Consider the following 72089-nt stretch of genomic DNA (forward strand, 5'->3'; position numbering starts at 1 on the left):
GGAACGGTTTCGGGGCTTCACCCCTCTTCAGCCAGGATAGCTTGATTCCAGTGGCATGGAGAGCAAGTGACCCACGTCTGGGCATACCCTTCCCACTCGGGGTGACAAATGCAAAAACAACAATTGATGGACAGAATGCAGAACAATGTCATACATTCACCCCAGTACAGATATCGGGCCTAAATCCATCGTTTTTTTGCTCACCATGCCGTTCCAGTTTGAACCCAGCCATATGCAAATCAGTCTTGACCCTGTGCCTCATGGGAACAGTCCAGCCCGAACTGCCAAGCCATGTCCTCTCTGGACTAGAATCAAGCATCCTGGGACCGGTTTCGGGGTTTCACCCCTCTTCAGCCAGGATAGCTTGATTCCAGTGGCATGGAGAGCAAGGGACCCACGTCTGGGCATACCCTTCCCACTCGGGGTGACAAATGCAAAAACAACAATTGATGGACAGAATGCAGAACAATGTCATATATTCACCCCAGTACAGAGATCTGGGCCTAAATCCATCGTTTTTTTGCTCACCATGCCGTTCCAGTTTGAACCCAGCCATATGCAAATCAGTCTTGACCCTGTGCCTCATGGGAACAGTCCATCCCGAACTGCCAAGCCATGTCCTCCCTGGACTGGAATCAAGCATCCTAGGACCGGTTTCGGGGTTTCACCCCTCTTCAGCCAGGATAGCTTGATTCCAGTGGCATGGAGAGCAAGGGACCCACGTCTGGGCATACCCTTCCCACTCGGGGTGACAAATGCAAAAACAACACTTGATGGACAGAATGCAGAACAATGTCATACATTCACCCCAGTACAGAGATCTGGGCCTAAATCCATCGTTTCTTTGCTCACCATGCCGTTCCAGTTTGAACCCAGCCATATGCAAATCAGTCTTGACCCTGTGCCTCATGGGAACAGTCCAGCCCGAACTGCCAAGCCATGTCCTCCCTGGACTGGAATCAAGCATCCTAGGACCGGTTTCGGGGTTTCACCCCTCTTCAGCCAGGATAGCTTGATTCCAGTGGCATGGAGAGCAAGGGACCCACGTCTGGGCATACCCTTCCCACTCGGGGTGACAAATGCAAAAACAACAATTGATGGACAGAATGCAGAACAATGTCATACATTCACCCCAGTACAGAGATCTGGGCCTAAATCCATCGTTTATTTGCTCACCATGCCGTTCCAGTTTGAACCCAGCCATATGCAAATCAGTCTTGACCCTGTGCCTCATGGGAACAGTCCAGCCCGAAATGCCAAGCCATGTCCTCCCTGGACTGGAATCAAGCATCCTAGGACCGGTTTCGGGGTTTCACCCCTCTTCAGCCAGGATAGCTTGATTCCAGTGGCATGGAGAGCAAGGGACCCACGTCTGGGCATACCCTTCCCACTCGGGGTGACAAATGCAAAAACAACAATTGATGGACAGAATGCAGAACAATGTCATACATTCACCCCAGTACAGAGATCTGGGCCTAAATCCATCGTTTTTTTGCTCACCATGCCGTCCCAGTTTGAACCCAGCCATATGCAAATCAGTCTTGACCCTGTGCCTCATGGGAACAGTCCAGCCCGAACTGCCAAGCCATGTCCTCCCTGGAATGGAATCAAGCATCCTAGGACCGGTTTCGGGGCTTCACCCCTCTTCAGCCAGGATAGCTTGATTCCAGTGGCATGGAGAGCAAGGGACCCACGTCTGGGCATACCCTTCCCACTCGGGGTGACAAATGCAAAAACAACAATTGATGGACAGAATGCAGAACAATGTCATACATTCACCCCAGTACAGAGATCTGGGCCTAAATCCATCGTTTTTTTGCTCACCATGCCGTTCCAGTTTGAACCCAGCCATATGCAAATCAGTCTTGACCCTGTGCCTCATGGGAACAGTCCAGCCCGAACTGCCAAGCCATGTCCTCCCTGGACTGGAATCAAGCATCCTAGGACCGGTTTCGGGGTTTCACCCCTCTTCAGCCAGGATAGCTTGATTCCAGTGGCATGGAGAGCAAGGGACCCACGTCTGGGCATACCCTTCCCACTCGGGGTGACAAATTCAAAAACAACAATTGATGGACAGAATGCAGAACAATGTCATACATTCACCCCAATACAGAGATCTGGGCCTAAATCCATCGTTTTTTTGCTCACCATGCCGTTCCAGTTTGAACCCAGCCATATGCAAATCAGTCATGACCCTGTGCCTCATGGGAACAGTCCAGCCCGAACTGCCAAGCCATGTCCTCCCTGGACTGGAATAAAGCATCCTAGGACCGGTTTCGGGGTTTCACCCCTCTTCAGCCAGGATAGCTTGATTCCAGTGGCATGGAGAGCAAGGGACCCACGTCTGGGCATACCCTTCCCACTCGGGGTGACAAATTCAAAAACAACAATTGATGGAAAGAATGCAGAACAATGTCATACATTCACCCCAATACAGAGATCTGGGCCTAAATCCATCGTTTTTTTGCTCACCATGCCGTTCCAGTTTGAACCCAGCCATATGCAAATCAGTCTTGACCCTGTGCCTCATGGGAACAGTCCAGCCCGAACTGCCAAGCCATGTCCTCCCTGGACTGGAATAAAGCATCCTAGGACCGGTTTCGGGGTTTCACCCCTCTTCAGCCAGGATAGCTTGATTCCAGTGGCATGGAGAGCAAGGGACCCACGTCTGGGCATACCCTTCCCACTCGGGGTGACAAATGCAAAAACAACAATTGATGGACAGAATGCAGAACAATGTCATACATTCACCCCAGTACAGAGATCTGGGCCTAAATCCATCGTTTATTTGCTCACCATGCCGTTCCAGTTTGAACCCAGCCATATGCAAATCAGTCTTGACCCTGTGCCTCATGGGAACAGTCCAGCCTGAACTGCCAAGCCATGTCCTCCCTGGACTGGAATCAAGCATCCTAGGACCGGTTTCGGGGCTTCACCCCTCTTCAGCCAGGATAGCTTGATTCCAGTGCCATGGAGAGCAAGGGACCCACGTCTGGGCATACCCTTCCCACTAGGGGTGACAAATGCAAAAACAACAATTGATGGACAGAATGCAGAACACTGTCATACATTCACCCCAGTACAGAGATCTGGGCCTAAATCCATCGTTTTTTTGCTCACCATGCCGTTCCAGTTTGAACCCAGCCATATGCAAATCAGTCTTGACCCTGTGCCTCATGGGAACAGTCCAGCCCGAACTGCCAAGCCATGTCCTCCCTGGACTGGAATCAAGCATCCTAGGACCGGTTTCGGGGTTTCACCCCTCTTCAGCCAGGATAGCTTGATTCCAGTGGCATGGAGAGCAAGGGACCCACGTCTGGGCATACCCTTCCCACTCGGGGTGACAAATGCAAAAACAACAATTGATGGACAGAATGCAGAACAATGTCATACATTCACCCCAGTACAGAGATCTGGGCCTAAATCCATTGTTTATTTGCTCACCATGCCGTTCCAGTTTGAACCCAGCCATATGCAAATCAGTCTTGACCCTGTGCCTCATGGGAACAGTCCAGCCCGAACTGCCAAGCCATGTCCTCCCTGGACTGGAATCAAGCATCCTAGGACCGGTTTCGGGGTTTCACCCCTCTTCAGCCAGGATAGCTTGATTCCAGTGGCATGGAGAGCAAGGGACCCACGTCTGGGCATACCCTTCCCACTCGGGGTGACAAATGCAAAAACAACAATTGATGGACAGAATGCAGAACCATGTCATACATTCACCCCAGTACAGATATCTGGGCCTAAATCCATCGTTTTTTTGCTCACCATGCCGTTCCAGTTTAAACCCAGCCATATGCAAATCAGTCTTGACCCTGTGCCTCATGGGAACAGTCCAGCCCGAACTGCCAAGCCATGTCCTCCCTAGAATGGAATCAAGCATCCTAGGACCGGTTTCGGGGTTTCACCCCTCTTCAGCCAGGATAGCTTGATTTCAGTGGCATGGAGAGCAAGGGACCCACGTCTGGGCATACCCTTCCCACTCGGGGTGACAAATGCAAAAACAATTGATGGACAGAATTGAGAACAATGTCATACATTCACCCCAGTACAGAGATCTGGGCCTAAATCCATCGTTTTTTTGCTCACCATGCCGTTCCAGTTTGAACCCAGCCATATGCAAATCAGTCTTGACCCTGTGCCTCATGGGAACAGTCCAGCCCGAATTGCCAAGCCATGTCCTCCCTGGACTGGAATCAAGCATCCTAGGACCGGTGTCGGGGTTTCACCCCTCTTCAGCCAGGATAGCTTGATTCCAGTGGCATGGAGAGCAAGGGACCCACGTCTGGGCATACCCTTCCAACTCGGGGTGACAAATGCAAAAACAATAATTGATGGACAGAATGCAGAACAATGTCATACATTCACCCCAGTACAGAGATCTGGGCCTAAATCCACCGTTTATTTGCTCACCATGCCGTTCCAGTTTGAACCCAGCCATATGCAAATCAGTCTTGACCCTGTGCCTCATGGGAACAGTCCAGCCCGAACTGCCAAGCCATGTCCTCCCTGGACTGTAATCAAGCATCCTAGGACCGGTTTCGGGGCTTCACCCCTCTTCAGCCAGGATAGCTTGATTCCAGTGCCATGGAGAGCAAGGGACCCACGTCTGGGCATACCCTTCCCACTCGGGGTGACAAATGCAAAAACAACAATTGATGGACAGAATGCAGAACAATGTCATACATTCACCCCAGTACAGAGATCCGGGCCTAAATCCATCGTTTTTTTGCTCACCATGCCGTTCCAGTTTGAACCCAGCCATATGCAAATCAGTCTTGACCCTGTGCCTCATGGGAACAGTCCAGCCCGAACTGCCAAGCCATGTCCTCCCTGGACTGGAATCAAGCATCCTAGGACCGGTTTCGGGGTTTCACCCCTCTTCAGACAGGATAGCTTGATTCCAGTGGCATGGAGAGCAAGGGACCCACATCTGGGCATACCCTTCCCACTCAGGGTGACAAATGCAAAAACAACAATTGATGGACAGAATGTAGAACAATGTCATACATTCACCCCAGTACAGAGATCTGGGCCTAAATCCATCATTTTTTTGCTCACCATGCCATTCCAGTTTGAACCCAGCCATATGCAAATCAGTCTTGACCCTGTGCCTCATGGGAACAGTCCAGCACGAACTGCCAAGCCATGTCCTCCCTGGACTGGAATTAAGCATCCTAGGACCGGTTTTGGGGTTTCACCCCTCTTCAGCCAGGATAGCTTGATTCCAGTGGCATGGAGAGCAAGGGACCCACGTCTGGGCATACCCTTCCCACTCGGGGTGACAAATGCAAAAACAATAATTGATGGACAGAATGCAGTACAATGTCATACATTCACCCCAGTACAGAGATCTGGGCCTAAATCCATCGTTTTTTTGCTCACCATGCCGTTCCAGTTTGAACCCAGCCATATGCAAATCAGTCTTGACCCTGTGCCTCATGGGAACAGTCCAGCCCGAACTGCCAAGCCATGTCCTCCCTGGACTGGAATCAAGCATCCTAGGACCGGTTTCGGGGTTTCACCCCTCTTCAGCCAGGATAGCTTGATTCCAGTGGCATGGAGAGCAAGGGACCCACGTCTGGGCATACCCTTCCCACTCGGGGTGACAAATGCAAAAACAACAATTGATGGACAGAATGCAGAACAATGTCATACATTGAAACCCAGTACAGAGATCTGGGCCTAAATCCATAGTTTTTTTGCTCACCATGCCGTTCCCGTTTGAACCCAGCCATATGCAAATCAGTCTTGACCCTGTGCCTCATGGGAACAGTCCAGCCCGAACTGCCAAGCCATGTCCTCCCTGGACTGGAATCAAGCATCCTCGGACCGGTTTCGGGGCTTCAACCCTCTTCAGCCAGGATAGCTTGATTCCAGTGGCATGGAGAGCAAGGGACCCACGTCTGGGCATACCCTTCCCACTCGGGGTGACAAATGCAAAAACAACAATTGATGGACAGAATGCAGAACAATGTCATACATTCACCCCAGTACAGATATCTGGGCCTAAATCCATCGTTTTTTTGCTCACCATGCCGTTCCAGTTTGAACCCAGCCATATGCAAATCAGTCTTGACCCTGTGCCTCATGGGAACAGTCCAGCCCGAACTGCCAAGCCATGTTCTCCTGGACTGGAATCAAGCATCCTAGGACCGGTTTCGGGGTTTCACCCCTCTTCAGCCAGGATAGCTTGATTCCAGTGGCATGAGGAGCAAGGGACCCATGTCTGGGCATACCCTTCCCACTCGGGGTGACAAATGCAAAAACAACAATTGATGGACAGAATGCAGAACAATGTCATACATTCACCCCAGTACAGAGATCTGGGCCTAAATCCATCGTTTTTTTGCTCACCATGCCGTTCCAGTTTGAACCCAGCCATATGCAAATCAGTCTTGACCCTGTGCCTCATGGGAACAGTCCAGCCCGAACTGCCAAGCCATGTCCTCCCTGGAATGGAATCAAGCATCCTAGGACTGGTTTCGGGCTTTCGCCCCTCTTCAGCCAGGATAGCTTGATTCCAGTGGCATGGAGAGCAAGGGACCCACGTCTGGGCATACCCTTCCCACTCGGGGTGACAAATGCAAAAACAACAATTGATGGACAGAATGCAGAACAATGTCACACATTCACCCCAGTACAGAGATCTGGGCCTAAATCCATCGTTTTTTTGCTCACCATGCCGTTCCAGTTTGAACCCAGCCATATGCAAATCAGTCTTGACCCTGTGCCTCATGGGAACAGTCCAGCTCGAACTGCCAAGCCATGTCCTCCTTGGACTGGAATCAAGCATCCTAGGACCGGTTTCGGGGTTTCACCCCTCTTCAGCCAGGATAGCTTGATTCCAGTGGCATGGAGAGCAAGGGACCCACGTCTGGGCATACCCTTCCCACTCGGGGTGACAAATGCAAAAACAACAATTGATGGACAGAATGCAGAACAATGTCGTACAATCACCCCAGTACAGAGATCTGGGCCTAAATCCATCGTTTTTTTGCTCACCATGCCGTTCCAGTTTGAACCCAGCCATATGCAAATCAGTCTTGACCCTGTGCCTCATGGGAACAGTCCAGCCCGAACTGCCAAGCCATGTCCTCCCTGGACTGGAATCAAGCATCCTAGGACCGGTTTCGGGGTTTCACCCCTCTTTAGACAGGATAGCTTGATTCCAGTGGCATGGAGAGCAAGGGACCCACATCTGGGCATACCCTTCCCACTCAGGGTGACAAATGCAAAAACAACAATTGATGGACAGAATGTAGAACAATGTCATACATTCACCCCAGTACAGAGATCTGGGCCTAAATCCATCATTTTTTTGCTCACCATGCGGTTCCAGTTTGAACCCAGCCATATGCAAATCAGTCTTGACCCTGTGCCTCATGGGAACAGTCCAGCACGAACTGCCAAGCCATGTCCTCCCTGGACTGGAATCAAGCATCCTAGGACCGGTTTTGGGGTTTCACCCCTCTTCAGCCAGGATAGCTTGATTCCACTGGCATGGAGAGCAAGGGACCCACGTCTGGGCATACCCTTCCCACTCGGGGTGACAAATGCAAAAACAATAATTGATGGACAGAATGCAGAACAATGTCATACATTCACCCCAGTACAGAGATCTGGGCCTAAATCCATCGTTTTTTTGCTCACCATGCCGTTCCAGTTTGAACCCAGCCATATGCAAATCAGTCTTGACCCTGTGCCTCATGGGAACAGTCCAGCCCGAACTGCCAAGCCATGTCCTCCCTGGACTGGAATCAAGCATCCTAGGACCGGTTTCGGGGTTTCACCCCTCTTCAGCCAGGATAGCTTGATTCCAGTGGCATGGAGCGCAAGGGACCCACGTCTGGGCATACCCTTCCCACTCGGGGTGACAAATACAAAAACAACAATTGATGGACAGAATGCAGAACAATGTCATACATTCACCCCAGTACAGAGATCTGGGCCTAAATCCATAGTTTTTTTGCTCACCATGCCGTTCCCGTTTGAACCCAGCCATATGCAAATCAGTCTTGACCCTGTGCCTCATGGGAACAGTCCAGCCCGAACTGCCAAGCCATGTCCTCCCTGGACTGGAATCAAGCATCCTCGGACCGGTTTCGGGGCTTCAACCCTCTTCAGCCAGGATAGCTTGATTCCAGTGGCATGGAGAGCAAGGGACCCACGTCTGGGCATACCCTTCCCACTCGGGGTGACAAATGCAAAAACAACAATTGATGGACAGAATGCAGAACAATGTCATACATTCACCCCAGTACAGATATCTGGGCCTAAATCCATCGTTTTTTTGCTCACCATGCCGTTCCAGTTTGAACCCAGCCATATGCAAATCAGTCTTGACCCTGTGCCTCATGGGAACAGTCCAGCCCGAACTGCCAAGCCATGTCCTCCTGGACTGGAATCAAGCATCCTAGGACCGGTTTCGGGGTTTCACCCCTCTTCAGCCAGGATAGCTTGATTCCAGTGGCATGAGGAGCAAGGGACCCACGTCTGGGCATACCCTTCCCACTCGGGGTGACAAATGCAAAAACAACAATTGATGGACAGAATGCAGAACAATGTCATACATTCACCCCAGTACAGAGATCTGGGCCTAAATCCATCGTTTTTTTGCTCACCATGCCGTTCCAGTTTGAACCCAGCCATATGCAAATCAGTCTTGACCCTGTGCCTCATGGGAACAGTCCAGCCCGAACTGCCAAGCCATGTCCTCCCTGGAATGGAATCAAGCATCCTAGGACTGGTTTCGGGCTTTCGCCCCTCTTCAGCCAGGATAGCTTGATTCCAGTGGCATGGAGAGCAAGGGACCCACGTCTGGGCATACCCTTCCCACTCGGGGTGACAAATGCAAAAACAACAATTGATGGACAGAATGCAGAACAATGTCATACATTCAGCCCAATACAGAGATCTGGGCCTAAATCCATCGATTTTTTGCTCACCTTGCCGTTCCAGTTTGAACCCAGCCATATGCAAATCAGTCTTGACCCTGTGCCTCATGGGAACAGTCCAGCCCGAACTGCCAAGCCATGTCCTCCCTGGACTGGAATCAAGCATCCTAGGACCGGTTTCGGGGTTTCACCCCTCTTCAGCCAGGATAGCTTGATTCCAGTGGCATGGAGAGCAAGGGACCCACGTCTGGGCATACCCTTCCCACTCGGGGTGACAAATGCAAAAACAACAATTGATGGACAGAATGCAGAACAATGTCACACATTCACCCCAGTACAGAGATCTGGGCCTAAATCCATCGTTTTTTTGCTCACCATGCCGTTCCCGTTTGAACCCAGCCATATGCAAATCAGTCTTGACCCTGTGCCTCATGGGAACAGTCCAGCCCGAACTGCCAAGCCATGTCCTCCCTGGACTGGAATCAAGCATCCTCGGACCGGTTTCGGGGCTTCAACCCTCTTCAGCCAGGATAGCTTGATTCCAGTGGCATGGAGAGCAAGGGACCCACGTCTGGGCATACCCTTCCCACTCGGGGTGACAAATGCAAAAATAACAATTGATGGACAGAATGCAGAACAATGTCATACATTCACCCCAGTACAGATATCTGGGCCTAAATCCATCGTTTTTTTGCTCACCATGCCGTTCCAGTTTGAACCCAGCCATATGCAAATCAGTCTTGACCCTGTGCCTCATGGGAACAGTCCAGCCCGAACTGCCAAGCCATGTTCTCCTGGACTGGAATCAAGCATCCTAGGACCGGTTTCGGGGTTTCACCCCTCTTCAGCCAGGATAGCTTGATTCCAGTGGCATGAGGAGCAAGGGACCCATGTCTGGGCATACCCTTCCCACTCGGGGTGACAAATGCAAAAACAACAATTGATGGACAGAATGCAGAACAATGTCATACATTCACCCCAGTACAGAGATCTGGGCCTAAATCCATCGTTTTTTTGCTCACCATGCCGTTCCAGTTTGAACCCAGCCATATGCAAATCAGTCTTGACCCTGTGCCTCATGGGAACAGTCCAGCCCGAACTGCCAAGCCATGTCCTCCCTGGAATGGAATCAAGCATCCTAGGACTGGTTTCGGGCTTTCGCCCCTCTTCAGCCAGGATAGCTTGATTCCAGTGGCATGGAGAGCAAGGGACCCACGTCTGGGCATACCCTTCCCACTCGGGGTGACAAATGCAAAAACAACAATTGATGGACAGAATGCAGAACAATGTCACACATTCACCCCAGTACAGAGATCTGGGCCTAAATCCATCGTTTTTTTGCTCACCATGCCGTTCCAGTTTGAACCCAGCCATATGCAAATCAGTCTTGACTCTGTGCCTCATGGGAACAGTCCAGCTCAAACTGCCAAGCCATGTCCTCCCTGGACTGGAATCAAGCATCCTAGGACCGGTTTCGGGGTTTCACCCCTCTTCAGCCAGGATAGCTTGATTCCAGTGGCATGGAGAGCAAGGGACCCACGTCTGGGCATACCCTTCCCACTCGGGGTGACAAATGCAAAAACAACAATTGATGGACAGAATGCAGAACAATGTCGTACAATCACCCCAGTACAGAGATCTGGGCCTAAATCCATCGTTTTTTTGCTCACCATGCCGTTCCAGTTTGAACCCAGCCATATGCAAATCAGTCTTGACCCTGTGCCTCATGGGAACAGTCCAGCCCGAACTGCCAAGCCATGTCCTCCCTGGACTGGAATCAAGCATCCTAGGACCGGTTTCGGGGTTTCACCCCTCTTCAGACAGGATAGCTTGATTCCAGTGGCATGGAGAGCAAGGGACCCACATCTGGGCATACCCTTCCCACTCAGGGTGACAAATGCAAAAACAACAATTGATGGACAGAATGTAGAACAATGTCATACATTCACCCCAGTACAGAGATCTGGGCCTAAATCCATCATTTTTTTGCTCACCATGCGGTTCCAGTTTGAACCCAGCCATATGCAAATCAGTCTTGACCCTGTGCCTCATGGGAACAGTCCAGCACGAACTGCCAAGCCATGTCCTCCCTGGACTGGAATCAAGCATCCTAGGACCGGTTTTGGGGTTTCACCCCTCTTCAGCCAGGATAGCTTGATTCCAGTGGCATGGAGAGCAAGGGACCCACGTCTGGGCATACCCTTCCCACTCGGGGTGACAAATGCAAAAACAATAATTGATGGACAGAATGCAGAACAATGTCATACATTCACCCCAGTACAGAGATCTGGGCCTAAATCCATCGTTTTTTTGCTCACCATGCCGTTCCAGTTTGAACCCAGCCATATGCAAATCAGTCTTGACCCTGTGCCTCATGGGAACAGTCCAGCCCGAACTGCCAAGCCATGTCCTCCCTGGACTGGAATCAAGCATCCTCGGACCGGTTTCGGGGCTTCAACCCTCTTCAGCCAGGATAGCTTGATTCCAGTGGCATGGAGAGCAAGGGACCCACGTCTGGGCATACCGTTCCCACTCGGGGTGACTAATGCAAAAACAACAATTGATGGACAGAATGCAGAACAATGTCATACATTCACCCCAGTACAGATATCTGGGCCTAAATCCATCGTTTTTTTGCTCACCATGCCGTTCCAGTTTGAACCCAGCCATATGCAAATCAGTCTTGACCCTGTGCCTCATGGGAACAGTCCAGCCCGAACTGCCAAGCCATGTCCTCCTGGACTGGAATCAAGCATCCTAGGACCGGTTTCGGGGTTTCACCCCTCTTCAGCCAGGATAGCTTGATTCCAGTGGCATGAGGAGCAAGGGACCCACGTCTGGGCATACCCTTCCCACTCGGGGTGACAAATGCAAAAACAACAATTGATGGACAGAATGCAGAACAATGTCATACATTCACCCCAGTACAGATATCTGGGCCTAAATCCATCGTTTTTTTGCTCACCATGCCGTTCCAGTTTGAACCCAGCCATATGCAAATGAGTCTTGACCCTGTGCCTCATGGGAACAGTCCAGCCCGAACTGCCAAGCCATGTCCTCCTGGACTGGAATCAAGCATCCTAGGACCGGTTTCGGGGTTTCACCCCTCTTCAGCCAGGATAGCTTGATTCCAGTGGCATGAGGAGCAAGGGACCCACGTCTGGGCATACCCTTGCCACTCGGGGTGACAAATGCAAAAACAACAATTGATGGACAGAATGCAGAACAATGTCATACATTCACCCCAGTACAGAGATCTGGGCCTAAATCCATCGTTTTTTTGCTCACCATGCCGTTCCAGTTTGAACCCAGCCATATGCAAATCAGTCTTGACCCTGTGCCTCATGGGAACAGTCCAGCCCGAACTGCCAAGCCATGTCCTCCCTGGAATGGAATCAAGCATCCTAGGACTGGTTTCGGGCTTTCGCCCCTCTTCAGCCAGGATAGCTTGATTCCAGTGGCATGGAGAGCAAGGGACCCACGTCTGGGCATACCCTTCCCACTCGGGGTGACAAATGCAAAAACAACAATTGATGGACAGAATGCAGAACAATGTCACACATTCACCCCAGTACAGAGATCTGGGCCTAAATCCATCGTTTTTTTGCTCACCATGCCGTTCCAGTTTGAACCCAGCCATATGCAAATCAGTCTTGACTCTGTGCCTCATGGGAACAGTCCAGCTCGAACTGCCAAGCCATGTCCTCCCTGGACTGGAATCAAGCATCCTAGGACCGGTTTCGGGGTTTCACCCCTCTTCAGCCAGGATAGCTTGATTCCAGTGGCATGGAGAGCAAGGGACCCACGTCTGGGCATACCCTTCCCACTCGGGGTGACAAATGCAAAAACAACAATTGATGGACAGAATGCAGAACAATGTCGTACAATCACCCCAGTACAGAGATCTGGGCCTAAATCCATCGTTTTTTTGCTCACCATGCCGTTCCAGTTTGAACCCAGCCATATGCAAATCAGTCTTGACCCTGTGCCTCATGGGAACAGTCCAGCCCGAACTGCCAAGCCATGTCCTCCCTGGACTGGAATCAAGCATCCTAGGACCGGTTTCGGGGTTTCACCCCTCTTCAGACAGGATAGCTTGATTCCAGTGGCATGGAGAGCAAGGGACCCACATCTGGGCATACCCTTCCCACTCAGGGTGACAAATGCAAAAACAACAATTGATGGACAGAATGTAGAACAATGTCATACATTCACCCCAGTACAGAGATCTGGGCCTAAATCCATCATTTTTTTGCTCACCATGCGGTTCCAGTTTGAACCCAGCCATATGCAAATCAGTCTTGACCCTGTGCCTCATGGGAACAGTCCAGCACGAACTGCCAAGCCATGTCCTCCCTGGACTGGAATCAAGCATCCTAGGACCGGTTTTGGGGTTTCACCCCTCTTCAGCCAGGATAGCTTGATTCCAGTGGCATGGAGAGCAAGGGACCCACGTCTGGGCATACCCTTCCCACTCGGGGTGACAAATGCAAAAACAATAATTGATGGACAGAATGCAGAACAATGTCATACATTCACCCCAGTACAGAGATCTGGGCCTAAATCCACCGTTTTTTTGCTCACCATGCCGTTCCAGTTTGAACCCAGCCATATGCAAATCAGTCTTGACCCTGTGCCTCATGGGAACAGTCCAGCCCGAACTGCCAAGCCATGTCCTCCCTGGACTGGAATCAAGCATCCTAGGACCGGTTTCGGGGTTTCACCCCTCTTCAGCCAGGATAGCTTGATTCCAGTGGCATGGAGAGGAAGGGACCCACGTCTGGGCATACCCTTCCCACTCGGGGTGACAAATGCAAAAACAACAATTGATGGACAGAATGCAGAACAATGTCATACATTCACCCCAGTACAGAGATCTGGGCCTAAATCCATAGTTTTTTTGCTCACCATGCCGTTCCCGTTTGAACCCAGCCATATGCAAATCAGTCTTGACCCTGTGCCTCATGGGAACAGTCCAGCCCGAACTGCCAAGCCATGTCCTCCCTGGACTGGAATCAAGCATCCTCGGACCGGTTTCGGGGCTTCAACCCTCTTCAGCCAGGATAGCTTGATTCCAGTGGCATGGAGAGCAAGGGACCCACGTCTGGGCATACCCTTCCCACTCGGGGTGACAAATGCAAAAACAACAATTGATGGACAGAATGCAGAACAATGTCATACATTCACCCCAGTACAGATATCTGGGCCTAAATCCATCGTTTTTTTGCTCACCATGCCGTTCCAGTTTGAACCCAGCCATATGCAAATCAGTCTTGACCCTGTGCCTCATGGGAACAGTCCAGCCCGAACTGCCAAGCCATGTCCTCCTGGACTGGAATCAAGCATCCTAGGACCGGTTTCGGGGTTTCACCCCTCTTCAGCCAGGATAGCTTGATTCCAGTGGCATGAGGAGCAAGGGACCCACGTCTGGGCATACCCTTCCCACTCGGGGTGACAAATGCAAAAACAACAATTGATGGACAGAATGCAGAACAATGTCATACATTCACCCCAGTACAGATATCTGGGCCTAAATCCATCGTTTTTTTGCTCACCATGCCGTTCCAGTTTGAACCCAGCCATATGCAAATCAGTCTTGACCCTGTGCCTCATGGGAACAGTCCAGCCCGAACTGCCAAGCCATGTCCTCCTGGACTGGAATCAAGCATCCTAGGACCGGTTTCGGGGTTTCACCCCTCTTCAGCCAGGATAGCTTGATTCCAGTGGCATGAGGAGCAAGGGACCCACGTCTGGGCATACCCTTCCCACTCGGGGTGACAAATGCAAAAACAACAATTGATGGACAGAATGCAGAACAATGTCATACATTCACCCCAGTACAGAAATCTGGGCCTAAATCCATCGTTTTTTTGCTCACCATGCCGTTCCAGTTTGAACCCAGCCATATGCAAATCAGTCTTGACCCTGTGCCTCATGGGAACAGTCCAGCCCGAACTGCCAAGCCATGTCCTCCCTGGAATGAAATCAAGCATCCTAGGACTGGTTTCGGGCTTTCGCCCCTCTTCAGCCAGGATAGCTTGATTCCAGTGGCATGGAGAGCAAGGGACCCACATCTGGGCATACCCTTCCCACTCGGGGTGACAAATGCAAAAACAACAATTGATGGACAGAATGCAGAACAATGTCATACATTCACCCCAATACAGAGATCTGGGCCTAAATCCATCGATTTTTTGCTCACCATGCCGTTCCAGTTTGAACCCAGCCATATGCAAATCAGTCTTGACCCTGTGCCTCATGGGAACAGTCCAGCCCGAACTGCCAAGCCATGTCCTCCCTGGACTGGAATCAAGCATCCTAGGACCGGTTTCGGGGTTTCACCCCTCTTCAGCCAGGATAGCTTGATTCCAGTGGCATGGAGAGCAAGGGACCCACGTCTGGGCATACCCTTCCCACTCGGGGTGACAAATGCAAAAACAACAATTGATGGACAGAATGCAGAACAATGTCACACATTCACCCCAGTACAGAGATCTGGGCCTAAATCCATCGTTTTTTTGCTCACCATGCCGTTCCAGTTTGAACCCAGCCATATGCAAATCAGTCTTGACCCTGTGCCTCATGGGAACAGTCCAGCTCGAACTGCCAAGCCATGTCCTCCCTGGACTGGAATCAAGCATCCTAGGACCGGTTTCGGGGTTTCACCCCTCTTCAGCCAGGATAGCTTGATTCCAGTGGCATGGAGAGCAAGGGACCCACGTCTGGGCATACCCTTCCCACTCGGGGTGACAAATGCAAAAACAACAATTGATGGACAGAATGCAGAACAATGTCGTACAATCACCCCAGTACAGAGATCGGGGCCTAAATCCATCGTTTTTTTGCTCACAATGCCGTTCCAGTTTGAACCCAGCCATATGCAAATCAGTCTTGACCCTGTGCCTCATGGGAACAGTCCAGCCCGAACTGCCAAGCCATGTCCTCCCTGGACTGGAATCAAGCATCCTAGGACCGGTTTCGGGGTTTGTTGGACTTGGCCCTTCTGGCAGGTTCACCCCTGGATTTTTTGGCTTTTTATTGGTGACTTGGTATGGTGATTTTTTTGGTTTCTGCGCACTTTCCCTGTGTCCCAGGGTAAAGTGCGTGCGTGCGCTGAGTGCATGTGGTGAGATAGGCCTGCCCTCCCATAGGAATGCATGGGGAATGTATGTGTCCCTAGTAGTTCCTGATGCGTGGGGTGTGCAGGCCCGAGTTTGGTATGTGCGGACTCGTGGGAGTGAATGCTGCGCGATGATGTGTGCGGCGTGCATGTACCTAGTGTGGAAGTGCCACTTCTAGAAGTGGGCACTTCTGTGTGCAGTGTGTCTGTCGCGTGATTGGCTGGTCGTGTCATGTGACGGGCTAGGGATTCCCCAGTGTCAGGATGAGTCACCCAGTGGTGAATGGGGAGATCAGCAGCTAGATGGGTGGGAGGAGTCCACCTGGGTCCTGAATAGGACAGGGTTTTCCAAACACAATGCTGGCCCCGCCCCCTGTGGTGCGACTGACGACCCTAGCCCTGCCAGTGAATAGAGTGAGGGGCTGAGCACATCAAGGGTGCTCCCCAACCAGCTGCGACTGGTTTTCCCCCTCACCCTGAACCCAGAACAAAGGGTTTGCCTGTATAAAAATGGGGCTGTGTCCCCACAGAAACTGTTCTCTGCCAGGATCCTACCTGAGGGGGGCTGCTGCTGCTGCTGCTGGACCAGAGGACCGCCACTTGGACTACCTCCCTGCCTGGAGGCCCAGTGAGCTGGCTCTGGGTCCAGCCTTGCCCCCCCACCCCTGCCCTGCTGCATGCAGGGGAGAACTTTGCTGGATTTGGTTGGAATCCTCCTTTAGGCGCTGGGAGCGCATTATTTTCCCTCTCTAAGCGCCTGGGAGCGCTGGACTTGTCCTCAGCACTGAAAGTGCTTTCACTTTTGGCCCTAGCGCTAGGAGCGCTTTATTTCTGCTAGCCGGTGCCCACCCGGCGTTTGCCCCGTTTTCTGCCGATTCTAGGGTCTCCTGGCAGGTGCCCACCCTGCCAGGGACATTGCTGAGGCTGTAAGCGGGTGCCCACCCCGCTTATTTGCTTATCGCTGCGGCGGGTGCCTACCCCGCCGAGGATTGCATGTACGAGGGAGCCTACCCCTCTTATTGCGGAGGGTTCCGATCACCGCTGCAGCCCGGGCCGAGGAAACCCGGAAGTCAGGCAGCCTTCGTGGAGACGGGGGCGGAACTTGGAAACAGGAAGCGGACGGGAGCCTACCCCGCGCTCCTGTGCAGCGAGGAGAAGTGCCCGGGAAGAGTGAAGGTCCAGGCGGGAGCCCACCCCGCGCTTGACTGTGAGAGGAGCACGGCCGGAGCTTGTGCGGAGGGGGCGCGAGGCACGTTGTCGGTGCCTGCCCCTTCCGCGGTGTCAAGAAGCCTCGGAGCCTTCCCCGGAGAGCGGAGACGACGCGGGAGTCCCCCGAGCAGCCGGTGAGTGCCTAGAGGGCTGGGGGACTCCGCGCATCTGCTGGGGGGTGCAGGGGGCTGTGCTCACGAGCCCCGTGAGGCTCCAACGACGGGGGCTGGGAGTAGTAGAGCCTGTGAGGCTCCCAGAAGGCATTGTTCGTTCAGAGCCGGTTGAGGCTCCAACGAGGGGCGCTATATTTCCTCAGAGTCCAGTGTGGCTCCATCCATACGGGGGCATTTCCTGACCAGCGGAGCGGCCCCGGAAGGCAGCGGGACGCTCCCACGTACACGGGCACATTGCTTGGTTCAGAGCCTGCGAGGCTCAGGGCGCCTTATTGTTCAGAGCCTGCGAGGCTCAGGGGGGGCCACGAGTGTGTTCTCAGAGCCCAGCGAGGCTCCAACGGAGGCCATATTTGTTCTAAGGGCCCAGAGGTGCCCAGGCCTCAGCCCCTCCAGCTTCCCAGCACTTAGTGGGCAGCTGCCACGTTTAGGCCCCCCCCCTGACATTGGGACACAGGGCGTCCTTGCCCCTACAAGGCCAGTTGGCCTAGGGACTGCCACAGGTGGTGGCGAATGTGAGTTTTGGCGCCATTGTACCGGTTCTGCACCTCTGAATGTGTTTTTGCGTCATGTGCTTTGTTTTACACCTCTGAATGTTTTATGCATCATGTGTTTATGTGCTTAGACCCCTACAGGTATTGTGATACTTAGGTGGTTGTTTTCTCCCTAGTACAGGTGGTGCTAGTGAGGTCCTGATTCCCTGCGCAATACTGTCCTAAGGTGGTTAGGGTTGCGTAGGTGGTACTTTCTGGTTACCAGTAGTTACTGGTTGTGTGCTACATATGTTATTTTGTACTACAGTATTATTCCTATGTTCTAAGTGCTAATTCCTGGCAGTGGTCCATGCGGCCCTGTCTTGTACATAATCCCTTGTAAATTCTGCCCGTGCCTGTTGGCACCGTGTAAAGTGTGTGTTTTTATCTAATGTGTTGTGTATAATACAAAGGCTATTTTTATAGAATACCTTGTGTGGAGTTTCCTTTGTGGTGGGCCTTGGGTGTTGTTGCTGGGTGCGCGCGCAAACGCTTTACACATCGCCTCAGAGATAAGCCTGACTGCTCGTGCCAAGCTACCAAGGGGGTGAGCAGGGGTTATCTTTGGCGTGTAACTCCCCAGCCCTGACTAGAGTGGTGGTTTCTGTCAGACTTTGGCGCAAGCCTTAGCCAGCCAGAAATCCCATTTCTAACATTGGTGATCAGCGGTGGGATTTGGACTTGCGTTTGCGCTGTACCGCAGCAGCAACTGGCCGCACTACAAAACTCTGCATTTAGATAAATCAGGGTTTCACCCCTCTTCAGACAGGATAGCTTGATTCCAGTGGCATGGAGAGCAAGGGACCCACATCTGGGCATACCCTTCCCACTCAAGGTGACAAATGCAAAAACAACAATTGATGGACAGAATGTAGAACAATGTCATACATTCACCCCAGTACAGAGATCTGGGACTAAATCCATCATTTTTTTGCTCACCATGCCGTTCCAGTTTGAACCCAGCCATATGCAAATCAGTCTTGACCCTGTGCCTCATGGGAACAGTCCAGCACGAACTGCCAAGCCATGTCCTCCCTGGACTGGAATCAAGCATCCTAGGACCGGTTTTGGGGTTTCACCCCTCTTCAGCCAGGATAGCTTGATTCCAGTGGCATGGAGAGCAAGGGACCCACGTCTGGGCATACCCTTCCCACTCGGGGTGACAAATGCAAAAACAATAATTGATGGACAGAATGCAGAACAATGTCATACATTCACCCCAGTACAGAGATCTGGGCCTAAATCCATCGTTTTTTTGCTCACCATGCCGTTCCAGTTTGAACCCAGCCATATGCAAATCAGTCTTGACCCTGTGCCTCATGGGAACAGTCCAGCCCGAACTGCCAAGCCATGTCCTCCCTGGACTGGAATCAAGCATCCTAGGACCGGTTTCGGGGTTTCACCCCTCTTCAGCCAGGATAGCTTGATTCCAGTGGCATGGAGAGCAAGGGACCCACGTCTGGGCATACCCTTCCCACTCGGGGTGACAAATGCAAAAACAACAATTGATGGACAGAATGCAGAACAATGTCATACATTCACCCCAGTACAGAGATCTGGGCCTAAATCCATAGTTTTTTTGCTCACCATGCCGTTCCCGTTTGAACCCAGCCATATGCAAATCAGTCTTGACCCTGTGCCTCATGGGAACAGTCCAGCCCGAACTGCCAAGCCATGTCCTCCCTGGACTGGAATCAAGCATCCTCGGACCGGTTTCGGGGCTTCAACCCTCTTCAGCCAGGATAGCTTGATTCCAGTGGCATGGAGAGCAAGGGACCCACGTCTGGGCATACCCTTCCCACTCGGGGTGACAAATGCAAAAACAACAATTGATGGACAGAATGCAGAACAATGTCATACATTCACCCCAGTACAGATATCTGGGCCTAAATCCATCGTTTTTTTGCTCACCATGCCGTTCCAGTTTGAACCCAGCCATATGCAAATCAGTCTTGACCCTGTGCCTCATGGGAACAGTCCAGCCCGAACTGCCAAGCCATGTCCTCCTGGACTGGAATCAAGCATCCTAGGACCGGTTTCGGGGTTTCACCCCTCTTCAGCCAGGATAGCTTGATTCCAGTGGCATGAGGAGCAAGGGACCCACGTCTGGGCATACCCTTCCCACTCGGGGTGACAAATGCAAAAACAACAATTGATGGACAGAATGCAGAACAATGTCATACATTCACCCCAGTACAGATATCTGGGCCTGAATCCATCGTTTTTTTGCTCACCATGCCGTTCCAGTTTGAACCCAGCCATATGCAAATCAGTCTTGACCCTGTGCCTCATGGGAACAGTCCAGCCCGAACTGCCAAGCCATGTCCTCCTGGACTGGAATCAAGCATCCTAGGACCGGTTTCGGGGTTTCACCCCTCTTCAGCCAGGATAGCTTGATTCCAGTGGCATGAGGAGCAAGGGACCCACGTCTGGGCATACCCTTCCCACTCGGGGTGACAAATGCAAAAACAACAATTGATGGACAGAATGCAGAACAATGTCATACATTCACCCCAGTACAGAGATCTGGGCCTAAATCCATCGTTTTTTTGCTCACCATGCCGTTCCAGTTTGAACCCAGCCATATGCAAATCAGTCTTGACCCTGTGCCTCATGGGAACAGTCCAGCCCGAACTGCCAAGCCATGTCCTCCCTGGAATGGAATCAAGCATCCTAGGACTGGTTTCGGGCTTTCGCCCCTCTTCAGCCAGGATAGCTTGATTCCAGTGGCATGGAGAGCAAGGGACCCAAGTCTGGGCATACCCTTCCCACTCGGGGTGACAAATGCAAAAGCAACAATTGATGGACAGAATGCAGAACAATGTCATACATTCACCCCAATACAGAGATCTGGGCTTAAATCCATCGATTTTTTGCTCACCATGCCGTTCCAGTTTGAACCCAGCCATATGCAAATCAGTCTTGACCCTGTGCCTCATGGGAACAGTCCAGCCCGAACTGCCAAGCCATGTCCTCCCTGGACTGGAATCAAGCATCCTAGGACCGGTTTCGGGGTTTCACCCCTCTTCAGCCAGGATAGCTTGATTCCAGTGGCATGGAGAGCAAGGGACCCACGTCTGGGCATACCCTTCCCATTCGGGGTGACAAATGCAAAAACAACAATTGATGGACAGAATGCAGAACAATGTCATACATTCACCCCAGTGCAGAGATCTGGGCCTAAATCCATCGTTTATTTGCTCACCATGCCGTTCCAGTTTGAACCCAGCCATATGCAAATCAGTCTTGACCCTGTGCCTCATGGGAACAGTCCAGCCCGAACTGCCAAGCCATGTCCTCCCTGGACTGGAATCAAGCATCCTAGGACCGGTTTCGGGGTTTCACCCCTCTTCAGCCAGGATAGCTTGATTCCAGTGGCATGGAGAGCAAGGGACCCACGTCTGGGCATACCCTTCCCACTCGGGGTGAGAAATGCAAAAACAACAATAGATGGACAGAATGCAGAACAATGTCATACATTCACCCCAGTACAGAGATCTGGGCCTAAATCCATCGTTTTTTTGCTCACCATGCCGTTCCAGTTTGAACCCAGCCATATGCAAATCAGTCTTGACCCTGTGCCTCATGGGAACAGTCCAGCACGAACTGCCAAGCCATGTCCTCCCTGGACTGGAATCAAGCATCCTAGGACCGGTTTAGGGGTTTCACCCCTCTTCAGCCAGGATAGCTTGATTCCAGTGGCATGGAGAGCAAGGGACCCACGTCTGGGCATACCCTTCCCACTCGGGGTGACAAATGCAAAAACAATAATTGATGGACAGAATGCAGAACAATGTCATACATTCACCCCAGTACAGAGATCTGGGCCTAAATCCATCGTTTTTTTGCTCACCATGCCGTTCCAGTTTGAACCCAGCCATATGCAAATCAGTCTTGACCCTGTGCCTCATGGGAACAGTTCAGCCCGAACTGCCAAGCCATGTCCTCCCTGGACTGGAATCAAGCATCCTAGGACCGGTTTCGGGGTTTCAACCCTCTTCAGCCAGGATAGCTTGATTCCAGTGGCATGGAGAGCAAGGGACCCACGTCTGGGCATACCCTTCCCACTCGGGGTGACAAATGCAAAAACAACAATTGATGGACAGAATGCAGAACAATGTCATACATTCACCCCAGTACAGAGATCTGGGCCTAAATCCATAGTTTTTTTGCTCACCATGCCGTTCCCGTTTGAACCCAGCCATATGCAAATCAGTCTTGACCCTTTGCCTCATGGGAACAGTCCAGCCCGAACTGCCAAGCCATGTCCTCCCTGGACTGGAATCAAGCATCCTCGGACCGGTTTCGGGGCTTCAACCCTCTTCAGCCAGGATAGCTTGATTCCAGTGGCATGGAGAGCAAGGGACCCACGTCTGGGCATACCCTTCCCACTCGGGGTGACAAATGCAAAAACAACTATTGATGGACAGAATGCAGAACAATGTCATACATTCACCCCAGTACAGATATCTGGGCCTAAATCCATCGTTTTTTGCTCACCATGCCGTTCCAGTTTGAACCCAGCCATATGCAAATCAGTCTTGACCCTGTGCCTCATGGGAACAGTCCAGCCCGAACTGCCAAGCCATGTCCTCCTGGACTGGAATCAAGCATCCTAGGACCGGTTTCGGGGTTTCACCCCTCTTCAGCCAGGATAGCTTGATTCCAGTGGCATGAGGAGCAAGGGACCCACGTCTGGGCATACCCTTCCCACTCGGGGTGACAAATGCAAAAACAACAATTGATGGACAGAATGCAGAACAATGTCATACATTCACCCCAGTACAGATATCTGGGCCTAAATCCATCGTTTTTTTGCTCACCATGCCGTTCCAGTTTGAACCCAGCCATATGCAAATCAGTCTTGACCCTGTGCCTCATGGGAACAGTCCAGCCCGAACTGCCAAGCCATGTCCTCCTGGACTGGAATCAAGCATCCTAGGACCGGTTTCGGGGTTTCACCCCTCTTCAGCCAGGATAGCTTGATTCCAGTGGCATGAGGAGCAAGGGACCCACGTCTGGGCATACCCTTCCCACTCGGGGTGACAAATGCAAAAACAACAATTGATGGACAGAATGCAGAACAATGTCATGCATTCACCCCAGTACAGAGATCTGGGCCTAAATCCATCGTTTTTTTGCTCACCATGCCGTTCCAGTTTGAACCCAGCCATATGCAAATCAGTCTTGACCCTGTGCCTCATGGGAACAGTCCAGCCCGAACTGCCAAGCCATGTCCTCCCTGGAATGGAATCAAGCATCCTAGGACTGGTTTCGAGCTTTCGCCCCTCTTCAGCCAGGATAGCTTGATTCCAGTGGCATGGAGAGCAAGGGACCCAAGTCTGGGCATACCCTTCCCACTCGGGGTGACAAATGCAAAAGCAACAATTGATGGACAGAATGCAGAACAATGTCATACATTCACCCCAATACAGAGATCTGGGCTTAAATCCATCGATTTTTTGCTCACCATGCCGTTCCAGTTTGAACCCAGCCATATGCAAATCAGTCTTGACCCTGTGCCTCATGGGAACAGTCCAGCCCGAACTGCCAAGCCATGTCCTCCCTGGACTGGAATCAAGCATCCTAGGACCGGTTTCGGGGTTTCACCCCTCTTCAGCCAGGATAGCTTGATTCCAGTGGCATGGAGAGCAAGGGACCCACGTCTGGGCATACCCTTCCCATTCGGGGTGACAAATGCAAAAACAACAATTGATGGACAGAATGCAGAACAATGTCATACATTCACCCCAGTGCAGAGATCTGGGCCTAAATCCATCGTTTATTTGCTCACCATGCCGTTCCAGTTTGAACCCAGCCATATGCAAATCAGTCTTGACCCTGTGCCTCATGGGAACAGTCCAGCCCGAACTGCCAAGCCATGTCCTCCCTGGACTGGAATCAAGCATCCTAGGACCGGTTTCGGGGTTTCACCCCTCTTCAGCCAGGATAGCTTGATTCCAGTGGCATGGAGAGCAAGGGACCCACGTCTGGGCATACCCTTCCCACTCGGGGTGAGAAATGCAAAAACAACAATAGATGGACAGAATGCAGAACAATGTCATACATTCACCCCAGTACAGAGATCTGGGCCTAAATCCATCGTTTTTTTGCTCACCATGCCGTTCCAGTTTGAACCCAGCCATATGCAAATCAGTCTTGACCCTGTGCCTCATGGGAACAGTCCAGCACGAACTGCCAAGCCATGTCCTCCCTGGACTGGAATCAAGCATCCTAGGACCGGTTTTGGGGTTTCACCCCTCTTCAGCCAGGATAGCTTGATTCCAGTGGCATGGAGAGCAAGGGACCCACGTCTGGGCATACCCTTCCCACTCGGGGTGACAAATGCAAAAACAACAATTGATGGACAGAATGCAGAACAATGTCATACATTCACCCCAGTACAGAGATCTGGGCCTAAATCCATCGTTTTTTTGCTCACCATGCCGTTCCAGTTTGAACCCAGCCATATGCAAATCAGTCTTGACCCTGTGCCTCATGGGAACAGTTCAGCCCGAACTGCCAAGCCATGTCCTCCCTGGACTGGAATCAAGCATCCTAGGACCGGTTTCGGGGTTTCAACCCTCTTCAGCCAGGATAGCTTGATTCCAGTGGCATGGAGAGCAAGGGACCCACGTCTGGGCATACCCTTCCCACTCGGGGTGACAAATGCAAAAACAACAATTGATGGACAGAATGCAGAACAATGTCATACATTCACCCCAGTACAGAGATCTGGGCCTAAATCCATAGTTTTTTTGCTCACCATGCCGTTCCCGTTTGAACCCAGCCATATGCAAATCAGTCTTGACCCTTTGCCTCATGGGAACAGTCCAGCCCGAACTGCCAAGCCATGTCCTCCCTGGACTGGAATCAAGCATCCTCGGACCGGTTTCGGGGCTTCAACCCTCTTCAGCCAGGATAGCTTGATTCCAGTGGCATGGAGAGCAAGGGACCCACGTCTGGGCATACCCTTCCCACTCGGGGTGACAAATGCAAAAACAACAATTGATGGACAGAATGCAGAACAATGTCATACATTCACCCCAGTACAGATATCTGGGCCTAAATCCATAGTTTTTTTGCTCACCATGCCGTTCCAGTTTGAACCCAGCCATATGCAAATCAGTCTTGACCCTGTGCCTCATGGGAACAGTCCAGCCCGAACTGCCAAGCCATGTCCTCCCTGGACTGGAATCAAGCATTCTCGGACCGGTTTCGGGGCTTCAACCCTCTTCAGCCAGGATAGCTTGATTCCAGTGGCATGGAGAGCAAGGGACCCACGTCTGGGCATACCCTTCCCACTCGGGGTGACAAATGCAAAAACAACAATTGATGGACAGAATGCAGAACAATGTCATACATTCACCCCAGTACAGATATCTGGGCCTAAATCCATCGTTTTTTTGCTCACCATGCCTTTCTAGTTTGAACCCAGCCATATGCAAATCAGTCTTGACCCTGTGCCTCATGGGAACAGTCCAGCCCGAACTGCCAAGCCATGTCCTCCTGGACTGGAATCAAGCATCCTAGGACCGGTTTCGGGGTTTCACCCCTCTTCAGCCAGGATAGCTTGATTCCAGTGGCATGAGGAGCAAGGGACCCACGTCTGGGCATACCCTTCCCACTCGGGGTGACAAATGCAAAAACAACAATTGATGGACAGAATGCAGAACAATGTCATACATTCACCCCAGTACAGATATCTGGGCCTAAATCCATCGTTTTTTTGCTCACCATGCCGTTCCAGTTTGAACCCAGCCATATGCAAATCAGTCTTGACCCTGTGCCTCATGGGAACAGTCCAGCCCGAACTGCCAAGCCATGTCCTCCTGGACTGGAATCAAGCATCCTAGGACCGGTTTCGGGGTTTCACCCCTCTTCAGCCAGGATAGCTTGATTCCAGTGGCATGAGGAGCAAGGGACCCACGTCTGGGCGTACCCTTCCCACTCGGGGTGACAAATGCAAAAACAACAATTGATGGACAGAATGCAGAACAATGTCATACATTCACCCCAGTACAGAGATCTGGGCCTAAATCCATCGTTTTTTTGCTCACCATGCCGTTCCAGTTTGAACCCAGCCATATGCAAATCAGTCTTGACCCTGTGCCTCATGGGAACAGTCCAGCCCGAACTGCCAAGCCATGTCCTCCCTGAAATGGAATCAAGCATCCTAGGACTGGTTTCGGGCTTTCGCCCCTCTTCAGCCAGGATAGCTTGATTCCAGTGGCATGGAGAGCAAGGGACCCACGTCTGGGCATACCCTTCCCACTCGGGGTGACAAATGCAAAAACAACAATTGATGGACAGAATGCAGAACAATGTCATACATTCACCCCAATACAGAGATCTGGGCCTAAATCCATCGATTTTTTGCTCACCATGCCGTTCCAGTTTGAACCCAGCCATATGCAAATCAGTCTTGACCCTGTGCCTCATGGGAACAGTCCAGCCCGAACTGCCAAGCCATGTCCTCCCTGGACTGGAATCAAGCATCCTAGGACCGGTTTCGGGGTTTCACCCCTCTTCAGCCAGGATAGCTTGATTCCAGTGGCATGGAGAGCAAGGGACCCACGTCTGGGCATACCCTTCCCATTCGGGGTGACAAATGCAAAAACAACAATTGATGGACAGAATGCAGAACAATGTCATACATTCACCCCAGTGCAGAGATCTGGGCCTAAATCCATCGTTTATTTGCTCACCATGCCGTTCCAGTTTGAACCCAGCCATATGCAAATCAGTCTTGACCCTGTGCCTCATGGGAAGAGTCCAGCCCGAACTGCCAAGCCATGTCCTCCCTGGACTGGAATCAAGCATCCTAGGACCGGTTTCGGGGTTTCACCCCTCTTCAGCCAGGATAGCTTGATTCCAGTGGCATGGAGAGCAAGGGACCCACGTCTGGGCATACCCTTCCCACTCGGGGTGAGAAATGCAAAAACAACAATAGATGGACAGAATGCAGAACAATGTCATACATTCACCCCAGTACAGAGATCTGGGCCTAAATCCATCGTTTTTTTGCTCACCATGCCGTTCCAGTTTGAACCCAGCCATATGCAAATCAGTCTTGACCCTGTGCCTCATGGGAACAGTCCAGCACGAACTGCCAAGCCATGTCCTCCCTGGACTGGAATCAAGCATCCTAGGACCGGTTTTGGGGTTTCACCCCTCTTCAGCCAGGATAGCTTGATTCCAGTGGCATGGAGAGCAAGGGACCCACGTCTGGGCATACCCTTCCCACTCGGGGTGACAAATGCAAAAACAATAATTGATGGACAGAATGCAGAACAATGTCATACATTCACCCCAGTACAGAGATCTGGGCCTAAATCCATCGTTTTTTTGCTCACCATGCCGTTCCAGTTTGAACCCAGCCATATGCAAATCAGTCTTGACCCTGTGCCTCATGGGAACAGTTCAGCCCGAACTGCCAAGCCATGTCCTCCCTGGACTGGAATCAAGCATCCTAGGACCGGTTTCGGGGTTTCAACCCTCTTCAGCCAGGATAGCTTGATTCCAGTGGCATGGAGAGCAAGGGACCCACGTCTGGGCATACCCTTCCCACTCGGGGTGACAAATGAAAAAACAACAATTGATGGACAGAATGCAGAACAATGTCATACATTCACCCCAGTACAGATATCTGGGCCTAAATCCATAGTTTTTTTGCTCACCATGCCGTTCCCGTTTGAACCCAGCCATATGCAAATCAGTCTTGACCCTGTGCCTCATGGGAACAGTCCAGCCCGAACTGCCAAGCCATGTCCTCCTGGACTGGAATCAAGCATCCTAGGACCGGTTTCGGGGTTTCACCCCTCTTCAGCCAGGATAGCTTGATTCCAGTGGCATGAGGAGCAAGGGACCCACGTCTCGGCATACCCTTCCCACTCGGGGTGACAAATGCAAAAACAACAATTGATGGACAGAATGCAGAACAATGTCATACATTCACCCCAATACAGAGATCTGGGCCTAAATCCATCGATTTTTTGCTCACCATGCCGTTCCAGTTTGAACCCAGCCATATGCAAATCAGTCTTGACCCTGTGCCTCATGGGAACAGTCCAGCCCGAACTGCCAAGCCATGTCCTCCCTGGACTGGAATCAAGCATCCTAGGACCGGTTTCGGGGTTTCACCCCTCTTCAGCCAGGATAGCTTGATTCCAGTGGCATGGAGAGCAAGGGACCCACGTCTGGGCATACCCTTCCCATTCGGGGTGACAAATGCAAAAACAACAATTGATGGACAGAATGCAGAACAATGTCATACATTCACCCCAGTGCAGAGATCTGGGCCTAAATCCATCGTTTATTTGCTCACCATGCCGTTCCAGTTTGAACCCAGCCATATGCAAATCAGTCTTGACCCTGTGCCTCATGGGAACAGTCCAGCCCGAACTGCCAAGCCATGTCCTCCCTGGACTGGAATCAAGTATCCTAGGACCGGTTTCGGGGTTTCACCCCTCTTCAGCCAGGATAGCTTGATTCCAGTGGCATGGAGAGCAAGGGACCCACGTCTGGGCATACCCTTCCCACTCGGGGTGACAAATGCAAAAACAACAATAGATGGACAGAATGCAGAACAATGTCATACATTCACCCCAGTACAGAGATCTGGGCCTAAATCCATCGTTTTTTTGCTCACCATGCCGTTCCAGTTTGTACCCAGCCATATGCAAATCAGTCTTGACCCTGTGCCTCATGGGAACAGTCCAGCCCGAACTGCCAAGCCATGTCCTCCCTGGAATGGAATCAAGCATCCTAGGACCGGTTTCGGGGTTTCACCCCTCTTCAGCCAGGATAGCTTGATTCCAGTGGCATGGAGAGGAAGGGACCCACGTCTGGGCATACCCTTCCCACTCGGGGTGACAAATGCAAAAACAACAATTGATGGACAGAATGCAGAACAATGTCATACATTCACCCAAGTACAGAGATCTGGGCCTAAATCCATCGTTTTTTTGCTCACCATGCCGTTCCAGTTTGAACCCAGCCATATGCAATTCAGTCTTGACCCTGTGCCTCATGGGAACAGTCCAGCCCGAACTGCCAAGCCATATCCTCCCTGGACTGGAATCAAGCATCCTAGGACCGGTTTCAGGGTTTCACCCCTCTTCAGCCAGGATAGCTTGATTCCAGTGGCATGGAGAGCAAGGGACCCACGTCTGGGCATAACCTTCCCACTCAGGGTGACAAATGCAAAAACAACAATTGATGGACAGAATGCAGAACAATGTCATACATTCACCCCAGGACAGATATCTGGGCCTAAATCCATTGTTTTTTTGCTCACCATGCCGTTCCAGTTTGAACCCAGCCATATGCAAATCAGTCTTGACCCTGTGCCTCATGGAACAGTCCAGCCCGAACTGCCAAGCCATGTCCTCCCTGGACTGGAATCAAGCATCCTAGGACCGGTTTCGGGGTTTCACCCCTCTTCAGCCAGGATAGCTTGATTCCAGTGGCATGGAGAGCAAGGGACCCACGTCTGGGCATACCCTTCCCACTCGGGGTGACAAATGCAAAAACAACAATTGATGGACAGAATGCAGAACAATGTCATACATTCACCCCAGTACAGAGATCTGGGCCTAAATCCATCGTTTTTTTGCTCACCATACCGTTCCATTTTGAACCCAGCCATATGCAAATCAGTCTTGACCCTGTGCCTCATGGGAACAGTCCAGCCCAAACTGCCAAGCCATGTCCTCCCTGGAATGGAATCAAGCATCCTAGGACCGGTTTCGGGGTTTCACCCCTCTTCAGCCAGGATAGCTTGATTCCAGTGGCATGGAGAGCAAGGGACCCATGTCTGGGCATACCCTTCCCACTCGGGGTGACAAATGCAAAAACAACAATTGATGGACAGAATGCTGAACAATGTCATACATTCACCCCAGTACAGAGATCTGGGCCTAAATCCAACGTTTTTTTGCTCACCATGCCGTTCCAGTTTGAACCCAGCCATATGCAAATCAGTCTTGACCCTGTGCCTCATGGGAACAGTCCAGCCCGAACTGCCAAGCCATGTCCTCCCGGGACTGGAATCAAGCATCCTAGGACCGGTTTCGGGGTTTCACCCCTCTTCAGCCAGGATAGCTTGATTCCAGTGGCATGGAGAGCAAGGGACCCACGTCTGGGCATACCCTTCCCACTCGGGGTGACAAATGCAAAAACAACAATTGATGGACAGAATGCAGAACAATGTCATACATTCACCCCAGTACAGAGATCTGGGCCTAAATCCATCGTTTCTTTGCTCACCATGCCGTTCCAGTTTGAACCCAGCCATATGCAAATCAGTCTTGACCCTGTGCCTCATGGGAACAGTCCAGCCCGAACTGCCAAGCCATGTCCTCCCTGGACTGGAATCAAGCATCCTAGGACCGGTTTCTGGGTTTCACCCCTCTTCAGCCAGGATAGCTTGATTCCAGTGGCATGGAGAGCAAGGGACCCATGTCACCCAGTTGGAGCAGTGACAACACACGACAAATGCGAATCAGTTGTTTTCTGCAGATAACTTGTAATTACTTGAATTAAGTAACTTTTTACTGTTCCAGCTTGACCACTCACATACATTCGGATAGGTTGAAATGATGTACATGAGCACCCTCTCTTTTCATGAAGTAATCCATGGTCAATCTGCTTTTTCACTTGCTGATTTATTTGTTTCTGTTCAACATTTAGTTGTTCTTCCAAGTCTCCTAACTGTATTGCATCTTCTTGAGCTTGATACATTACTGTTTCCACCTCATTCATTGCAATCGCTGCTTCATTTTCAACAATTGGTTGTCCTAATGGATCTTGACTCAGTGCAGCAAAACTTTTACTGTCTTGAGAACTGTCTCTAGCAATCTCAGCTGCAATTGTAGCTTCTTGATCAATTTCATCATTCAACATTTTGACATAATTTGCTAAAGCACTGCATTGTATGCTATCTTTACAAGCATTAAATGAATCTTCATAGCTGGGAAAATCTCCAAGTAATTCCACTTCTGAACGCCATGGTTTGAACATTTGCAAAAGGGCTAAATAGTAAAATTCCCTTTTGTCAGCAGTGTCGCAACTCAGTTTCTTGTGATTAATTAAATGTCCTTTCCTTTGTTTCACCAGACATTCTTTGGAACCAATCACTCCATATTTTCCATCGTTGATGTTCTCTGTAGAATTCCGTTTAAAAGTGTAGTTTTGCAGCACTTCATAGAGACACATATTCTCAAGATGATGACTCCTGTTTGGGTAATATGTGTCCAACATATTTGTTTTCAAAATATCTGTACTTTTTGGTTCATTTTCTGCTAAATATTCAATTTCTTGAACAGATTTCAGTACCCGATTTCGCATTCCTGCAAGACCTAGACTCACCCAAATGATTCTTCTACTTTTGGAATATAGACTTGCAGATGATAACCAATCTGAACATTCATATGTTCCAATTTCACAATGCGATAACATTTTCAAACTGAAACTGTATAATTTCTTACTTAGAGTCTTCTCGTGAGAAATCTCTTCCCACATTTCTTTCAATTCAGTCTTTCCTGATTTAGTAATGTAAGACGTTACACATCGAGCAACAGCAATGTAATTGTCCGCAACATACTGAATATCCATGTTAGCGTTCCACATGGATAAAATAACTGGATTTTAGTCATTTATGTATTTCGATTCTTCGCTTCTTCTTAAGTTGTAGGTGTTTTTCGGAGACTTTCTTGTGATGGTATGTCACATAGCTGACATAAAACTGTTCACTCTTCCTTTGGATAATACAGGACGTGGAAATCCAAAACGACATTTGGTATAGAACTTATCCTTTGACTTGTACTTTCGTCAACAGTATTTTCCACACCTGTGGCTTTGAAATCGTAAGACTTGTTGTTTTAAGTTTTTATCTTCTCTGCTATTGGGAAGAGAACATGTAGCATAATCTTCAATGAAAGACAAAACAGTTTCATCTGAATCTGTTCCAAATTTGGGGGCATCCTTGATCTATAACAACATATGTATGTGAGGAACACCTCTTGCTTGATACTCTTTTCTCCAAAAGAAATCCACAACTTCTCCAAGAGGAGGATTCTTTTTATTGCAGAAGAAAGACATCATAGCTTCAAATCTATGATTGAAATATCTGCATACATTGACAGAGCACAATTCTCCAGGTGTTTTGTATTCAATATTTTTTATATTGGAATTTGCCTCTCGAAGAAATTCAAGTAAATCATCCCAAGCATACTCATCACAGCTTAAGGGCCGATTCCGATCCTGGAAAAAATTTCCCCGTACGAATCGTATCCGGATTTTTTTCCGTACGAATCATACAAGTACCGTACAAACTGGCAAGTACGATTCGTATGGGAAAAAGTCCATACGAATCGTATTGGGAAAATTCCCCCACACATCCTCGGGTCGGAAAACGTTTCCAACACATCCCCGGACGATTTTACGTACAAATGTGAAAACTCAAGTCCGAGCGCGCAAGTACGATCCGTACCGGGCGTCCGATGTTACAACTGCATGGAAAAAACACCGTACGGACCGAACTCCCATAGCAACCATGGAGACATGTGCCCGCATATGCGCCGAACCCCCCCAGCCCCTGTACGTACGTGCTGAACCTCCCCCAGCCCCCATATGTACGCGCCGAACCCCCCCCAGCCCCCGTATGTACGCGCCGAACCCCCAGCCCCCCCGTGTATGTACGGACCGTACCCCCACCCGTGTATGTACGGAGCGGACCCCCAGCCCCCCCGTGTAAGTACGGACCGTACCCCCACCCGTGTATGTACGGAGCGGACCCCCAGCCCCCCCGTGTAAGTACGGACCGTACCCCCACCCGTGTATGTACGGAGCAGACCCCCAGCTTCTAATGCTACTAAAACTTGACAACATGACCGGTTTTAAAACAGTTATCTGTCAGCAAATACACAATGTTACCAAATGCTTCTCTCACAACCCTTACCCAAATGCACACAGACTCACACTGTGATTTTAGACAAGCAGCACTATCCTAGGAGTTTACCAAAACTCATTCACTAGTCTAGAAGAGGTAAGGGTACTGCACAAAATCTACATATTTAAGTACTGCACTTTAGTGTCAAAGCCTGACTCATTTATTCAACACATAAGCAAATGCTGGCTTCTAATGCTACTAAAACTTGACAACATGACAGGTTTTAAAAGAGTTATCTGTCAGAAAATGCATGATGTTACCAAATACTTATCTCACAGTGGTTCCCAAATGCACACACACTCACAGTGTGATTCTAGACAAGCACCACTATCCCTAGGAGTTTACCAAAACTCATTCACTGCAGTGGAAGTGGTAAGGGAACTGCACACAATGTACACATTTCAGGACTGCACTTTTGTGTCAAAGCCTGACTCATTTATTCAAAGAATAAGCAAAAACTGCCTTCTAATGCTACTAAAACTTGACAACAAGACAGGTTTTAAAACAGTTATATACCCGATGTTACCAAATGCTTCTCTCACAGTGGTTCCCAAATGCACACAGACTCACAGTGTGATTCTAGACAAGCAACACTATCGCTAGCAGCTTACCAAAACTCATTCACTACTGGCCAAGGGGTAAGGAGACTACACACAATCTACATATTAAAGTACAGCACATTAGTGTCAAAGCATGACTCATTTTATCAATGCATAAGCAAAGACTGGCTTCTAATGCTACTAAAACTTGACAACATGACAGGTTTTAAAAGAGTTATCTGTCAGAAAATGCATGATGTTACCAAATGCTTCTCTCACAGTGGTTCCCAAAAGCACACACACTCACAGTGTAATTCTAGACAAGCACCACTATCCCTAGGAGTTTACCAAAACTCATTCACTACAGTGTAAGAGGTAAGGGGAATGCACACAAACTACATATTTCAGAACTGCACTTTAGAGTCAAAGCCTGACTCATTTAATCAAAGCATAAGCAAAAACTTCCTTCTAATCCTACTAAAACTTGACAACAAGACAGGTTTTAAAACAGTTATCTGTCGGCAAATACACGATGTTACCAACTGCTTCTCTCACAGTGGTTCCCAAATGCACACAGACTCACTGTGTGATTCTAGACAAACAACACTATCCCTTGCACCATACCAAAACACATTTCTTCATCTAGAAGGAGTACTACATTTTAGTGGAGAAACATAACTCATTTCACAAATTCATAAACAATGACTGGTTTCTAATTCTACCACAATATAAAAACAGCACAGTTATCTGTCTACAAACACATGAAAAACACAAATGCTTATCACAGAATGGTTTCTACATGCACACACACTGTCAATAAGATTGTAGAGAAAAAAAGTACTCCCTACACTTTAGCAGGAGAAATACATTAGTCTGATTAAAATCAAAATAGTCTACATACATCTCCTCACAATTAAATAACTCACCTTTCAAGTTGTTTTGTAGATTAAGATGTATGTCAGACACACACCAGATATCAGTCACACACCAGATTTTCTTATACAGAATCTCTGCACTGTGCACCTGTCAGCAGAACCAAAGAATGGCAAAGTTTCCCTCTCATTTTCCACACATATACATGTAAACATCAAATCACATTTCTTCCCAAATCAATTCAAAAGCAAACACACATTTCTATTGGTTAAACATTTCAACCCTTTCCAAATTACTTCAATTTGAACCCTTCCCCCAATCTGCCTTCTGCTCGTTACCATAGAAACAGGTCATGGAACACTGTACTGAGCACACAGGTCACAAGTTCAGCACACAATGTTGCTAATCAAGACAGCAAGTGGGCTTGACTTTTCAACATATCAGCTTATCATATATAATGTTCCTTACAATCAGTTTTTGTTAACCATAAAGAATCATGCGTTTAAAAAACAGAAATATGCACCCTACCTTTCAGTGTAGAAGGTTGTCTAACAACCAATGATTTCTTGTCTTTTTTCAAAACTGCATCTTAGCCACCATTTTAGAAACATCTTACTTTCCAAACTGCCATTTCATTTACAGAGACCATCTGAGTGCATCCAGACCTCCTTTCAAGATGCTTAGAGTGTGGATTGTGGGACATAGCTATATTTTCTGGAGCCAAAGGTATGCAGAAAACAAAGACATTCACAAAGACCTAGGTTTGCCAAATGTAGACATTAAATGGATTGGACAGAGAGGGTTAAAGTGGCACCAACTGATGCCATTGGTGAAATCCTTCATGCATATCCAACACCCTGACCTCATAATAGTGCACTGTGGTGACAATGACCTAGGCACTTTGACTGGGGTAGGACTGGAAATCCTTATGAAGGACACCTTTGCAGAACTGATTTCACTTTTCCCCAAAACTACCTTTGTGTATTCTAACATATGCCAAAGGCAGAAATGAAACTGGTCCGATAATTTTTGTCCACAAATTGAGAAAGCTAGGAAACATGTGAATAAATCTGTTTCTGCTTTTCTCCGAGACTATAGAATGGGGTCCATTTACAATAACAATCTGCGCTTTCATATGCAAGAGATGTATAGGAGAGATGGAGTACACTTTACTGATGAAGGAAACAGAGTCTTCCTCAACAACTTTAGACTCTGTATAGGTACTTACTTATAAGTACCAAAAATGCTCAATGAACACAACGGCTCTTTTTAGAGCCACTCAAGAACAAAACAATTAAGCTTGATCTTTATCTCCCAAAAATTTCAATTTTTTTTCCCTTGGATCCGTGCACCCAACGCGAGAGAATCCGTGCACTCAACGTGTTAGGATGCGTGCACCCTGCGCGCATTTCGCCATTTTTTTGTTTTTTAAAAGGGGGCCCCAGGGGGTCCTTCTGGGACCCCGTAAGCACCTCTAGAGGGTCAGAGTATTTCCACTCTGCCCCCTTTATATGTTTTACACACTTATTCCCCTTGCTTGTTCAGCCTCGCTTCTACCGAGGCAGAAAATGGCCACCAACAGTTCCTGGTTTCGAATGTAGACAGACATTTGACAGCCAATTAGCATTCAGCGCGTGATCGGGAGGGTGCGTGCTCGGTTCGGGGAGGGTGCGCTTATGGTGCGGGTAGGGTGCGCAGATCCTCCCCGGCCATAGATATCTCTAACTTTTTTACCCTGAATTTCTCAGGAACTACTGAACAGATTCACACCATTTATGCAAAAGGCACGAGTCTGAACTGAGGACTACATCTTTGCCAAATTTGGTGTCATTCCGTTCAGCAGTTCAGGCTGTAGCTGCGACAACAGATCCTATGGGAAATTGCATGGGGAAAACGTGTTTTGGGACCCCCCTTTTTTCTCAGACCCCGCTTGACGGATCACCGCAAAACTTTCAGGGTAGGAGCGGAGCGGCGCTGGCCAAATGTTTGGAAAATTTCGCGAAGATTTGTCAACTGGTGCCAGACTTATTGGGAATAGAATTTTGAAGATTTCCTATGGAAAATAGGTCCTAACTATAACTATCTACTGGCGACCGCCAATAGATAATATATATATATATATATATATATATATATATATCAACCATCAAGGTGCCTGCTGTAGAAAGAACCCACGACAGGTAGGTATCAGCCACAATCTTTAATTGGAGGGAACAGCGAGCATGAAGACTTGCAATCACAAAATTGATTCCAAACAGCCTGACGCGTTTCGTGGACCCAACCACTTCTTCAAAGGCAACGGAGTCGTGATGCAGAGGCATAGCGATTTTCAGGCACCACCATTATATTGACAGTCCCGCCTCCGTGGGCGTGGCCACTCCCGTGGCATCATGGTGATTGTAGTGCCCTGTATTTCTAATGTTAGCTGGTATGCCCTAGCATTCACAATGTTCAATTAATCCCCAGTGGGTAGTGAAGAAAGGCTCAACACATCGCTGCCGCTTTGTAACTCCAATGAACCGGCACCTGTCCCTTCGGCAGCGGCGTCGATTGGCGTCGTTGCAGGGGTGCTGGAAACCAACACCGGGGCTCTCTCCGCGGCCCAGGCGAGGCCGCAAAACATCAACCGTCAAGGTGCCTGCTGTAGAAAGAACCCACGACAGGTAGGTATCAGCCACAATCTTTAATTGGAGGGAACAGCGAGCATGAAGACTTGCAATCACAAAATTGATTCCAAACAGCCTGACGCGTTTCGTGGACCCAACCACTTCTTCAAAGGCAACGGAGTCGTGATGCAGAGGCATAGCGATTTTCAGGCACCACCATTATATTGACAGTCCCGCCTCCGTGGGCGTGGCCACTCCCGTGGCATCATGGTGATTGTAGTGCCCTGTATTTCTAATGTTAGCTGGTATGCCCTAGCATTCACAATGTTCAATTAATCCCCAGTGGGTAGTGAAGAAAGGCTCAACACATCGCTGCCGCTTTGTAACTCCAATGAACCGGCACCTGTCCCTTCGGCAGCGGCGTCGATTGGCGTCGTTGCAGGGGTGCTGGAAACCAACACCGGGGCTCTCTCCGCGGCCCAGGCGAGGCCGCAAAACATCAACCGTCAAGGTGCCTGCTGTAGAAAGAACCCACGACAGGTAGGTATCAGCCACAATCTTTAATTGGAGGGAACAGCGAGCATGAAGACTTGCAATCACAAAATTGATTCCAAACAGCCTGACGCGTTTCGTGGACCCAACCACTTCTTCAAAGGCAACGGAGTCGTGATGCAGAGGCATAGCGATTTTAAGGCACCACCATTATATTGACAGTCCCGCCTCCGTGGGCGTGGCCACTCCCGTGGCATCATGGTGATTGTAGTGCCCTGTATTTCTAATGTTAGCTGGTATGCCCTAGCATTCACAATGTTCAATTAATCCCCAGTGGGTAGTGAAGAAAGGCTCAACACATCGCTGCCGCTTTGTAACTCCAATGAACCGGCACCTGTCCCTTCGGCAGCGGCGTCGATTGGCGTCGTTGCAGGGGTGCTGGAAACCAACACCGGGGCTCTCTCCGCGGCCCAGGCGAGGCCGCAAAACATCAACCGTCAAGGTGCCTGCTGTAGAAAGAACCCACGACAGGTAGGTATCAGCCACAATCTTTAATTGGAGGGAACAGCGAGCATGAAGACTTGCAATCACAAAATTGATTCCAAACAGCCTGACGCGTTTCGTGGACCCAACCACTTCTTCAAAGGCAACGGAGTCGTGATGCAGAGGCATAGCGATTTTCAGGCACCACCATTATATTGACAGTCCCGCCTCCGTGGGCGTGGCCACTCCCGTGGCATCATGATGATTGTAGTGCCCTGTATTTCTAATGTTAGCTGGTATGCCCTAGCATTCACAATGTTCAATTAATCCCCAGTGGGTAGTGAAGAAAGGCTCAACACATCGCTGCCGCTTTGTAACTCCAATGAACCGGCACCTGTCCCTTCGGCAGCGGCGTCGATTGGCGTCGTTGCAGGGGTGCTGGAAACCAACACCGGGGCTCTCTCCGCGGCCCAGGCGAGGCCGCAAAACATCAACCGTCAAGGTGCCTGCTGTAGAAAGAACCCACGACAGGTAGGTATCACCGCAAAACTTTCAGGGTAGGAGCGGAGCGGCGCTGGCCAAATGTTTGGAAAATTTCACGAAGATTTGTCAACTGGTGCCAGACTTATTGGGAATAGAATTTTGAAGATTTCCTATGGAAAATAGGTCCTAACTATAACTATCTACTGGCGACCGCCAATAGATAATATATATATATATATATATATATATAGAGATATATATATATATATATGTCAAGTTTTCGGACAGCGGAATTTATCCTTTGTTTGCCCTTTAACTTCGTGAGTCCACATTAGTGGTTTAATTATAACAGCGCCATGTCTGCTGATGCCATGAGGAGCAGGAAGGAGGCGGCTATTGACCTGTTTGATGATTCACCGGCCGGTGAATCTTTGATGACCACGCAAGCAGCTAACACAGTTACCGGGATACCCAACCCTCGTGAGCTTTTCAAATGTCTGGAAAAGCTAATGAAAGCTGAACAGTCCAAATGGTGGGAGCATCGCTCCTTAAGTTGTTATCTTGAGGTGGGTCGTATACCTCGTGGGCACAGAATAATGCTTGCCCCCAGCTATGAGCAACCAGACCCTAATATGCTCAAAGAGTGGGCCAAATGTAATTTGGACTCGTCACGAAAGCTAGTAACTATTTTAGTTAAATATGCTGAGAGCGATCGCGCTGCGCTGCAAGTCAGAATCGATGAGGTCAACAAGGAAATTCAGGCATTGACCTGTACGACAGATTGCACTAAACTCAGGGAGGATATGATCTTGCGTCTTCGTAAGGAGGAAGAGATAATAAAAAAGCGCAAGGCATTCAAGTTTCAGCGCGACAAGATTGATTACCAGCAAGGTCGCATTTTCACCTTCGCAAGGAAATTTGATGCCATTAAAGCCTCCCAAGCGCCAGTCTTACATCCCTCTTCTGGTCATGCCCAGGGTGCTATGCAAACCCTCTCAACTGGCATCGTCAGTGTCCGACCTCAGTTCGATACCCGACAGCGATTCTGACACGGAGTGCAATAGGAATACGGTGCAATTGGGGTTTACCCGGTTCTCCTTGGCACAAGAGGTGGACTGTTTGCGGCAAGACCGCCGCGAAACCTTGAGACCCAGAAGGCAAAATCCCAACAGCGCCAAAGACTCAACCAAAAGCGCAGATTGCGACGACAAGCACGCCGCAAACACCAGGCCAAAAAGGAAAAACAACAAGAGATGGAACAAGTAACTACAGTACCACATCAAGTTACAGAGTCCATAGAATCATCATCTGTTGTCAACCTTACTAGCACGCAACTTAGTCCAGCTGAGATCAACATTTTACATCTTGGTCTCTCGTTTAGCTCAGGCAGCAACTTTAACTACTCTAAAACCCGGATCGATTTATATAAATTTATCCGTAAGTTAAAGCTGCAGAAGCACTTCCTACTCAATCCTAGCATTCAGAGACCAAGTTTTACACCTATGTTGGATGTGCAACAAGGATTGATTGCTAACGATTTGGATCTAATGCAAGACCTTCAGCAGTTGAGGTATGAGGGCTCTAGTTCTGATTTCACGGAAGAACACCTAACCCTGAATGTGCCTGGTCACACCAAATTCAAACCTAAATCCACCTTCACGCCTTTGATGCTGCATGATAACATCGATATTTTTCACAAACTTTCTGTCTCAGGGATCAAAAAACTATACTCATCTACCCTGCGTGAAAAATTCAAATACACAGCACGGAACAATTGTTACTTCCAACTTGTCAGCAAATTGCAAGCTGATAATAACATCATCATACGTCAATCTGACAAGGGGGGTAATGTAGTGCTTTGGCCTAGGGACCTTTATCTGGAGGAAGCCCATAGTCAACTTAATGATCCCCTTTGTTATAGACGCTGTTATGCAGCTATGGTGAAGGTAGCCAGAACTGAATTCTATTCCCATCTTGTTGCCTGGAGGAGTACAGGATTACTAAGTCAAGATGAACTGAAATTTCTTAAAAATGACTTTCCAGTAATTCCTATCATGTATTTTATTCCTAAGATACATAAGAACTCTGAGAAGCCACCAGGCAGGCCAATCATCTCGGCACGAGATGGACTTTGTGAGAATACCTCTGTATATATTGATGCCTTTTTGCAGGAACATGTTAAGACTTTGCCATCATATGTGCAGGACACAAGCGATTTTTTAAGGAAAATAGCCGGGTTCAATTGGGACCCCACGTTTTGGTTGGTTACACTGGATGTAACCTCCCTCTACACTAGCATCCATCATTCTGATGGTGTAAAAGCTGTCCAGCACTATCTGGGGACCCGACCTCTACATATGGTCAATCACAACAAAATGTTGTTAGCTATGATTTCCTTTTGCCTGCACAATAATTTCTTTATGTTTGGCAATCAATTCTTTCAGCAGGTCAGAGGTGTTGCCATGGGGGCCAGCTTTTCTCCCAGTTATGCCTGTCTCCATATGGGCTACTGGGAGGAGCTGGTCCTCTATGGTCAACATCGTGATATCCTGTTAAAACATGTAATCCATTGGTATCGTTTTATAGATGATATTTTCATGGTTTGGCAAGGCACAAAACAGCAGATCCTTGACTTTATCGAGGTTATCAATTCTAACACCCTTAATCTTAGCTTTACCTCAGATATTAGTCAAGATAGAGTGTTCTTTTTGGATGTTGAAATCTTTATTGATTATGGTAAACTCAATACGCGCCTCTTTAGGAAACCTACCGCGGGTAATACGGTTCTCCATGCCACAAGTCACCATCCTTTGCATCTTATTCGCAGCATTCCCTACGGGGAGATGCTGCGTATTAGGCGCATCTGTAGCACAGAGTCCGACTGCCTAGCGGCACAGAATTTAAGTAAAGCACGTTTCCTAGCAAGGGGCTACTCTGTTTCAACGATTGATAACGCCATACGCAAGGCTAACTGTCTGTCTAGAGAGGAGACCCTGATCAACAAGGGATCAATTGCTACACCTATTCACACCAGGGAACCAGTTATATTGATTTGGACATACAATCGTCAACACCAAGCACTCAGAAAAATTCTGAAGAAAAATTGGAGCTTGGTTTGTAATGACCCTGTCATTGGGGATCTAATGGCAGCTAGTCCAAACATCACCTTCAGGAAAGCACGCTCTATGAGCGATGCTTTAGTTAAATCTAGTCCTGAGTTAGGTTCCAATACTACCTGGTTGCAGTCTTGTAAAGGCTTCAAAAGATGCCCCAGCTGCAAAGCGTGTAGACAGGGCGTTAACAAGACGCAGTTCACGATCCCGTTCTGCGAGATTCCTCGTCCCATCGCAAAACCACTCACTTGCAAGACCGAGTATGCCGTGTATGTGCTGGAGTGTCCGTGTGGCCTGCAATATGTGGGTAGTACCAAGTTGCAGGTCCATAAACGGATACTCCAGCATATACGGGCAATCAATGGTAGTGATGCATCTTATCCGGTGGCACGCCATTTCAAGGAACTACACAATAACAAAAGTGAACTATTAAAGTTCTTTGTCATTGATGCAGTGCTCCCTTTAAGACGTGGTGGCAACAGAGAAGCATTGCTTCATGCCCTAGAAACGAGATATATACTTGAACTAGACACGAAGACACCGCAGGGCCTTAATTCCAGTGAAGACCTCTTTACTTGCCTTTAAATTGGGTTGTATCAAATTTGACTCCCTATGTGTTAAGCTGCATTGTGTGGTGGTCACACCTCCTCCACCCACTGGTGGTTTTAATAATTTTAGATGACACATCTTTTGATATACTTTGTATTTTATATGTCTTCTCTGCATCTAGACTTATTTCGACACTTGTCAGAATATTGGTTAAAACATGGATTAGAACAAGGGCTCCTATATATGCACTTCACAGTAACCTCACATGTTACTTTAGGGTTTGTAGGTTGCACTGCGTCTCTAAGGCAAGTATGAGTAATTGTGCAAGATGTCCTGATTGACAAATCAGTGTTCAAATTGCCAGGGTGCGTCTAACTCAAATTTGTTAGATTATACCCACTTGGGTTTGATGTAATCTGCCTAATATTGCACATTGTTTGCTCGCTTTGTATATTTAGGAAAGCATCAATATTCAATTCTGTTACAAACAACTTTATTGCTTTCTGTTACACTTGCACGAAATCGAAAAACAACAAAAAATGTTGTTTCTAGTCATTTTAATATGAGCTACTTGCCAGCAATGATGAAATAATTTTATCATATAACAATTTTATCACATTAAATCTGTTTTTCAGTATTTTAACTGTTTGACGCAGATGCTTTTGATATTACTGCCCTGTTTGGATGTCATCCAACGTTTAAGAAACTTTTCTATGTCTAACTATGCAGGGTTTGAATCAGCCAATTGTGTCATCCTACTAATTAGCATTTTGCACTTTAAAAAGCGGGATCACAACTCCCATGGCGTCATGTGATCAAGGCCTCTGGTGAGGCTGAAACGCCTCATGCAGGCGGTGCTGTGAATTTAATAAAACAACCTACTCACTCGCAATCTGGGTCGGTTTCCGTTTGTTCCTGCTCTCCTTCAGGATAGTTGGCGTGCAGGAGTGCTTCAGGCGGAATCTTCGTCATATATAGATATATATATAGATATATATATCCAAATGCAGAGTGCTCGCACAATTGAAGGCGCCACACACAGCGTGTATTTTTCCTTTTATTGCAGGACTGCAGAGCAAACAAAATCGCTGTTCCAGCTATCAATCCGCCAATCGTGCCATACGCATTTCGGGCGTTCCTTCGCCCTTGCTCTTTGGCATGGCTTGTGGGAGAACAGGGAGCAAAGGTAACATCGCACTTGCAATGGGTTATTTGAGTCCCACCCAAGTGGGAGTATGCACCAAGTGCATTCTGGTTTTCTGAGTACAGTTAATATAATTGTCCCAGTAAGTGCCGCTTAATTTCCTCCTCATTTAAAATAATTCAATACCACAGTGGGTTGCTGCAAAACTCACGAAGTTGGCGCCCTGCTTCTTTTATGTCCATTGCAATCGGAGACGCCGTTCCATCAGCGCCTCAGAATCACTGGTGCTCAGACCCGCACAGACAACTGTGGGGCGCCCTCAAGGCCAGAGCAGGCCATAACATATCCAAATGAAGAGTTCTTGCACAATTGAAGGAGCCAAACACAGAGTGTATTTTTCCAATCACTCCATATTTTCCATCGTTGATGTTCTCTGTAGAATTCCGTTTAAAAGTGTAGTTTTTCAGCACTTCATAGAGACACATATTCTCAAGATGATGACTTCTGTTTGGGTAATATGTGTCCAACATATTTGTTTTCAAAATATCTGTACTTTTTGGTTCATTTTCTGCTAAATATTCAATTTCTTGAACAGATTTCAGTACCCGATTTGGCATTCCTGCAAGACCTAGACTCACCCAAATGATTCTTCTACTTATGGAATATAGACTTGCAGATGATAACCAATCTGAACATTCATATGTTCCAATTTCACGATGCGATAACATTTTCAAACTGAAACTGTATAATTTCTTACTTAGAGTCTTCTCGTGAGAAATCTCTTCCCACATTTCTTTCAATTCAGTCTTTCCTGATTTAGTACTGTAAGACGTTACACATCGAGCAACAGCAATGTAATTGTCCGCAACATACTGAATATCCATGTTAGCGTTCCACATGGATAAAATAACTGGATTGTAGTCATTTATGTATTTCGATTCTTCGCTTCTTCTTAAGTTGTAGGTGTTTTTCGGAGACTTTCTTGTGATGGTATGTCACATAGCTGACATAAAACTGTTCACTCTTCCTTTGGATAATACAGGACGTGGAAATCCAAAACGACATTTGGTATAGAACTTATCCTTTGACTTGTACTTTCGTCAACAGTATTTTCCATACCTGTGGCTTTGAAATCGTAAGACTTGTTGTTTTAAGTTTTTATCTTCTCTGCTATTGGGAAGAGAACATGTAGCATAATATTCAATGAAAGACAAAACAGTTTCATCTGAATCTGTTCCAAATTTGGGGGCATCCTTGATCTATAACAACATATGTATGTGAGGAACACCTCTTGCTTGATACTCTTTTCTCCAAAAGAAATCCACAACTTCTCCAAGAGGAGGATTCTTTTTATTGCAGAAGAAAGACATCATAGCTTCAAATCTATGATTGAAATATCTGCATACATTGACAGAGCACAATTCTCCAGGTGTTTTGTATTCAATATTTTTTATATTGGAATTTGCCTCTCGAAGAAATTCAAGTAAATCATCCCAAGCATACTCAGCACAGCTTAAGGGCCGATTCCGATCCTGGAAAAAATGTCCCCGTACGAATCGTATCCGGATTTTTTTCCGTACGAATCATACAAGTACCGTACAAACTGGCAAGTTCGATTCGTATGGGAAAAAGTCCATACGAATCGTATTGGGAAAATTCCCCCACACATCCTCGGGTCGGAAAACGTTTCCGACACATCCCCGGACGATTTTACGTACAAATGTGAAAACTCAAGTCCGAGCGCGCAAGTACGATCCGTACCGGGCGTCCGATGTTACAACTGCATGGAAAAAACACCGTACGGACCGAACTCCCATAGCAACCATGGAGACATGTGCCCGCATATGCGCCGAACCCCCCCCCAGCCCCCGTACGTACGTGCTGGACCCCCCCAGCCCCCGTATGTACGTGCCGAACCCCCCCAGCCCCCGTATGTACGCGCCGAACCCCCAGCCCCCCCATGTATGTATGGACTGTACCCCCACCCGTGTATGTACGGAGCGGACCCCCAGCCCCCCCGTGTAAGTACGGACCGTACCCCCACCCGTGTATGTACGGAGCGGACCCCCAGCTTCTAATGCTACTAAAACTTGACAACATGACCGGTTTTAAAACAGTTATCTGTCAGCAAATACACAATGTTACCAAATGCTTCTCTCACAATCCTTACCCAAATGCACACAGACTCACACTGTGATTTTAGACAAGCAGCACTATCCTAGGAGTTTACCAAAACTCATTCACTAGTCTAGAAGAGGTAAGGGTACTGCACAAAATCTACATATTTAAGTACTGCACTTTAGTGTCAAAGCCTGACTCATTTTATCAATGCATAAGCAAAGACTGGCTTCCAATGCTACTAAAACTTGACAACATGACAGGTTTTAAAACAGTTATCTGTCAGCAAATACACGATGTTACCAAATGCTTCTCTCACAGTGGTTCCCAAATGCACACAGACTCACAGTGTGATTCTAGACAACAACCACTATCCCTAGGAGTTTACCAAAACTCATTCACTACTGTGGAAGTGGTAAGGGAACTGCACACAATCTACATATTTCAGGACTGCACTTTTGTGTCAAAGCCTAACTCATTTATTCAACGCATAAGCAAATACTGGCTTCTAATGCTACTAAAACTTGACAACATGACAGGTTTTAAAAGAGTTATATACCCGATGTTACCAAATGCTTCTCTCACAGTGGTTCCCAAATGCACACAGACTCACAGTGTGATTCTAGACAAGCAGCACTATCCTAGGAGTTTACCAAAACTCATTCACTAGTCTAGAAGAGGTAAGGGTACTGCACAAAATCTACATATTTAAGTACTGCACTTTAGTGTCAAAGCCTGACTCATTTTATCAATGCATAAGCAAAGACTGGCTTCCAATGCTACTAAAACTTGACAACATGACAGGTTTTAAAACAGTTATCTGTCAGAAAATGCATGATGTTACCAAATACGTATCTCACAGTGGTTCTCAAATGCACACACACTCACAGTGTGATTCTAGACAAGCACCACTATCCCTAGGAGTTTACCAAAACTCATTCACTGCAGTGGAAGTGGTAAGGGAACTGCACACAATGTACACATTTCAGGACTGCACTTTTGTGTCAAAGCCTGACTCATTCATTCAAAGAATAAGCAAAAACTGCCTTCTAATGTTACTAAAACTTGACAACAAGACAGGTTTTAAAACAGTTATATACCCGATGTTACCAAATGCTTCTCTCACAGTGGTTCCCAAATGCACACAGACTCACAGTGTGATTCTAGACAAGCAACACTATCGCTAGCAGCTTACCAAAACTCATTCACTACTGGCCAAGGGGTAAGGAGACTACACACAATCTACATATTAAAGTACAGCACATTAGTGTCAAAGCATGACTCATTTTATCAATGCATAAGCAAAGACTGGCTTCTAATGCTACTAAAACTTGACAACATGACAGGTTTTAAAAGAGTTATCTGTCAGAAAATGCATGATGTTACCAAATGCTTCTCTCACAGTGGTTCCCAAAAGCACACACACTCACAGTGTAATTCTAGACAAGCACCACTATCCCTAGGAGTTTACCAAAACTCATTCACTACAGTGTAAGAGGTAAGGGGAATGCACACAAACTACATATTTCAGAACTGCACTTTAGAGTCAAAGCCTGACTCATTTAATCAAAGCATAAGCAAAAACTTCCTTCTAATCCTACTAAAACTTGACAACAAGACAGGTTTTAAAACAGTTATCTGTCGGCAAATACACGATGTTACCAAATGCTTCTCTCACAGTGGTTCCCAAATGCACACAGACTCACTGTGTGATTCTAGACAAACAACACTATCCCTTGCACCATACCAAAACATATTTCTTCATCTAGAAGGAGTACTACATTTTAGTGGAGAAACATAACTCATTTCACAAATTCATAAACAATGACTGGTTTCTAATTCTACCACAATATAAAAACGGCACAGTTATCTGTCTACAAACACATGAAAAACACAAATGCTTATCACAGAATGGTTTCTACATGCACACACACTGTCAATAAGATTGTAGAGAAAAAAGTACTCCCTACACTTTAGCAGGAGAAATACATAAGTCTGATTAAAATCAAAATAGTCTACATACATCTCCTCACAATTAAATAACTCACCTTTCAAGTTGTTTTGTAGATTAAGATGTATGTCAGACACACACCAGATATCAGTCACACACCAGATTTTCTTATACAGAATCTCTGCACTGTGCACCTGTCAGCAGAACCAAAGAATGGCAAAGTTTCCCTCTCATTTTCCACACATATACATGTAAACATCAAATCACATTTCTTCCCACATCAATTCAAAAGCAAACACACATTTCTATTGGTTAAACATTTCAACCCTTTCCAAATTACATCAATTTGAACCCTTCCCCCAATCTGCCTTCTGCTCGTTACCATAGAAACAGGTCATGGAACACTGTACTGAGCACACAGGTCACAAGTTCAGCACACAATGTTGCTAATCAAGACAGCAAGTGGGCTTGACTTTTCAACATATCAGCTTATCATATATAATGTTCCTTACAATCAGTTTTTGTTAACCATAAAGAATCATGCGTTTAAAAAACAGAAATATGCACCCTACCTTTCAGTGTAGAAGGTTGTCTAACAACCAATGATTTCTTGTCTTTTTTCAAAACTGCATCTTAGCCACCATTTTAGAAACATCTTACTTTCCAAACTGCCATTTCATTTACAGAGACCATCTGAGTGCATCCAGACCTCCTTTCAAGATGCTTAGAGTGTGGATTGTGGGACATAGCTATATTTTCTGGAGCCAAAGGTATGCAGAAAACAAAGACATTCACAAAGACCTAGGTTTGCCAAATGTAGACATTAAATGGATTGGACAGAGAGGGTTAAAGTGGCACCAACTGATGCCATTGGTGAAATCCTTCATGCATATCCAACACCCTGACCTCATAATAGTGCACTGTGGTGACAATGACCTAGGCACTTTGACTGGGGTAGGACTGGAAATCCTTATGAAGGACACCTTTGCAGAACTGATTTCACTTTTCCCCAAAACTACCTTTGTGTATTCTAACATATGCCAAAGGCAGAAATGAAACTAGTCCGATCATTTTTGTCCACAAATTGAGAAAGCCAGGAAACATGTGAATAAATCTGTTTCTGCTTTTCTCCAAGACTATAGAATGGGGTCCATTTACAATAACAATCTGCGCTTTCATATGCAAGAGATGTATAGGAGCGATGGAGTACACTTTACTGATGAAGGAAACAGAGTCTTCCTCAACAACTTTAGACTCTGTATAGGTACTTACTTATAAGTACCAAAAATTCTCAATGAACACAACGGCTCTTTTTAGAGCCACTCAAGAACAAAACAATTAAGCTTGATCTTTATCTCCCAAAAATTTCAATTTTTTTTCCCTTGGATCCGCGCACCCAACGCGAGAGAATCCGTGCACTCAACGTGTTAGGATGCGTGCACCCTGCGCGCATTTCGCCATTTTTTTGTTTTTTAAAAGGGGGCCCAAGGGGGTCCTTCTGGGACCCCCTAAGCACCTCTAGAGGGTCAGAGTATTTCCACTCTGCCCCCTTTATATGTTTTACACACTTATTCCCCTTGCTTGTTCAGCCTCGCTTCTACCGAGGCAGAAAATGGCCACCAACAGTTCCTGGTTTCGAATGTAGACAGACACTCGACAGCCAATTAGCATTCCGCGCGTGATCGGGAGGGTGCGTGCTCGGTTCGGGGAGGGTGCGCTTACGGTGCGGGTAGGGTGCGCGGATCCTCCCCAGCCATAGATATCTCTAACTTTTTTACCCTGAATTTCTCAGGAACTACTGAATAGATTCACACCATTTATGCAAAAGGCATGAGTCTGAACTGAGGACTACATCTTTGCCAAATTTGGTGTCATTCCGTTCAGCAGTACAGGCTGTAGCTGCGACAACAGATCCTATGGGAAATTGCATGGGGAAAACGTGTTTTGGGACCCCCCTTTTTTCTCGGACCCCGCTTGACGGATCACCGCGAAACTTTCAGGGTAGGAGCGGAGCAGAGCTGGCCAAATGTTTGAAAATTTCGCGAAGATTTGTCAACTGGTGCTAGACTTAATGGGAATAGAATTTTGCAGATTTCCTATGGAAAATAGGTCCTAACTATAACTATCTACTGGCGACCGCCAGTAGATAATATATATATATATATATATATATATATATATATATATATATATATATATATTCACTGAAAAAACCATAGGTTTCACACAAGTTAGAGTTAGCTGTACATTTCACTCGTAAAAAAACAATGAAATTCCACGTTATAGTTAGTGCAGGCAACTATAACTCACGCGACCGCAATCCTCTGCTGATGCTAATACTGTATTTAGACACTTATTTGCCCATGTCTTCTTCCATTAAATTTTAGCTATACATATATTACAAATATTTTTTTTTCATAAAGACACATATGTCATTAGCAGAGGATTGCGGTCGCGTGAGTTATAGTTGCCTGCACTAACTATAACGTGGAATTTCATTGTTTTTTTATGAGTGAAATGTACAGCTAACTCTAACTTGTGTGAAACCTATGGTTTTTTCAGTGAATTTGCAAGGTTTTTTAAATGCTAATTCCTAACTATAACGTGTGTGAAACCTATGGTTTTTTCAGTGAATTTGTACGTTTTTTTAAATGCTGTTACTTTACGCCGTTCGTGCCGTGCGCGCCCACTTCACGCAGTTCGTTCCGTGCGCGCACGGTGCGCTTCGCGCACCGCGTGCCCACATAACGCAGTTAGTGCCGTGCACGCACGGTGGGCACGCGGTGCGCTACGCGCACCGAGTGCCCACGTTAGGCTGGATGGGCCATGTACGCAGGATGCCCTTCGCGCACCGTCCGCACACGGAGGACATATTATGCGCTTCGTTCGGAAAGAATTTCTATTAATTCTTCTCTTACAAAAATTCATATGCCATGCACAAAAGATGACCTACGGGCACCTTTTGCACAAGGGGGGGGAGAGTATGGATTTTGTTTTTTTTTTATTATTTTTTTACCGTACGCGTACGGTAAGCTTATTCGCCGTTTTTCCGAAATTTTTTTTTTTTATTTTTTGGCTTTGCATGGCCTTCTGGCACACCATAACCAAGGCTAGGTGGTTAGGAGCTGTCTAGCCTGCCTCATTTTTATGATATCCAACTTTGTTTTTCCTCCACCCCTCCAAGTGCGAGAGAGAAAATGGCGGCCGACACTTCCTGGTTTCGACCGATTCAAATGTTTACTAAGATCTAACAGACAATCAGAATCGTGCTCGCGCACGGCACCGTACGCGTACGGTAAGCTTACCATAAGCGCACGGTAAGCGCACGGAGCGCTGCCACAGATATATATATTGATTTAAATGCTATTTTCTCAGGAACTACTGAACAGATTTACACCAGACCTACAAAAGGCACTTCCTTGACCTGAGGACTACCTCTCTGCCAAATTACAAGTAATTCTGTTCAGCCGTTCGGGCTGTAGCTGTGTCTAAAGGTCCTATGGAAAAATGCATGGGGAAAACGCGTTTTGGGACCCCCCTTTTTTCTAAGCCCCCGCTTGACGAATCCCCCCGAGACTTTCAGGGTAGGAGCGGAGCGTAGCGCCCCATTAGTTTTGAAAATTTCGCAAGGATTCGTCGACCGGCGCCAAAGTTATTCCAAATAGAATGTTGCGGATTTCCTATGGAAACAGGGTCCTAACTATAACTACCTACTGGCGACCGCCAGTAGGTAATATATAGATATATATATATATATGTGTCAAGTTTTCGGACAGCGGAATTTATCCTTTGTTTGCCCTTTAACTTCGTGAGTCCACATTAGTGGTTTAATTATAACAGCGCCATGTCTGCTGATACCATGAGGAGCAGGGAGGAGGCGGCTATTGACCTGTTTGATGATTCACCGGCCGGTGAATCTTTGATGACCACGCAAGCAGCTAACACAGTTACCGGGATACCCAACCCTCGTGAGCTTTTCAAATGTCTGGAAAAGCTAATGAAAGCTGAACAGTCCAAATGGTGGGAGCACCGCTCCTTAAGTCGTTATCTTGAGGTGGGTCGTATACCTCGTGGGCACAGAATAATGCTTGCCCCCAGCTATGAGCAACCAGACCCTAATATGCTCAAAGAGTGGGCCAAATGTAATTTGGACTCGTCACGAAAGCTAGTAACTATTTTAGTTAAATATGCTGAGAGCGATCGCGCTGCGCTGCAAGTCAGAATCGATGAGGTCAACAAGGAAATTCAGGCATTGACCAGTACGACAGATTGCACTAAACTCAGGGAGGATATGATCTTGCGTCTTCGTAAGGAGGAAGAGATAATAAAAAAGTGCAAGGCATTCAAGTTTCAGCGCGACAAGATTGATTACCAGCAAGGCCGCATTTTCACCTTCGCAAGGAAATTTGATGCCATTAAAGCCTCCCAAGCGCCAGTCTTACATCCCTCTTCTGGTCATGCCCAGGGTGCTATGCAAACCCTCTCAACTGGCATCGTCAGTGTCCGACCTCAGTTCGATACCCGACAGCGATTCTGACACGGAGCGCAATAGGAATACGGCGCAATTGGGGTTTACCCGGTTCTCCTTGGCACAAGAGGTGGACTGTTTGCGGCAAGACCGCCGCGAAACCTTGAAACCCAGAAGGCAAAATCCCAACAGCGCCAAAGACTCAACCAAAAGCGCAGATTGCGACGACAAGCACGCCGCAAACACCAGGCCAAAAAGGAAAAACAACAAGAGATGGAACAAGTAACTACAGTACCACATCAAGTTACAGAGTCCATAGAATCATCATCTGTTGTCAACCTTACTAGCACGCAACTTAGTCCAGCTGAGATCAACATTTTACATCTTGGTCTCTCGTTTAGCCCAGGCAGCAACTTTAACTACTCTAAAACCCGGATCGATTTATATAAATTTATCCGTAAGTTAAAGCTGCAGAAGCACTTCCTACTCAATCCTAACATTCAGAGACCAAGTTTTACACCTATGTTGGATGTGCAACAAGGATTGATTGCTAACGATTTGGATCTAATGCAAGACCTTCAGCAGTTGAGGTATGAGGGCTCTAGTTCTGATTTCACGGAAGAACACCTAACCCTGAATGTGCCTGGTCACACCAAATTCAAACCTAAATCTACCTTCACGCCTTTGATGCTGCATGATAACATCGATATTTTTCACAAACTTTCTGTCTCAGGGATCAAAAAACTATACTCATCTACCCTGCGTGAAAAATTCAAATACACAGCACGGAACAATTGTTACTTCCAACTTGTCAGCAAATTGCAAGCTGATAATAACATCATCATACGTCAATCTGACAAGGGGGGTAATGTAGTGCTTTGGCCTAGGGACCTTTATCTGGAGGAAGCCCATAGTCAACTTAATGATCCCCTTTGTTATAGACGCTGTGATGCAGCTATGGTGAAGGTAGCCAGAACTGAATTCTATTCCCATCTTGTTGCCTGGAGGAGTACAGGATTACTAAGTCAAGATGAACTGAAATTTCTTAAAAATGACTTTCCAGTAATTCCTGTCATGTATTTTATTCCTAAAATACATAAGAACTCTGAGAAGCCACCAGGCAGGCCAATCATCTCGGCACGAGGTGGACTTTGTGAGAATACCTCTGTATATATTGATGCCTTTTTGCAGGAACATGTTAAGACTTTGCCATCATATGTGCAGGACACAAGCGATTTTTTAAGGAAAATAGCCGGGTTCAATTGGGACCCCACGTTTTGGTTGGTTACACTGGATGTAACCTCCCTCTACACTAGCATCCATCATTCTGATGGTGTAAAAGCTGTCCAGCACTATCTGGGGACCCGACCTCTACATATGGTCAATCACAACAAAATGTTGTTAGCTATGATTTCCTTTTGCCTGCACAATAATTTCTTTATGTTTGGCAATCAATTCTTTCAGCAGGTCAGAGGTGTTGCCATGGGGGCCAGCTTTTCTCCCAGTTATGCCTGTCTCCATATGGGCTACTGGGAGGAGCTGGTCCTCTATGGTCAACATCGTGATATCCTGTTAAAACATGTAATCCATTGGTATCGTTTTATAGATGATATTTTCATGGTTTGGCAAGGCACAAAACAGCAGATCCCTGACTTTATCGAGGTTATCAATTCTAACACCCTTAATCTTAGCTTTACCTCAGATATTAGTCAAGATAGAGTGTTCTTTTTGGATGTTGAAATCTTTATTGATTATGGTAAACTCAATACACGCCTCTTTAGGAAACCTACCGCGGGTAATACGGTTCTCCATGCCACAAGTCACCATCCTGTGCATCTTATTCGCAGCATTCCCTACGGGGAGATGCTGCGTATTAGGCGCATCTGTAGCACAGAGTCCGACTGCCTAGCGGCACAGAATTTAAGTAAAGCACTTTTCCTAGCAAGGGGCTACTCTGTTTCAACGATTGATAACGCCATACGCAAGGCTAACTGTCTGTCTAGAGAGGAGACCCTGATCAACAAGGGATCAATTGCTACACCTATTCACACCAGGGAACCAGTTAGATTGATTTGGACATACAATCGTCAACACCAAGCACTCAGAAAAATTCTGAAGAAAAATTGGAGCTTGGTTTGTAATGACCCTGTCATTGGGGATCTAATGGCAGCTAGTCCAAACATCACCTTCAGGAAAGCACGCTCTATGAGCGATGCTTTAGTTAAATCTAGTCCTGAGTTAGGTTCCAATACTACCTGGTTGCAGTCTTGTAAAGGCTTCAAAAGATGCCCCAGCTGCAAAGCGTGTAGACAGGGCGTTAACAAGACGCAGTTCACGATCCCGTTCTGCGAGATTCCTCGTCCCATCACAAAACCACTCACTTGCAAGACTGAGTATGCCGTGTATGTGCTGGAGTGTCCGTGTGGCCTGCAATATGTGGGTAGTACCAAGTTGCAGGTCCACAAACGGATACTCCAGCATATACGGGCAATCAATGGTAGTGATGCATCTTATCCGGTGGCACGCCATTTCAAGGAACTACACAATAACAAAAGTGAACTATTAAAGTTCTTTGTCATTGATGCAGTGCTCCCTTTAAGACGTGGTGGCAACAGAGAAGCATTGCTTCATGCCCTAGAAACGAGATATATCCTTGAACTAGACACGAAGACACCGCAGGGCCTTAATTCCAGTGAAGACCTCTTTACTTGCCTTTAAATTGGGTTGTATCAAATTTGACTCCCTATGTGTTAAGCTGCATTGTGTGGTGGTCACACCTCCTCCACCCACTGGTGGTTTTAATAATTTTAGATGACACATCTTTTGATATACTTTGTATTTTATATGTCTTCTCTGCATCTAGACTTATTTCGACACTTGTCAGAATATTGGTTAAAACATGGATTAGAACAAGGGCTCCTATATATGCACTTCACAGTAACCTCACATGTTACTTTAGGGTTTGTAGGTTGCACTGCGTCTCTAAGGCAAGTATGAGTAATTGTGCAAGATGTCCTGATTGACAAATCAGTGTTCAAATTGCCAGGGTGCGTCTAACTCAAATTTGTTAGATTATACCCACTTGGGTTTGATGTAATCTGCCTAATATTGCACATTGTTTGCTCGCTTTGTATATTTAGGAAAGCATCAATATTCAATTCTGTTACAAACAACTTTATTGCTTTCTGTTACACTTGCACGAAATCGAAAAACAACAAAAAATGTTGTTTCTAGTCATTTTAATATGAGCTACTTGCCAGCAATGATGAAATAATTTTATCATATAACAATTTTATCACATGAAATCTGTTTTTCAGTATTTTAACTGTTTGACGCAGATGCTTTTGATATTACTGCCCTGTTTGGATGTCATCCAATGTTTAAGAAACTTTTCTATGTCTAACTATGCAGGGTTTGAATCAGCCAATTGTGTCATCCTACTAATTAGCATTTTGCACTTTAAAAAGCGGGATCACAACTCCCATGGCGTCATGTGATCAAGGCCTCAGGTGAGGCTGAAACGCGTCATGCAGGCGGTGCTGTGAATTTAATAAAACAACCTACTCACTCTCAATCTGGGTCGGTTTCCGTTTGTTCCTGCTCTCCTTCAGGATAGTTGGCGTGCAGGAGTGCTTCAGGCGGAATCTTCGTCATATATAGATATATATATAGATATATATATCCAAATGCAGAGTGCTCGCACAATTGAAGGCGCCACAAACAGCGTGTATTTTTCCTTTTATTGCAGGACTGCAGAGCAAACAAAATCGCTGTTCCAGCTATCAATCCGCCAATTGTGCCATACGCATTTCGGGCGTTCCTTCGCCCTTGCTCTCTGGCATGGCTTGTGGGAGAACAGGGAGCAAAGGTAACACGCACTTGCAATGGGTTATTTGAGTCCCACCCAAGTGGGAGTATGCACCAAGTGCATTCTGGTTTTCTGAGTACAGTTAATATAATTGTCCCAGTAAGTGCCGCTTAATTTCCTCCTCATTTAAAATAATTCAATACCACAGTGGGTTGCTGCGAAACTCATGAAGTTGGTGCCCTGCTTCTTTTATTTCCATTGCAATCGGACACGCCGTTGCATCAGCGCCTCGGAATCACTGGCGCTCAGACCTGCACAGTCAACTGTGGTGCGCCCTCATGGCCAGAGCAGGCCGTAACATATCCAAATGAAGAGTGCTTGCACAATTGAAGGCGCCAAACACAGCGTGTATTTTTCCTTTTATTGCAGGACTGCAGAGCATACAAAATCGCTGTTCCAGCTATCAATCCACCAATCATGCCATACGGGTTTCGGGCGTTCCTTTGCCCTTGGTCTCTGACCCCCTAGGCCTGCTCAGGGGTCCCACATGGACCCTGAGGGCCAAAAAAGCATTTTAAAAAATTCTGCAGGATTTGCGTAGGGTCTGCTAGTCAGGCAGAATTGTAATTTTTAAAAGAAGCTCGGCTTTGTTTGTTTTAAGCCCCTGAGTGGGCCAGGTCCTAGGGAAAATCTTTAATTATGTAAACCTCCCAGCCACCTTCTCAGGGTGATACTCATTTAACTGCGGGGCATGTGGCCCCCCACATCCCCGGGGAACGCCACCTCCCCAGGTTGATAATTATTAAATGCGGTGGGCACTTGGCCCCCACAGTCCTGGGGACCACCTCCTCCGCGGGCTGAAATTAAAATGATAGTGTGAAGGGGCTTGAGCCCCCCACACTGCCCCGGGGACCACCACCTCCCCGTGGCACTAATTATGTAAATGCAGTGGTCTGTTATGGACCCTTGGCCCTGGGGACCACCCCCTCCCCAGGGCGTTAAATTGGATGGATGGGGGCGGCCCAGCCCCCCCTTGTGGAGCCTTCCTTGGCCCTGGGGACCACCACCCCCCAGAGCTGGCTCCAGCAATGTCCCAGGGTGCTCACCCCTGGGACATTGCAGTTTGCTATGGCAGGGCAGGAGCAGTCCTCCTGCCCTGCCATAGCAAAGATCTGCTTCGCTTCATGGAAAAGAGAGCAGGAAAACTGCTCTCGCTTCCATGAAGCATAGCAGATCTGCTTTTGGGCAAAGGGAGCTGCATGTTTGCAACTCCCTTTGTCCGAAACAATGCCAGCTCCCGCTGGAGGCGGGGGGCTAGCAGGGACTGTGAGGGCATTGGGGCTCCCCCTGCGGTCCCCGACATGAGGCTATGCCCCGGGGGATGGGGTTCCATCCACAGGCCATTCACTCTCCTCCCGTTTTGAGGTTTGGCTTCGGGGATGGGTTCCCTGGGCCAAAGTTAGCCTCAGGAGGGTGCCACGCGGCCCCCCTCCAAAATATAAAAGAAAGGTAGGGCAGGCCCCGAGGGATGGAGTCCGTGGGGCCAAACATTTTGGCGAGCCCCAGGGGAGGAGGGACGCACAACCCATCTACTTTAAAATAATAGACGAAGGCCTACCCCCGGGGGATGGGGTCCTTGTAATTGGCATCTGGAGGGGGTTGTGCGCCCCTCCCTTTATAAAATATATATATATTTATTTTTTTCTAAATGGCTCAGGCCCCGATGGAGGAGAACTCTGGGGCCCAAATGGTTCAAGGGAAGGGGGACCACACAGCTCCCCTTCCTAAAATAAAAAAAATAAACAAGAAACCGGCACCTTGCTGGAAGCCCCGCCCCCTCTCTGCACCACTCTGTAACCACACCTCCTGGCACCATCTGGGTTGGGGGATGAAGTCCCCTTCACTGGTGAGGGTCCTTAGGGGCCAACCAGCCCACCAGGTACTTCTAGTAAGTGGGATTGCTAAGTGGTGGTAGGAGGCCATGACCCTTTTTTACACCACTCTGCAAATGAGCCTAATGGCACACTGCTGGTGGGGCAATGAGGTCTCCTTGTGTCCTAAGCACCTCAGGACTGAAGTGGACTTCATCCTCCAAGCAGCAGTGCATCAGGAGGCTTGTTTGCAGAGTGGTGTAAAAAGGGAGCGTAGCCTCTGACCACTCTCAGCAGTCCGGTTGTGTGGGGCTTACTAGAGGTAACAGGAGGGCTAGTTGGCCCCCAGGGACCCTCAGGAGGCAAGGGGACTTTATCCCCCAACGAAGAGCGCTCCAGGAGGCGCATTTGCAGAGTGGTGGGAAAGGGGGCGTGGCCAGTGTCCACCTTTCAGAAATTCCACTGTGTGGGGCTTAGGGGAGGCAACAGGTAGGCTCGTTGGTCCTTAGGGACCCCCAGCAGTAAAGAGGACTTCAATCCCCATCCAAGAGCGCACCAGGGAGCGCATTTGCAAAGCGCCCTGAGACCTTTTGGTGATATGCGCGCTCTACAAAAACATTTGACATTGACATTTGCAAAAGGTCAAAGGGGGTGTGGCCTGCTATGAAAACTCAGCAATCCTGCTGTGTGGGACTTACTGGAGGTAATAGGAGGGGTTGTTGGCCCCAAAGATGTCCTTGGAGGCCAACTACCCCTCCTGTTATTCCCATTAAGTCCAACAGAGTGGGATTGGTAAGAGGTGTTCGAAGGCCACGCCCCCCTTTCTCCACCAATTTGCAAACGCGCCTCCTGGCACACTACTGGTTGGGGGATGAAGACCACTTACTCCTGAGGGACTTTGGGGGCCAAGAAGCCCTCCTGGTACCTCCTGTAAGTCCTACACAGCAATATTTCTGAGTGCAAGTCGGAGGCCCTGCCCCCTTTCTCCACCACTCTGCAAACGCGACTACTAGTTAAAAAAGCATTTGCAATGTAATAGGTTTCGCATTTGTGAGAGTTAGAGCTATTGGAATTGTAAATGTAAAAGATTTTTACTAATGTTTTTTGGAGTGGAGTGAATGTATGTTGTGTGTAGTGGAATTTTGTGGTATGTTGTGCAGTGAAATTATGAGGATAGAAAGTATGTGGTATTTAGTGTATAGGAATTATGTAGAGTGGAAATATATGTTATGGAGAGTAATGATGTGATATGGTAGTCTGTATTGTAGAGTGGTAACCTCAGGTTTAGTCTTCCTCGTTTCCCTGGAAGCTAAACTATGAACTCAATGGGAAAAAAAGGAACCACTGAGGAGCACTTATGGACCTAGTCAGAAGTTTGAACAGAGCCACTGGATTTATGCAACTGTTCGGCTGCACCGATTGCCGCATAATTATTAATTTTCTGCATTTTCCAACTAATTGATCATCTACTGCATAATCTGCAGATTTGAACAAAAAAAACATTGTTTCTAGCTCAAAAGGCCTAAACATTAACAAAAATGCATCAACGAGTGTTACAGTGTGGTGGAAGGCCCTTTGCAAAGCTGGTCACCTGTTACTTATTGCTAAATGTTGGTGTTAAATTGGTACTAATGGTGAACAAACCACTCTTGCTTCTTTCTGAGCCTCTCTTGCCTCTTTCTGCATTTCTTTTGCTTCTTTCTGCACCTTTATTTGTTTGTCTGTACTTCTCTTGCCTCTTTCTGCACATCTCTTACGCTTTCTGTAGCTCACTTTTTTGTTCACTTCTCTTGCCTCTTTCTACACCCTCTTCCCTCTTTCTTCACCTCTCTTGCCTCTTTATGCACCTCTTTTGCCATTTTTGGACTTCCATTGCTTCTTTCTGCACCTCTCTTGTTTCTTTCTGCATCCCTTTTGCCTCGTTCTGCACCTCTGTTGCTTCTTCCTGCACTTCTATTGCTTCTTTTTGCACCTCTCTTGCTTCTTTCTGTACCACTCTTCTGTCTTTCTGCACCCTTCTTTCATCTTTATGCACCCCTCTTGCCTCTTTCTTCACCTCTCTTGCCTCTTTCTGCTCCTCTCTTGGCTTTTTTGCACTTCCATTGCTTCTTTCTGCACCTCTCTTGTTTCTTTCTGCATCATTTTGCCTCTTTCTGCACCAAAGTTGCCTCTTTCTGCATGTCTATTGCTTCTTTGTGCACCTCTCTTGCTTCTTTATGCAGCTCGATTGCTTCTTTCTGCACCTCCATTGCTTCTTTCTGCACCCCTCTTTCTGCACCCCCTTCCCTCTATCTGTACCTCTCTTGCCTCTTTCTGTACCTATCTTGCCTTTTTCTTTAGTTCTCTTGCCTCTTTCCACACCTCTGTTGCCTCTTTCTCCACTTCACTTGCTTTTTTCCACAGCTCTCTTGCTCGTTTCAGCTCCCCTATTGCTTCTTTCTGCACCCCTAGTTCTTCTTTCTGCACCCCTCTTGTTTGTTTCTGCAACTCTCTTGCCTCTTTCTGTAGTTTCTCTTGCCTCCTTCTATACCTCTGTTGCCTCTTTCTACACTTCTGTTGCCTCCACTTGCACCCCACTTGCCTGTTTCTGCACTTCACTTGCCTCCTTCTGCACCTTTCACTCGCCTGTTTCTGCACGTTTCTTGTCTCTTTCTGTACCTCACTTGCCTCTTTCTGCACTTCTCTTGATTCTTTCTGCAGCTCTTTTGCTTCTTTCTGCACCTCTATTGCTACTTTCTGCACCCCTCTTGCCTCTTTCTGCACCCCTCTATCTTCTATCTGTACCTCTCGTGCCTCTTTCTGTACATATATTGCTTTTTCTCCAGATCTTTTGCCTCTTTCCACACCTCTGTTGCTTCTTTCTCCAATTCTCTTGCTTTTTTCTGCAGCTCTCTTGCTTGTTTCGGCTCCCTTATTGCTTCTTTCAGCACCCCTAGTTCCTCTTTCTGTAGTTCTCTTGCCTCCTTATGTACCTCTGTTGCCTCTTTCTGCACTTCTGTTGCCTCCATCTACACCCCTCTTGCCTGTTTCTACAACTCACTTGCCTCTTTCTGCACCTCACTTGCCTCTTTCTGCACATCTCTTGTCTCTTTCTGCACCTCAATTACCTCTCTCTGCACTTCCCTTGCCTGTTTCTGCACACTTCTTGCCTCTTTTTTTACCTCTGTTGCCTCTTTCTGCACCTCACTTGCTTCTTGCTGCTCCCCTCTTGCCTCTGTCTGCACCCCTCTTTCCTCTTTCAGCAACTCTCTTGCCTCTTTCTGTACCTCTTCTGCCTCTTTCTGTACCTCTCTTGCCTCTTTCTGCACCTCTGTTGCTTCTTTCTGCACTTCTATTGCTATTCTGCCCCTGTCTTGCTTCTATTTGTACCCCTCTATCCACATTCCGTAACCTTCTTCCCTCTTTGTGCACCTCTCTTGCCTCTGCACCTCTCCTGCCTGTTTCTGCACCTCTCATGCCACTTTCTGTACCTCTGTTGCTTCGTTCTGTAATTCTCTTGCCTTTTTCTGCACCCCTTGCCTCTTTCTGCACCTTTGTTGCTTCTTTCTTCACCTATCTTGCCTCTTTCTGCATCCCTCTCGCCTCTTTCTGGTCCCTTCTTCCATGTTGGTACACCTCTCTTGCGTCTTTCTGCACCTCTCTTGCCTCTATCTGCACCTCTGTTGCCTGTTTCTGCACATCTCCTGTCTCTTTTGCTTCTTTCAGCACTTATCTTGCCTCTCTATGTACTTCTCCTGCCTGTTTCTGCACCTCTCTTGCCTCTTTGTGTACCTCTGTGGCTTCGTTCTGTACTTCTCTTGCTTTTTTCTGCACCCTCTTGCCTTTTTCTACACCTTTGTTGCTTCTTTCTTCACCTCTCTTGCTTCTTTCTGCACCCCTCTTGCCTCTATCTGTACCCTTCTTCTCTATTAGTACACCTCTCGTGTCTCTATCTGCAACTCTCTTGCCTCTATCTGCACCTCTCTTGCCTGTTTCTGCACGTCTCTTGTCTTTTTCTGCACTTCTCTTGACTCTTTCTGCATTTCTCTTGTCTGGTTCTGTACCTCTCTTGTCTCTTTTTGCAGCGCACTTGCATGTTTCTGCACCTCTCTTACCTCTTTCTGCAGATCTCTTGCCTTTTTCTGCACTTCTCAGTCCTCCTTCTGCACGTCCTTGCTTCTTTCCACAGTTCTCATGGCTATTTATGCACCTCTTTGCTTCTTTCCACACTTCTCATAGCTATTTCTGCACTTCTTTTGTTTCTTTCTGCTACTCTCTTGTCTCTTTCATAACTTCTCTTGCTTCTTTCTGCCTCCTTCTGCACCACTGTTGATTCATTCAGCAGCACTTCTGTTGGCTATTTCTGTGCCTCTCTTGCCTGTTTTTGCACCTCACTTGCCTCTTTCTACAGATCTCTTGCCTCTTTCTGCACTTCTCAGTCCTCCTTCTGCATCTCTTTGCTTCTTTCCGCACTTCTCATGGCTATTTCTGCACCTCTTTTGTTTCTTTCTGCAACTCTCTTGTCTCTTTCATCACTTCTCTTGTTTCTTTCTACACCCCCTTGCCTCTTTCTGTACCTCTCTTGCCTCTTTCTGCACCTCAATTGCCTCTTTCTGCACGTCTCTTGCCTCTTTCTGTACCTATGTTGCTTCTTTCTGCACTTCTTTTGCTTCTTTCCGCACCTCTCTTGCTTCTTTCTGCAACCCTGTTGCCTCTTTTTGCACTCGTCTTCCCTCTTTCTGCACTTCTCTTGCCTCTTTCTGTACCCCTCTTGCCTCTTTCTGCACTTCTCTTGCCTCTTTCTGCACATATGTTACTCTTTTTTTATGTAACATGTCACTAGGTAAAAGCAGAGACACACACATGCATACCTTCACAAACTTGCTCAGACTTACAACACTGATATGGTTTGGTAGGCTTAACATTCTGAGCTGTCGATGAATAGTGAACCTTCGAGAGAAAATTGAGGTTTAGGACATCTTGGGAGAAGGATTAGTGATTAGGATACTTTGTATGAGTCTGTGGTGAGATTCAGTCGAAGTAGGCTTCTTTCTGTACCTCTGTTCAGTCTTTCTGCACTCTTGCTTCTTTCTGCACCCCTCTTGCCTCTTTATGCATACCTCTTCCTACTTTCTGGATCTCTATTGGCTCTTTCTGCACCTCTCTTGCATCTTTCTGCAGTTTTCTTACCTCTTTTTGCACCTCTGTTGCTTCTTTCTGCATTTATTTTGCCTCTTTCTGCACTCCTCTTGCCTCTTTCTGTGACTTTTTGGTTCTTTTTCTACTTCTCATGCTTTTTTCCACATCCCTCTTGCTTTTTTCTGCACCCCTGTTGCCTCTTTCTGCACCTCTCTCACCTGTTTCTGTAACCCTCTTGCCTCTTTCTGCACTTCTGTTGCTTCTTTCAGCACTTCGCTTGTCAATTTCTGCACGCTTTTTGCCTGTTTATGCATCTCACTTGCCTCTTTCTGCATCTCTCTTGCCTCTTTCATCACTTCTCTTGCCTCATTCTGCACCTCTGTTGCTTCCATCTGCTCTTTTAGTAGCTATTTCTGCACCACTCTAGCATCTTTCTGCACTTCTCTTGCTTTTTTATATACCTCTCTTGTTTCTTTCTGCAACTCTTTTGTCACTTTCATCACTTCTCTTGCTTCTTTCTACACCTCTGTTGCTTCTTTTCTTACCTCTTTCTGCATTTCTCTTACCTGTTTCTATACCTATCTTACCTTTTCTGCACCTCTTTTGCCTCTTTCTGTACCTCACTTGCATCTTTCTGCACCTCTCTTGCCCCTGTCTGCACCCCTGTTCCCTCTTTGTGCACCTCTTTTGCCTATTTCTATAACTCTCTTGCCTATTTCTGCAGTTCTCCTGCCTCTTTCTGCACCTCTGTTGCTTCCTTCTGCACTCCCCTTGCCTCTTTCCGCACCCCTCTAACCTCTTTCCGTACCCCTGTTGCTTCTTTCTTTACTTCTGTTGCTTCTTTCTGCGCCCCTCTAGCCTCTTTTTGTACCCCTCTTCCCTCTTTCTGTATCTCTCTTGCCTCTTTATGCACCTCAATTGCCTGTTTCTGTACTTTAGTTGGCTCTTTCTGCCCCTCTGTTGCTTCTTTCTGCACTTCTCATACTTCTTTCTGCACTTCTGTTGCTTCTTTCTGCACTTCTCTTGCCTCTTTCTGCAATTTTCTTACCTCTTTCTGCACCTCTGTTGCTTCTTTCTGCACTCCTCTTGCCTCTTTCTGCACCTTTGTTGGTTCTTTCTGAACTTCTCTTGCATTTTTACGCATCTGTCTTGCTTCTTTTTGCACCCCTGTTGCCTCTTTCTGCATCCCTCTTTCCTCTTTCTGCACCCCTCTCACCTGTTTCTGTAACTCTCTTGCCTCTTTCTGCCCTTCTCTTGCCTCCTTCTGCAACTCTGCTGCTTTTTTCAGCACTTTGCGTGTCAATTTCTGCACCCTTTTTGCCTGTTTATGTTTCTCACTAGCCTCTTTCTGCACCTCTCTTGACTCTTTCTGCACCTCTGTTGCTTCTTTCCACTGTTTTCTTAGCTATTTCTGCACCCCTCTTGCATCTTTTGTGCACCTCTCTTGTTACTTTCCGCAACTATCTTACGTTCATCACTTCTCTTGCTTCTTTCTACACCTCTGTTGCTTCTTTGGGCACTTTTCTTACCTCTTTCAGCATTTCTCTGTATCTATACCTCTCTTGCCTTTTCTGCACCTCTCTTTCCTCTTTCTGCACCTCATTTGCTTCTTTCTGTACCTCTCTTACCCCTGTCCGCACCCCTGATCCCTCTTTCTGCACCTCTTTTTCCTGTTTCTACAACTCTTTCTTCTTTCGGCATCCCTCATGCGTCTTTCTGCACCTCTCTAGCCTCTTTCTGCACCTCTGTTGCTTCTTTCTTTAATTCTGTTGCTTCTTTCTGCACCCCCTTGCCTCTTTCTGTACCCCTCTTCCCTCTTTCTGTACCTCTCTTGCCTCTTGCTGCACCTCAATTGCCCCTTTCTGTAATTCTCTTGCATCTTTCTGCACCTCTGTTTCTTCTTTCTGCATTTCTCTTGCTTCTTTCTGCACCCCTGTTGCCTCTTTTTGCACTAGTCTTCCCTCTTTCTGCACCTCGCTTTCCTCTTTCTGCACCCCTCATGCCTCTTTATGCTCTTGTCTTGCCTCTTTCTGCACCTCAATTGCCCCTTTCTGTAATTCTCTTGCATCTTTCTGCACCTCTGTTTCATCTTTCTGCATTTCTCTTTCTTCTTTCTGCACCCCTGTTGCCTCTTTTTGCACTCATCTTCCCTTTTTCTGTACCTCGCTTTCCTCTTTCTGCACCCCTCATGCCTCTTTCTCCTCTTCTCTTGCCTCTTTCTGCACATATGTTACTCTTTCTGCTCCTCTCTTGTTTTTTTCTGCACTTCTCTTGCTTCTTTCTGTAATTCTATTTCTGTACTCAAATGGGAAGTGCAAGCTTTAAAGTTTAAAGGTCTGTGTGCTCTTGTGACTGAGGTATATGTCTACTTGTATATGGATTGTATATGGATTTTCATATATGTTATTGTAGGAGAGTAGGATCTGCCTCTTATGTTGCCCCCACTTTTTTTCTGATGCTTACACTGGTTTCTGGCTATAGTCTGGCTGGGACCCTGCTAATCAGGGTCCCAGCCTCTCTGTTCTCTCTAAACAACATGGAGTGCATATTAGGTGCACTAGTGATTGGATACTGTGGTGCCTTATGAGTCCCTAGTATATCGTACCTTAGATACCAAGGGCATAGGTACTTCACAGGCCTACCAGGGGCTAAAGCATGTATTATGCCACCCCTGGGAAGCAGACTAAATCTGACACCACAGGTCTGCTACTGCAGCCTGGGTGAGGTGGTGCTAACACTCCTCACTGGGATATAGGTTCCCTATATCTCTCCTGCACACACATTTAAACCTATCAGTCACCCCTAAGGCAGGCGCTATCAATCCTGAGGGCAGGGTGCTTGGTTTCCATGTGAGGGGGTGCCTCTGCCTGAGCAGGGCCCCTCTGCAGCTCTCAGAGTCCATTCTCTGTGGCTGTTTGTGAATGCGGTCAAACCATATACCCTTAAGTGCATTATAACCTTGCGATAAATGCTAACTTTGGAATGGCTGCATCAAAACATGTTGTGTTTGGTGTCAAACGCTTTGGAATCAAACCCCCACGATGATCCCACCCTTCTAGAGGGATAGACATGTACCTACTGTGGAAACGCGGTAGAATCCTGAAGAGCCCTGGCATCACAAAATGGATACCACCAGTCACAGACACTGGGATGCCCTCCTGCTGATGACCAAAACTCGCAGTGGAGGAAGCCCAACAATAGGTATCCTGTCATAGGGAGGTGTCACCACCTCCCAGACAGGGTTTAGTGTGTTGGGGCTGGGTGGGTGCTTTCCTAGAGTGCTTTGAAGTCCTGCACTGGTGAAGCAGTAGGCTCCTCTGTGCATACACCAGTTCAAACCGGCTCTGGGGCTACCTGCCTCTGCTCTGGTGCGAAACTGGACAAAGGGAAGTGGGTGTAGCCACCCACTCCCCTGACCCTCCCAAAGGCGGGGTCATAGAGCTAGGCCCTCCCTTCCTTCCAGTGTAAGTTAGGGAACCCTTGCCATTGCAAACTAGATATCCCTGGATGATGCTCTGAAGAAGAATCCCAGACCTTCGATGTTCCACTACCTCTGGAAGACTGAAGAATCTCCCTTGGAGTCAAGGAGTGACTTCCCTAATTGGCAGGCACCAAAAATTGCAATCAACGGTCGCAAACTCCACCACTCCCGCCGAAGCCCGAAGTCCCTGCAGCCCAGGAAGTGGATTTCCTGACTTCTCCAAGGCAATCGTGAGACCCCAGCGACGCTAAGGCAAATGGACCCCACGAGTGATGAGGAACCGCAATCCCTGGGTACCGTGCACTATTTTCGGGTGCAACCCCTTCACGATGTTCTACGAACCTGTGCTTTGATCCACATGTGGTCCAGGCCTCTAGCAGGGATCCCCCCAATGATCAGAGGCCTACCCCATCCCAAGTGACCATGGGCCCCTGTTGAGTGGATCCTCCTGAGGCATCTTTGCGATCCCTTGCAGGCTGGCTTGTGGGTTCCCTGAAGACTTTCCTACCAATCCAAAGGACCCTCCTGGTTGCTCCAGGCCTGCCCTGACTTACCCCCGCTGGGTGAGTACCCCAGACCTTGCTGATCTGCACCGCTGACTTTTTGTCCTTCCACAAGACTTGTTGTTACCAAGGCTTGTTGGCTCCTATCTGGTCACCGACACTGCAGTAAGCTGCAGACTTTGTGGGACATGCCAAATCCAGCTCCTGGTTGTTGTCGACACTACCTGGACCTCATTGGCTGAAGAGTCAAGACACCCGTGGACTACCTGAAAACACCCGACGACTGTGGGCATTCATCTTCCTTGCCCCAGGTCACTGCCAAGTGAATTTGAACATTGTCCCCTCTGCTTTCAGGTCTTCCTTTTTCTGAATCCGGTTTGGATTCGACCGGACACTTCTTCTTTCTTCACAAGCAGCAAGTCTTCATTGGCTCCCATTGAAAACGATGCCGTGACCCAACACCAAAAGACACCTATGCACCCGGCTTCCCTGGGTGAGGTAACTCCAGCACTACAGTGCTCCTGTGGGTGTTGTCTCCAGAACTACTTACCCTGTAAGTGATTTGCTTGTAGTCTCCTTCAAAGTGCCCTAAAACTCCTAATTGCCAATCGCGAATTGCAACATTGAAGTCAACGGGGATTCGCGGCTGTGTTAACACACTGCATGCGTCCCCCGTGGGTCCTTTACTTACCTGCCTTGGATGGTTTTGTGAGGCCCCAATACTTCTAAAGGTCCAAGGCCTTGTCCCTCTGCAAGTCGTTATCTCTAAGTCTCTTTTTAGGTCTCGCTGAGCCCATCGCATACGCTGGCTCAAAGAGACATTTTGTATGTGGGAATTTCAAAGTGCTGCTGGCTGGCCTAACGCTTGTGTTCACGCGATCGTGCACGCGCGCAGCCGGCCGCCAGCAGCACTTTGAAAACTCGTGTGTCATCGCGATCACTTTCGCTTTCAGAGCGATCGCGATCACGATGACGCACGCGCACACACAACTCCCGCTTCTCCCCCTCCACATGTGTATTTTTTAATCATTATTAACATGGACCTTTGTGTGTATTGACCAGCTTGGTGCTGGGCTTTCGTGCAGGAAAATAACATTTGTTAATGCATTGGGCTTTATTCATTGGCCCGAGTGGACGAGTCACTCTATTCAAAGGTTACTAAATAGTTCACGCGTCACCACAGCCCAGCAATACGACGTTAAAATTCACAGCCAATATACATCAAACAGTTGCTATCATCTCAGATGCCTGTGAAAAATTCTGTGCAATTGAACGGCGCTATATAATTTACTGTACTTACTTGTGGCGCTGCCGTGCAGTGTCAAACAAACAAATGGCTTTGGGGAATTGCTGCTTCCCGTTTTCAAAACTCCAAATGACATAGAATAAAGGACAGTAAAACACTGCAATCTAATTGTGTGTGAACCAAATGCACTGACAATTAAGGCCAATGAACCAGGCATGTGCTAATATTGCCACAAACGTATGTGACATGTTTTAACTAATTTAAAGCGCGCTTGTGTGTTGCTTTCCTACGGCCCGTTCTGCCACTTTCCGCTTGCTTTCGTCATTTTCTTTTTACCGTACTGCATTTTCTACACCTCCCCCATTCTCCACCCTGCCCATCCCTTTCTCTGCCCCGGCTCGCACCCGTTCTCTCTCCCAGTCCCTCGTTTTCTTTGCTCTGCCCCCTCTCTGCTCACCAGTCCTCCTTCCCTCCCCTCCTCTTTCTTGGTTGATTTGGCCCTTTTCCTCTTAGGCTCTAAATTCCTCACCATCTTTCTATACCCATCTTCCCTTACTGTCACCAAGTTCTGTTTTGCTTGTTTCGTTTTGTTTAGGCACTTTGAGAGTGCTTGTGTTTTCCAGCTCTCACTTGAGTACTTCGCTGCCGAGCTCGCTCGTGTTGCTCAATTGCTGTGTGCCACCCCAGGCCTCCTCTATTTTGTCTGTGTGCTTCTCCCCTGCCTGCCCCATATTGCTTTATCTCTCTCATCCTTATTCCCCCCTCTCTCTGTGTTATTAACCCCCACCCACGCCTTGCTTGCACCTCATGACTTCCTGTTGCCTCCCCATGCCTATGCCTTCCTCTCCGTGTTGCTATCCCACAACTATGCTACCTTGTTTTTCTTTCCTTTACCGCTCCAACTCGGATCGGCAAACAAAAAGAAAACAAGCATTTGCAATGCAATAGGTCTTGTATTTGTTAGGGGTGGGCAGAATTTGCGAAATTAACTTTCGCAAATTATCGCGAAAATGTTTAAAATGATCGCAAACAAGCAGAAATATCGCGAAGATGCGGAAGTTTTTTTCCGGCATGTTCGCGAGATTTTCTGCATGGTTGCGGGTCGCCAACTTACCCATGTGGTTGCTTGCGGGCGCGGCCATCTTGTTTTGAGTTTTCTCGCGGTGCATGATCGCGAGAAGACGTGATCGCGCGACGCATGACGTCACTGCGGGCGCGAACTGTCGCGAGACAGCGCAAATGGCTAAAAACAATACAACATCTCATGGAGAACGCGACCGGATCAAGAAAACTTGTCGGCGAACGCAGGGATTCAGGTAAGGCGATCGCGCGCGCGAGAGAATGTATTATTTTACAGCGCGAGCAAGAAACAAATTATCGCCAAGCTGCGGAAACCGGAATTTTTGACATTTTCGCGCTCTCCGCGGAACGCGAAAATGTAAAATTATCGCAATTTCCGCGAACGGAATGAAATTTTCGCCCAGGCCTAGTATTTGTGCCAGTTTGAGCTATTGGCATTGTAAATGACAATGACTTTAATTTTGTTTTGGTTTTTGAAAACATAAATAAAACGCAGTTTCATTTACAATGCCCGTAGCTTAAACTTGCGTAAATGCGAGACCTATTGCACTGCAAATGCTTGTTTAGTATATGGTCTGGTATGCCCCTAGGGCCCCAGCCATATTTGTGCTTAATTTATTGTGAAACTTTGATTTGTGCATATGTTCCTGAGTTCTAATCTCATAAAGAGATTAGTAGAGAGTTGTTTAGTAATAAATACATATATACCTGTGTGGTGTCCTTGCATTTGGTAATTCAAGAGATTATGTGGTAAAACAAGCTGCTTTACATTCCTTCCAAGACTTAGCCTGAAGGCTGCTCTCCACAGCTACCACCAGGATAGCTTTCTTTAAAGGTTGACTTAAACCCACTACCATAAGAGTCGATTTGTACTGGTGAAAGGTGTCCACTCTAACTAGTGAACAGCATATACCAGGCTAACTTCTCACATTGGTGGCAGCGTGTGGGATTCCAGCTTGCTATTGTTTGACAAGAAAATCTCTATTTGAATTACTAACTGAAAACCACGATAGGTACTCAAGGTACATATAAAGTCAAGCTTATTATCAATAGGTTCTACTGAACTTAGAACTGTGTGTCAAGGGATAGCACACCCTTTCTACAGCTCAAGCTAGGATCAGTAGGCCACAAACTAGTGTAGGTAGTACAACACTGCACAACACTAGAATGTCCTTAAGGGTTGGAACCAGTGGGTCCACCCAGCCTCAGTGTAAGGACATGACTTTCTCTGACTTGAAAGCCATGTGTGCTGCAAGGCACCTGAAGCTAGGACAGAGTCCCTCCACACTACACCTGATAGATCTGCTGACAGCAGATGATCTTAGATTAGCTCTAGGAGCTAATGGGTCTGATTCAGGGGGTGGGTCAATTACAGTGTCTGGGTCAGATAATGAACATCAAGATGACCAAGACTCTGTGGTTGAAGGGCCAGATCCCCAAGGGTATGAAAAGGACAGAGGAATTCTCCCTATGAGAACTGACAGAGTGGAGGAAAGGCCTAGGTCCCTTTCTAGGGAGTCTGACCACTCCTATCACTCTGTCAGAGAATCTGTCCACCAGAGGAGCTCCTACTTCCCTAGAAGGGAGACATCCTCTGACAGAATGTACAAACTGCTGCAGTATGAGGAAGCAAGATTTGCCCTCAAAACCAAGCAGTTGGCATTAGATAGAGAAGCCTTTGAGCTCCAGAGAGCTTCTAGAAGAGAGGGGTTAGAACCCCCTGGTGGCGGAAACAGTGTCCCTAGAGGCAGAGAATATATTCCAGACCATAGGAACCTGAGCAAGGTTGTTCCTCCCTACCAGAGTGGGTATGATATCCACAAGTGGATAACTGCTATGGAAAGGGTCTGTAGAGTACAACAGGTCCCCCAAAAGCAGTAGGCAGCAACCTTATGGCTCTCCTTTTCATATTAAGGTAGAGACAAGCTCCTCACTGTTAGAGAAGAGGATGCTGATGACTATGAAGTCCTGAAGAGTACACTGATAGATGGGTTTGGCTTAACCACTGAGCAGTACAGGTTGAAGTTCAGAAACACCCAAAAGGCACAGACTCAGGACTAGACTGACTGTGGATTGTGCAACCAAGGCTCTGGAGAGTTGGCTGGTTGGCAGTAGGGTTACTGATTTCAAGGGATTGTATAATCCAATGATGAGAGAACAGATCCTTAAAAATAGGCAGAACCAGTTGTTGCATCAATACCTGGTGGACTCTTTTTTTTTTAAATAATAAAAATAATAATAATACTTTATTGCGTGATTTGAAAAAAACCATTGCAAGTACAAAATTAAAATGTCAAGAAAATTTCATTTAAAAGAGACTAGTTTAGTCCTGTAAGCTGAGAGATGTAATGTTGTGCCTGCCAGGACGTTATGCCGACAAAGGGTTGCTGACTGGGGATCCCTCACAAAGTTTTTTTTCAGCGTAGGCCATAAACCTTACCAGGGCACAGTTTAGTTTGGTGTTCTTGGGATCAAAGCAAGCCAACACTGCTTCTCTACAAGTTCTGATCTTTCTTGTGTTCCAGTAATGTTTGAGAAGGGCCCGTCTGTTGGTCAGTAGTTTTGGGCATAGACATATGATGTGTATGATGTCTTCTTTTTGGTCCCCACAGAGTCGGCAGAGAACACGTCCACGTTCTTTTTTCCATTTAGGCAAATGAACCAACAAGTTAATGACTCCCAGTCTCAATTTTAGGAAACTTAATTTTGTTCGTACAGAAAAGGGTACGGTTAGATACTGTTGTGAGGTCGACAAGGCGTATGATTGCAGCGTCCGCCACCCGTGACTTCTTTTAGCTAGACGAGCCTTGTCTTCAACTATTGAAAGATGTTTTGTACTTTTTTTCGCTAGCCGTTTGAATTCCTTCTGGCTTATGTGCATATTTCAGAGATCATTTAGACCTAAAGTGGTTAGGCCTTTTGCCAGGTAGTTGTATCCGGCTCGCCATTTGCTTGTGTCAAGACTAGCCCACAGGTGGATGCCTAGACTTCCCTCCTTAGATGACCGTAGCTTGTGACAGCACACGAGGAAAGTCATAGCTCTTGCAAGTGTTTGCTGGCAGATTCCAAATTCCAGCCTGATTTGTGCCGGAGATGTTTGAGGAGGTAGCTTGAACACTGATCTGTAGATCTTTGAGATTATTTTTTCCAATTGGCAGCAGTCTAGTCCTTTGAGGACTTCACTGCCATAGGTTAGGGTAGGAATAATTTTCGCCTGGGCGACCTGTAGTGTGGGTGCAAGAGTTGGACCTCGTAGTTTCTTTTGAATTGAGCCAATTGCG

Source organism: Triturus cristatus, chromosome 6, assembly GCF_964204655.1.
Source record: "Triturus cristatus chromosome 6, aTriCri1.1, whole genome shotgun sequence".
NCBI lineage: Eukaryota > Metazoa > Chordata > Amphibia > Caudata > Salamandridae > Triturus > Triturus cristatus.